Source organism: Calidris pugnax, unplaced genomic scaffold, assembly GCF_001431845.1.
Source record: "Calidris pugnax isolate Ruff unplaced genomic scaffold, ASM143184v1 scaffold42, whole genome shotgun sequence".
In the NCBI taxonomy this organism is placed as follows: Eukaryota; Metazoa; Chordata; class Aves; order Charadriiformes; family Scolopacidae; genus Calidris; species Calidris pugnax.
Window position 1 is genome coordinate 11187990 of NW_015090920.1, and position 69174 is coordinate 11257163.

At 37.2% G+C, this 69174-nt stretch overlaps 3 protein-coding genes across 9 annotated transcripts in view; 1 reads left to right on the forward strand and 2 right to left on the reverse strand.

Annotated features, from left to right (window-relative positions):
• Window positions 1-11116: 11116 nt before the first annotated feature.
• Window positions 11117-20746, reverse strand: LOC106892541 (chromosome unknown open reading frame, human C4orf33). Of its 2 annotated transcripts, none has more exons than XM_014949803.1 (7): window positions 20661-20746; window positions 20145-20179; window positions 17656-17845; window positions 15779-15839; window positions 15538-15589; window positions 15218-15417; window positions 11117-13629 (listed from the first exon to the last, which is right to left on the reverse strand). In XM_014949803.1, the coding sequence occupies exons 3-7, from the start codon at window positions 17834-17836 to the stop codon at window positions 13530-13532; spliced, it is 594 nt and encodes a 197-aa protein (XP_014805289.1). In that variant the 5' UTR covers window positions 17837-17845; window positions 20145-20179; window positions 20661-20746; the 3' UTR covers window positions 11117-13529. The 2 variants fall into 2 exon arrangements, with proteins under 2 accessions (XP_014805289.1, XP_014805290.1); XM_014949804.1 differs by lacking the exon at window positions 20661-20746 and adding an exon at window positions 20315-20423.
• A 78-nt stretch (window positions 20747-20824) lies between these two features.
• SCLT1 (sodium channel and clathrin linker 1) lies at window positions 20825-59827 on the forward strand. Its single transcript, XM_014949954.1, has 21 exons — window positions 20825-20977; window positions 22385-22452; window positions 23121-23170; window positions 24072-24141; window positions 25269-25324; window positions 25704-25836; window positions 26629-26751; window positions 28753-28818; window positions 31377-31447; window positions 33858-33948; window positions 34121-34212; window positions 35857-36034; window positions 39468-39566; window positions 41316-41387; window positions 42333-42407; window positions 42865-43010; window positions 43920-44112; window positions 45515-45711; window positions 56000-56078; window positions 57168-57263; window positions 59533-59827. Exons 1-21 carry the CDS (start codon window positions 20944-20946, stop codon window positions 59593-59595), a joined length of 2052 nt encoding a protein of 683 aa, XP_014805440.1. The 5' UTR covers window positions 20825-20943; the 3' UTR covers window positions 59596-59827.
• Window positions 59828-62905: 3078 nt separating this feature from the next.
• The window catches only part of JADE1 (jade family PHD finger 1), a 56948-nt gene continuing 50679 nt past the window's right edge, over window positions 62906-69174 (reverse strand). For all 6 annotated transcript variants that reach the window (XM_014949948.1, XM_014949949.1, XM_014949947.1 and 3 more), the window contains exons 10-11: window positions 67447-67564; window positions 62906-66536 (exon numbers count right to left, since the gene is read on the reverse strand). In XM_014949948.1, coding sequence (XP_014805434.1) covers window positions 65635-66536; window positions 67447-67564 — 1020 coding nt within the window. In that variant the 3' untranslated portion in view covers window positions 62906-65634. The remainder of the gene's footprint in view (window positions 66537-67446; window positions 67565-69174) is intronic.

Below are 69174 nucleotides of genomic sequence, written 5' to 3' on the forward strand. Positions count from 1 at the left end.
TCATCATAATGTATGTAACTGGTAAAGACCTTATATAGATATATGAGATATAGATATTTTAGATCAAGTGAAGTTTCAGCAATCAACAACCTCAAAATCAGTGCAATGTCTGTTACAAAATCTAAGCTACAACTTTACTTACTCAAAACAGAAGCAAATAATAGTTTATACAAATTCTTAGTGACAAAACTAGTAAAGGCATTTTAACCCTGGATGTTTTGCAATGGCCCTCTCTTTTGGCAGCTATATGAGCTTTTGTCTTGTTTTCCAGAAGTGAAGCTTATTTGGGTATGGTACTTGCATATTTGTCCTGCTCTAATCACTTTTGAATCTATGGAGCGACCTTATATACAAGAGGAGGGAACAATATATCAACAATAAAAAAGCTTTTACAATTTTCGTGGTGAAAAAGGCAGTAGAAGGACATTCAAGTTACTGCCCCTATGAAGTAAACAGGGGTACAAATTTCAATCATTTGCATTTAATTTAATAAGCAGTTGTTAGTCAATCAGCTGATGCATGTAGCCAGCATATCAGGCAGATTACCCATCAGCCCCAATAGCGTGTGCATAGCTCCAGGAATAAACTTTTTACTTTTTACTTAGGACAGGCATCAAAGGACAGAAAGGCACAGGGAGAACAGAAAACAAAACTATGAGAAACCACACCCAAGGAAACTGTTTGGAAGAAATATGTTCTAATTACGTGACAAAGGATTCTTGGTTCATAACAAAGATTGGTGTATATAATTTGCATGTCTGTGGGTTTTTTTTAATGACATGGCTCTCTAACAGTCAAGGGCTTTGATCCTGCCAGAAAGGAAGCATCCACAGTTCCTAGAATACTAGATTTGACATCTTGCTAATGACAAACCTGCAAATGCTGCTCAGCAAATCTCAGAACTAGGCCCAAATTCGATTCAGAAATCCAGCAGAGTTTTCTCGGAACAACAGAGTTGATATAGAAAGCTGGAATGCACATTTGAAATTAAAACCTCATTATCTACCATAGATTCTCCCCTGCGTCCCATGTGAACTTTGGTATGAGTTTTCTGGTTTCAGTTTTCAAATTTACTTGCACTCAAGACTGCTTGATTCCAAACAGGCATTCTGTGCTGTATGGTACTACTCATTGCAACTTACAGCCTGACATATCTAATCATAAATATTTATTCCAGAGTGGGTAACAGGTGGCATCAGTTGATATCTTGACTGTGCAATGTCTCCTAACACCCAGCCTTTCAGACACAGATATTAATTCAGATTGTCACCTTTTAACCATTAGATATAAAAAAAGCCCTCAATACCAGTGCTAATGGATCTTAAACAAACATGAAAAGCTTCAGACTATCTTCTGCTTCAAAAAACATCCTAAGATGTCAAATGCAATGTCACAGACCTTACTGAAAGCTGACAATAAGCATGCAAGCAAAGAAACAGTTAAACTTTTCACAAAAAATATCCCAACATATTCCTGTTGTCTCCATTTGTGAGAAACAGACAACTGATACTCAGCTCAATCAGAGTCTGACAGCAATTACAAGCTCCTTAACTGTCAGTCTTCTAACAAGACCTAAGATTCTTAAGTGATTTCTAATGTAGAGAGAAGGGCTCAGGGAACATGGAACACAAATCCAATGGTAACTAGGCTTCACAGAACAGCTTGTAATTAGTACATTCTAATTAGAAGCTGAAAGACACACAACCAGCCACAATTTATTCTATTCGTGATATTGCTGAGGGAACATTACAATTCAAATAGAAAAGACCACAAGTGCCAAAAAATGTGAAAGCAATGCTAGGTAGCCACCTATCACCACTATGTGGCCTACCGAAAAACAAAAACTCATCTTGTATAATACCTGGAATTTAGTTTAAACCATCCAGTCCTTATGACCATAATTAGTTGCATTACAGCTGCTGAAAAAATCAGACAATTAGTAGTTCTAATAAGCTAGCCATTAACTTTTATCTACCGATGCCTGATTTTAAGAACAGTATGTTTAATAGTTTAAAAGAATCATTACATTTGTCAATTAGCACCATGTTTTTTCAATTAAATTCTCTTTCCATGACTGAAGGAAAGAAAAAACCCAAACAGGAGATGTTTCATGAAGTTTAAACAGAGCAGACAATTCTTCTGACAAAAACCCAATTTTTAAGGGCTGTAATGGCTAAACCAATGTTTTGAGCTGTAAATGCAATACACAAGCTAAAGAGAGAAAGGAGAGAGGTTGCACAATCTTTGGGCAAAGTTCTACTTTAAGGAGGTTATTCGAGTATTGCTAATCAGGAAAACAATGGTTTTCGGCAGAAAAAAAAATAGACATTGTTGAAAACTATAGAGGCTTTCAGAATACATTTAAGAATCAGAGAGGGGGGAGGTGTTAATAAGCAAAGAGGGTACTCAGCATCTCACATTACAGTGAACACAAAATTCAGTTTATTACAGTGAACAAAAAAGTCAATGCTTGTGATGTAATCTGTACGACAGTCCCCATTTTAACAGATAAGTTACCCATCTTATAAGCAACAATATCAGGATTCAGGCATTGTAGGCTCCAGAGGACGAAAATAAAGACTTGGCACTGTGCTACTAACACATGCAGAATGTGATTACTTTTCCCTGTATCATTTACTAAACCCACTAATTAATCTGGAGAGCCTCACCCAAGCACCAAATCCACAGATTAACTGAGATGGAAAGCAGTCAATTTACTTCTCTATTAAAACTAACTAAACAGGTGCAGAAATAAAAAAATAAATTTCCATTTCTCATTAGCTCAGATATTCTTCTTCAATCCTGAATGATAAGTCTCAGTAAGTCTTGACACCACAGAGATGCAACATGTGGAAACAGACTCACGTCTGAAGGAACTTCCAGTATATAATAAGTCCTGTTCCTTCAAATGAACCAAGTGCCTTAAATTTTCCAGTACCTTAAGCTGTACTAGTTATCCCTTTTCCCTGACATGTTGTCAATGTCTATTTTCCCTTTTTTATGTAAATACTCCTGGGTCAGTCTCTTCTCCGAAGTGACAGGACAAGAGGAAATGGCCTCAAGTTGTGCCAAGAGAAGTTTAGATTTGATGTCAGGAACTGAAAAGGTTATCAAGCATTGAACAGGCTGCCCAGAGAGGTATTTGAAAGATGTGTAGATGTAGTTTTGAGGGACATGGTTTAGTGGTAACTGGCCAGTGTTAGGTTAATGGTTGGACTTTATGATCTTAAAGGTCTTTTCCAACCTAAACAATTCTATGATTCTACCTCATAGCTGGAAAAATTGCACTACAAGCACAAAACGGATATCAAGCCAGAGGCACGGGCAAGACAAAGCTGCCCCATTTTAAGCAGCAGCCTGCACTCAACTTTGTAATATATAGACTGGTATCACTTTAGCTATCCTCAAGGCGAAAGAGTCTGTAGAAGTGATTGAAAGGATCCAACATAGAATAATAAAGGAGCATAAAAAGCCATAGTGGCATAAACTACTCAAGAGTTCAGAAGTGACCAAATACTCTGCAGCCTTATATATTTCATATTTAGTTTCTTTTCTACGACTATAGAAAACCACATTGAACTACATATATTGCATGAACTACCACATTTATTCTGTAGTCTCATTTCACATGAGGGACAGCATGCAGGGAAAAAAATCTATTACCAGCAAGATTTCTGCATTTATTGCAGAAGCTGGGAAGAATATCCAGAACAAACAGGAGAAAAAAAATAAACAGAACAAACCAACCACAAAACCCAAACCTAAAGGATGGAATCACAGTTCAGTAACTCCAATGATATCCTGGTAAATGGAATTGTATTTCTTCCTCTGACACACAATTTTATGTGATACTTGCCAACTCATTGAAACCCAACTTTTCAAAACTGACCACTAAACATAATCCCATCCTGCCCCACATTCCACCTCTACAATTTTATTCATCAGGTTAAAAGCTCCAGTCCAGGTTAAAAGCAATAGCAATGAGAGGCTAGTTATGTTCTTCACGGTCTTCATGGTCCACCAGACTACAAAAGACAAATTTAGCACTTGGCTTTCATGGTCATCTGCTAAAAGCAACAGAACGTGAAAGTTCTACAAGGATATTCTTTCTAGGAGAAGTCACTGAACTTTTTCCCATTAATTTTTTTCCTGGCCCTATATCCATTTCCTCTTTTCCCTCAAAGCTCTTTCCCTTGACTCTCCTGGTCCTTTTGCCAGGCCAAGTCTACCATCTCCTACCTTCCCTTAGTTCTTCAATCATGTATCCCCAGCCATCCCCTTTTGTTTTCTTGTCCAGCTACTTTTACAGTTTATATTCTTTTCCCAGAATTAGTCTTCCCTCATAGCTCCACGTTCCACCCTGTGTTTCCCATCCTCTCTTCATTTTATGGTTCACACTCAGCCCACAATAGCTAAGACAAGCTTCCCAGTTTCCTGAATTCCAGCAGCTTTCTTCTTCCACTTCTCAGTACCTTGGTTCAGCATGAGTTTTTGAGAACATCAGCAAGAAGACTTGCTTTGCCCCTCGGTTGTAACACAAAGCTCTAGTGTAACTTACAAGTAATGAAAAAAAAAAAACTGCAGGGAATTACAAAGTAATTTCTTTAGTTGGGTTTCCAGATGTCAGAATAGAAAGTGTTTCGGACCAAGGATCCGTCTAGCACAGTGGCCTTTATCCACAAATTGATGCCTAAGGAAGTGTAAGAACAGGAAGTAAAGAAAACATATGCTTATCTTACTAGACTCCAGATCTCTATTTTCAGCTGAGGAGATTCCTTGAACCTGATTTTATATACTTAAAAACCTCCACTTTATTTTGTGCAAGCACCTTCCCCAGTCTCCCACTGAGCCCACAGAAACTTCTCAAACTCACAGTGGCAAAACAATGTTATTAAAAGTGCCACCTTTCTCTGCTCTAAGCACGGCATTCACTAGCTTCATATGACGGTCCATCCTCCTCATTTTAGAACAAGACAACTCCCACCCAGCTTCTCTTTGCTGTTACATGCATCCAAACTCTATACAGTAATTTGTAGCCCTCTACGACATCCTCAAACTACCTCTTTTCCAGGCTGAAGACAGTCCTAGCCTAACCAGTAGATGCTCTTAAAAAGAGAACATTGCTCATCACATAACGAGTCCCTGGGAGGCAGAAAGACCACTGAACATTGAGTAAGTTAAAGCCTAGCAATTCTACCTGCCAGTGGTGTATTTCCACTCCCTGCAGATTCTTCAGAGAATTCACCTGTCAAGACGCAAAAAGGTCTTTTGAAGACATACAGAATAGTTTCTGAAAAGCTGTTTCACAGAGATTACACAAAAGACTCCCCCTGACAATAATATGGACCTCTCACCAAATCTCAAGGTTTCATTCTAGAAGTCATAATTTAAGGAGAACCTAGATCACATTTTTGTCTTCTGACATAATGAACTACCTTCCTCTGAAACAGCTGTGTTTTGGTGAAATTAAAAAACGTTTGAAGGAAATACCTGGCATAACCGGTTACAGACCTCCCTGTTTACATTTAGTAAAGTAATATGCAACTTTAAAAAAAGAAGCAATTATTTAAAGTGCCAGGCACAATTAAATAAATACCATGTCTTGTATAAGGTATAAAGCATATAAAGCTTATGAAGAAAGAGAAAGTACCAGTTTCCAAAATGTTTAATTTTCTGATGGAAGCAAACTCAGCAATAAGAAAGAAGTGAACCAATTACATTGCCTAGACTTAAAGAGATGAATAATTTTATGACAGCTACTACTGGCACCAAGATATAAACTTCATTGCCTGCAGTGACTGAGTTCAAGAGAGTGAACTCATGAAATGAAAGTCAAGATTAAACTGTCTAAAAATGTGTTCTACAGAGGGAAGTTCTGTATTTTAAAAAGATGACATCTGAAAATTCCTCTTTTTTTTCCCCCCTCAAGAATCTGTTGCATGTTCCAAGAAAACCACTAAACTAGTCTGGATAGGCAGGTTTTAAAACAGCAGTGAAGTCACAGTTATTTACATTTCATTTCAGTGCTATTTTAACACAAATTAGTTCTGGTTTATCATGTGTAAGAATACATTTGTAATTGCAAATAAACTATATAACTGGCAGAGGGGATTTACACACATATAGCATTATTTCTGAAAACCAATCATGAACTTATTTTGGTCTGTTCATAGCTAGTGCAGAGACAAAGAGAGCCTCCTGAACCATCACTTAAAACCCTCCCACAGACCCTGCAGCTAAGGCTTTTGCTTGTTTTAAACCAGAGGAAAGAAAACAAGCAGAGCCAAGCAGTACTCTTGATAGAACTAGCTTCTAGAACTAAATTCTCCAGATAAAACTGATACTAATTTCAACAGATAGACAAGTAGACAGAAGAAAGCCTAATTGCGATACACTTTATGTTAACTGTTGCATTGAGCTCACTGGGACTATTTGTATGAGCATGTGTATAGCTGTTTATACAACCAGTGTAAATAAGGGTTCTTTAATCAGGCTTAAAGCACTTTCCAGTACTTTTGCTGAAGCACTGTTCAGAGACACTGTACTAAACTAAAGCACTCACAAAAGGCAAAAGGAAGGAATCATCAATAGAAACATGCAGGTTAGCTATCAAACTTCAACAGCATTCTTATAAATGCACTATAATTAAATGCAATGTTGTCCACTTTAGAGACAGCTTTGGCAGTGTGAAATAATAGTGTTAAATTTTATTTGCAACAAATTATGCACTGTACCGTTCATATTCTGAAAGCATTTTACATTGCCAGAATTTAAAATACAACAAACGTTCTGTGCTGTGCCCTTCAGAGGAACAAAACACCTCAGTCTGAGAACAAGGAACAGCACCACAGTACTTCACATCACCTTCATCAGTATCGTATCACCACAGTGCTGGGCAGTACAAATATTAACTTATTAGAAATGTGAGTCAGTTAACTAGAACAGATAACACAGTAGCTATAGCAGCCACAGCAAACATATATAATTCAGCATGACGTTCGAATTTACTCGGTCACATGCTCTTGAATATTAGAGAAAATTATTAAAAAGTATACAAAAGCATCAGCAAAATGTTATTCCTGCTCAGAGCTTTTGCATTAAAAAAACCCAACCAACCACATAACAAATTCTACAGTGTCACTACATGTGACATCACCTACGATACCTAACAGCTTAAGTTGCTCCATTTTTGCATTTGAGACACAAATCACTTCTGCTAGTAGAACACGTTACCACTCAAGTTTTCTTTAAAGAAAACTTTCTTTTTACATTTTCTATTGAAGAACGTACCTCATGGGCTACAGCTTTTCACTGTTCCACATTCCTCTCTTCTAGGCTTCACTTAGAGTGTTTGCACCATTCAAGCCTCACCCTTGAAGGGGTGCACCATCTCTTATAAACCAGGCTGCATTTAAAAAACCAAAATATTCCTTCAGGATTAAATATAGCCTTTTTGCAAGAGACTATTCAAGACACTTGTAAAAAAACTCCAAAAGAATATTCAAATAAGTTGTGTATCACAACACTGTCTTTCATATTACAGACTGACACCTCATGGAATTTATTTTCTGTTAACTGTCTCAAAATTATTTATAGAAATACTACTGTAGGAAAAGGAGCATTAGAACTGTAACTAAACTGCATGGCATAGTGTTTCTTTTGATAAAGATGTCTAAAAAAAATCAAAATAAGCCATCATCAGCTTGACTGTAATGTCTTTTTTCTAAAATCACGGATATAGTAAGATAAGGAGTGAATGTGGGTGAGGATAACTAGGCAGGTAGCACCAAGGCATACTTTTGATAACCTTCTTCTTCCACCTAGTGGCAAGAAGCATAAAACACAAGGTCTTTCAGACTGTAGTCATAAGACCTTTTGAAACCAACTCAGTAACGATTCACTGATGTTATAAGGAGGTTCAGAGTAATTTAGAAATCTGGTTTTCACATTTAAGTTCACAAGTAATAAACACACTATCACACGGAGCTTAGAAATACACTTACGAGAGAATTCTTGAAACAAGCCTAAGGTCTTTTTACAGGTATATTTTCCATTCGTCAAGCTCAGTATTTTTGTTTTCCAGGTTATTCAGTCTGATCATCTCCTAAGTAAGAGGTTGCAGCTATCCAAATCTGCATTCTGCCTCAACTGCTCAAGCATTCACTATGAAGATTTGAAAATAAAAAGAAACCCAAACACATTACAGCAAAACTGCTTGGCATTTCATTAAAGTAAAAACACTAAAACAAATACTACAAATAATATAAACTAAAACAGATAATTATATTGTCCTAGAGACCAGGGGTTGGTTGTAGCAGAATGTAAGAACCAATTGAATGTTTCTGTTGAATTCTCTGGTCACGGTAGAAAAAACAAGCCTATTGGTATTGGGCACTAAGTAAGCAAGAGAATATCCACTATCTCACCTGGAACTCTAAGGAAGAGCAATGTTTTCAAGCTCACATTCTGCTTCTCTTTAGGATCAGCACTCCCACAACAGAACGTAGTGAATTAGAACATGGATTAACCATAAGTGTGTTTTCAGAGGCAACAACAAGTTGACACTACGTCCTCATGTTTTCAACTAACCCCGACGTTAAACGTGAGGAAAATCCATCCCTTATGCTTTGTGTTGGATCTTCTCCTGAAAAAGGACAGAAACAGGGGAATTATTTCCCCAAGTTTAAAAAAAAATTAAAAAGATCTAAAAATTACGCCCTTGAAAACATGCTTGGATATTTACTACATCCTGTATCTTTTAACAGCAGGACTAAGAAAATATGACTGCTCATACATTTTTATTTTGCTAGAATCATAGAATGGTTTGGATTGGAAGGGACCTAAAAGATCATCGAGTTCCAGCCCCTCTGCCTTGGGCAGGGATACCTCCCACTAGAGCAGGTTGCTCAAAGCCCCATCCAGCCTGGCCTTGAACACCTCCAGGGATGGGGCATCCACAGCTCCTCTGGGCAACCGGTTCCAGTGTCTCACCATCCTCACAGGAAAGAATTTCTTCCTAATACCTAATCCAAATCTCCCCTTTATCAGTTTAGAACCATTACCCATCATGCTATCTCTACACTCCCCCTTCAGGTACTGGAAGGCCATTATAAGGTCTCTCCAGAGCTTTCTCTTCTCCAGGCTGAATATACATACACTCCAGCTCCTAAGCCTCCTTCCTTAAGATAACACAAGGGCATAGGTCTACGAAATCTAAGCCTACCTCTGTGACAGCATCTCATATCCCTTAAGTTCCACTCATTTCCTAGTTCCCTCATCAAAGTTTAAAAGTAAGAGGCTATAGTCACTACAGCTGCCGTTAAGCATACACCTACTGCTTCCAGTATTGGGCATTTCAGCTACAGGATAAGGGATAAGAGATGAGGTCTCAATTTTGGTGCTATTGGGAGGAACTGCCTCCAGCTGTTCACATCCATACGCTTTGCAAGAATACAGTATCTTTAGAGACTAGCCAACTTCAGCTGAATCAGGAACAGACAATCGATACAAAAATTACTGTGGCAGTGGGGGGAAAAGGTGGTGACAACATTGTCAAAAAGGAAAGACAGTAGCAATAACTCAACAGCCTCATTTCCTTAGGAATTCTCACTAAATATGGTGAAATAATTAAATACTGCCACGACATTAAGATTTTCACATGTGAAAGTGTCACACTGAAAGTTGTCTAAAGCCTTTGCAGAGCTAAAAAAAATAAATCAAAATGAAATACTGTGCAGCACCCAGTGCGTATTCCTCCATTTCCAAAGTAATAAAAATCCTGAATCTTAGACTCAGTATGTCACATGATATAACTGACACAAGGCTACATATTATCCACAGGAAACATTTCTGAGACAGGTTGATTTTTTTTTTATTTTTTTTTTGAGAGCAATGGCTAAGTAGTGCTTACAGGTTTGAAGGGTTTAAAACCACTTAAAAGTGGATAGAGTGCTTGTGTGATCTATGCTTTCTATCATACAGCTCTGCATTTTATCAAATTGATATCCTACATAAAGTATATCCAGTGTGACAATTTAAAGAATTTATCTATGTTATTCACGATACTTTGACATGCAAAACCAGCACAGTGCTGAATGTCTATATATATGTATGCATGTATATACACACATACACTGAGTTAGACTGGATTGAATTACACCCCTAAACCAGGATTAATAATTAATGAACAAGTACTTAAATAGAATTCAAGCAGAACAGAGTTTGTTTTGTCTTTTCCTCATGTTTGCATGACATCAAAAAAGAGAGACAATTCAGGAAAGAGAGGCTACGATGGGATGCCACAGTATTAAAAAAAAAAAAAAAAAAAAATTCCAAAGCAGATCAGAGCAAGAAAGCTCTGGACTGGCTCTTCCTCTCTATAAATCCATCCCTGCAAACTCCTGGGAGCTTTAAGTGATGCTGGCAAGCACTGTATTGTCCATTGATGAGCCATGAATTCACTACTGTGTGCCAAGACACTGTGCCTTCTAGACACTTCATCTAACATATGCACTAAGCTGAGACTCCCTCATACAAGTTTCTACCAGGGGATTAATTCAACTTTAAACCTTTAGAAACAAGTCAGTGCACAGGTTTTAACTCTGCACTCCATGAACCCATATGGAAACTTTCTGATGAAAGCCAGCACTTACAGTTCAAACATTCTCTTAAAGCTTAGGAACATACAAGAGAACTACCCAAGAGCACTGTGGAGTAGGAAGTGCACTGAATAAAGTCTATACGATAATTCCCATTTCCAGAAGCATCAAGCATTACATTTTGTACTGCGCAACAATTGTTTTTCCTTTAAATTATTTAGGGAAAGTAATCTATTTCCCTCAAAACTTTATAATTTGCATGCAAAGTCAAATCTGAAGTAGTCAATTGAAATGGGAATGAAGCCTCTAAATAAATAATTTCGTTTACTGTCTTTTACATACAGAACATCATTCATCACATGAAAAAAAACTTTGTGAGAAAAACAGTAAACTGATTTTGAACCTTTGTATGCATTTTTTTTGTCAAACTTTAAAATAAAGTCTAAAAGTTTAGTGGGTTTTTTTTTTGCTTTTGACTGAAATTTCAAAAGGAGCTTTGAAATGCCAGTATCTAGAGATGTTGTTAAATCAACATTTATTGGATTATTCAATATTTCAGACTCATGTCATTCTTTAGAAAACTGTACATGGATTGAAGATGGAAAAGCCAAACAAATGCACAATACTTCTAATTTTCAACAGATGGCACTTTATAGCAAGGAATCTATAGTGTCTAATTAAAAGAAAGTAAAAACAATTGGATTGCTGAGTGCGCTGACATGCCAAAGTCTACACCTGAAAAAACTTAATATCCTTACATTTGAATGTATAGATCTGTAAAACTTATAGCACAAAGAGGGAGTCTAAAGTCAAACAAGAACTCTGAAGTAATGTAGTATCTCAGATATTAATCACCCTGAGATGGTCTTCACAAGGGTAGAATATTCTTCTTTTCTTCAACAGAATTTACAGATAAAGTTAAAGACAGCAAAGAAAACACGACCATCAGACTATGCTTATTACTGCACACAAGCTCAGAAGACAACAGATAATTCTTTTAGTAATATGATTTAGTGCAGTCCTGTGCAAAACTTTACAGGCATTTTGTTGTCTAAGGCTACACAGAAGAATTTTAGAACCATTTATGAGCTAAATAAACAACAAGCCTGGAAGCATCGCTGCCTCCGAGTTACAACCCAAGTTACACCTTTAAGTTGTCTGCCAGTGTTACCTGAGTGGAAGGTGCTTACCATTGACACGTAAAGAAATCCATGGGAAGCTAACAGTTATTTTCAGTTACCTAATCAGTAGTTGTAGAGAAAGAAAAACCACTCTTCTTGGAGATGCACAGCGAAAGGACAAAAGGCAATGGACATAAGTTGCAGCACGGGAAATGGCAATTAGGTAAGTTTCCATAACCGAACTAGTCATGTCTTGAAACAGGATACCCAGAGCATTTAAAGCTCCATCTTTGGAGTTACTCAAAACTTGACAAGACCCTGAGCAAACCCATCTAGCTTCAACAATAACCCTGCTTTGAGCAGGATGCTAGACTGCAAGAACACCAGTCTCTCCCAGGAACTTGAAAGATTCTAAATCCTTCAGTAGAAGGTACTACACAAAAGGATGAGACCCAACACCACAACCTCGGGGCATAACTTCTGAAACATATTGCCTCAATTAGACTGAGGCACAGTCTCTCACACTCCCAAAACAATCCTTCTCACAAAACTAGAGAATATGATGAGCTTCTACCCTGTGAGGATGAAGAGTATCATCAGGATGCAGAAACAGGATGCAGAAACTCCTCTTTCTAGTAAAGGACTGAGGACCATGTCTGGGTCTGAGTCCTCATTCTAAGCTAAACCAAAGTAGTTTGATTTTTAAGTTACCTAATTTTCAGATATAGGATCTGGTTAGTGGGTAAGCTTCCTATTTTCTAGGTTAATTTATATAGGATCAAGTCAGCAACCACAATCAAGCAGCAGTTACTATGCTATACAACAAAGGCACATCTAATTTGTAAATACTGTGAGAGTTTACAGATTAGAAGTTACCATCCAACAGCACTCCGTACTGTTAAAAATATTCATGCCCATATGTAGAAAATGTAGGCACATACAATTAGAATATTTCCAACATTAGGTGGCACGCAAACAAAATTCTCATATGTCTGAGCTGAATCCTTAAGGTGATATGACAAGGTCTTGGAACAAACAAGCTTTCGTAGGCCCACAATTATATCAAAAGGTTTTACAAAACATTATTTGTCCCAGAAATTTTTCCTGAAATACATAAAACTATGTAAATCTATCCTCTGTACCTAAATATCACTAGAAATTGAAGCACTGAATTTGAAGCACAGAGGTCTGCTAATAAAGTAATACAGATTAAGTTCCCTCTTCAGCACTGTGCAAGGGAAAACTTCATAGGAAAGGGCAGTTATACCTCCACAGCATCTTGCAATGCAAGTACAGGGCCACAAAATGCCATGGCAGCTACATTCTTCTCTGTTCCTGAAGGAGGCATTCTTTCTCCTGATTGCAATCAAAAAATTTAGGCACATACGAATCTCATTCAACAGCCAAGAAACAAACAAGCAGCAATGAAAATACCGCAGAAATGCAGCAACTACAGGGTACTGAAAGATTCCAAGCCAGATACTGGCCATGTCAGTCTTAGAGCTCTCATGAAAACACAGCTGTAATTTTAGCACATTGTCTCCCCTTCATCGATAGGAGCAGATTCATCTCTTGCACAGATGAAAAACTTCATAGCCTGATGAACTGAAACAAATGCTGTTGCAAACGTCACACATTTCGAATCAACCAGCCCAGATGCTCTTCAGCTGATTTTAAGATTAATCAATGATTTTAGTAAGGCTTTCCTTGACAACAATCTTACAGTTACAAACTCTGCTCAGAATGAAGAAGTTGTTTCCATACAGCTTCATCCAACCTTAATGCTATAAAAATTTATGCCTTGATCCCTTTAATTAATAAGAGACTTCCATATATCTGATTCAGGCTGCTTCCAGTCTTCTCCCATTAGTTCCTTCAGGTTCAAATCTTTGAAAAAATCCAGGCGATGGCTGCAAAGAGAGGAGAAATACACAAAAAAGTTCTAAGTCTTGTAATATGTGTCTTAATAAAAGGCAGTATCCTTAATATGTTTAATTAACCTTTATTTTCAGGTTTTCATGGACAAGAATGCAACCAGCATCTCCTTTGCTTGAGTTTATAAATAAAAAACACTACTCTGTTTCTTGTACTGGAAAACACAGGGCAAAATCTGCAGCGATGAACTGGTATCACACAGCATGAAGTGAAGTTAACAAAGCACCCACCTTTTAAACTCCCTCAATTTATGTTGCCCGTGATAGAGTAAAAATTCACAATTCTTGACTAATTGAAAAACTGTATCACAGGAGTGATACAGTACAAAAAAGAGGAAGACTGGATAGGATGATGAAGCTAGTAGGAAGACTTGAAGTCTTGTTTTCTTTAGATTTTATGAATCACTTCTTGCTAAGAATTTCTCCTTTAGGCTACCATGCAGAAGCAATAGAAGAAAGAAACTGAAGCCAATTGCTAATTAATACTTGCACTAAACAACTGCCAAACAGTAGACAGAACATCTGACACTAATCATTTAACAAGATAACTGGAATTCTCTTATTAGGAAGCAATTTGTAAGAGTAAAGACAAACTAAGAGCAATGAAAGTAGCAAGGAGCAGCCTCTTCAAATAATTGCATCTGCTACCAATGTCTAAAGAAGTCAAGGGGTTTTTTTTGGAAGGGACACTATGGAAAGAATAGAAAGAATCCCTTCCTGAAAAATATTATAGGCATTCTCCAGTTTATTACAGAAAAATGAAAGTATCTATTTCTTATGGAACGCTGGTAAAGAGAATGTATTTTTTAAGGATTGTTTAAATTTTTTTAAATAAACTGTGACAGAAGCTAAGTTTTTCTAAAATGAAGGCAAATAAAGGGTAACTTATCTAAAATTTACCTTACCTGGCTGTCATTGTATGTTGAGTAATAAGTTTGCATAAGAATTACAGTGCACCCTGTAGAGCTAGTCCATTTATGCAAAATGTCCCGAAGTAGCAGCTTTTATTAAATCATCTCAGCCTCACAGTCAAAGAAAATAAACAGGTGCAAAGCACAATTTAAAAATCAAGATATTATAGTTTTTCTATTGATACGGGGCATCCTTTTATTATACTTTACAGTTTAGTCTGCCTTTTCAAGTTTTTCTGTAATGTGGAACTATCTGTAGAGGTGAGGTTGTTTAGAACAGTAGGGGAGACACAAAAGAGATTTACCGGAAACTTATCGGGTGAAATTAACACTAAATGGCATTTCAGGAGGTGTTGGAGGCAAGGAAAAAGTAGAACAACCTATCTATGATTTAGCTGAGGAAGGTGATAAAACAGATGCCAGTGGTGTTGAATGCATCGTTTTCTATGCACCTAGGGGATAACACAGAAATCAAGCACTAATTACAGCTATCTAACACAGCGCTTTCTACAAAGTACAGTGCCAACAGATCTGGAGCTAAACAGTATAATTAAAATACTAGTGGCACTCAATCTGAAAACCAGATTAGCTTTTTTTTTAAGTATTCCAATAATAGCACTACTATATTACAAAAGAACTAATTTTATGCTTACAAATCTGGTTTCTGTCCTTCCTGTAGTTCATGTTGAGGCACAGGATAAAGCGCTTCATATTTTCTCTCTTCTCCTGAGCCATGAATTGCAAATGCATTGAACTTGTTCATGGATGGTGGAAAATAATTCCAAGGAAGATGAGCTTTACCCTCCCATTTGGTTTTCATTCTGGTCACCTCAAACTCTAAAGGAAGTTCTTCCTGTTAAAAGGGAAGGAAAAAAAAAGAAATAAAAGAGAGATAATGTCACCTTCCAATCAGGCAACAGTTACCTAAAAACAATTAGTTTTCTGTACGTTATGAATGTACTTGACCACTTACTTTCCATACTCTTCTTTTGCCAGAAAGCAGCAGCAACAAGTGTTGTCCATGGCTGTCAAGAAATCAAAGCGAAATTTTCTTAAAACGATGCCAAGTTATTATTATACTGTTCTGCCACAAAAATGTACATTCCCCATATTGGAAGAATTTCTGTACCGAGTTTTCCTCATACATATAGCTTACAAGCATTAGCACTGGAAATGCAAATTAACACTTGTGACTTTTTTACTGTCGTACTTACGGACAAAGTTCAACTTCTAAATAGTGTTCAGTTCTGTCGTTCAGGAAAAACGCTTCTACAACTTAAAAAAAAAAGGCCATCAGTATTTTATATTAACTATTTTTAATATCCTGAGACCTTCATATCCCACAAAAATATTTACGTTCTCGTGATTTTTGGCTTGTGCCATACCAGAGCTTGACTACCTGTGTGTGTGCTACTAAAAGCTTCCTATTTGAAATGCCGTGTCATAACTATAACTTCAAGAGCTTTCGTTTTCAATGCCTATCATCACAAAGAGCTTTATAAAGCACTCTACTAATTTTATTTACCAATTACAGCTTTGGAAACACTTCTCTTGACGCAGCAGAAAAATACAGCAAGTTTACTACATGTTACGTGTTAGCTGCCCATGGAGTAAGAAAAGCATCAGCAAACAACTATTTCACCTAGTATGCTTGCTGTGAACAAAGCTGACCGAGACAAAGCGACCCTAGTCAATCATACTCACAGCAGGCACTCCAGGTAGAGCACTTAAGTGCAGAAGTTGTATGTTTGCTGGTAGCCTGAGGGTTCAGAGCACCAGAGGAGGAAAAAAAATGAGAAGAGGAACATACACTCACAGCAGAGCACACAGCCCATAACTAAGACTGCTAAATGGCTGAAACAGTAAGAAAGGATTTAGCTCTTAAATGCTTTTTCCCTATAGATGGCTGATGCTTTGGACAGGGGATTTCTGTTCCAGGTGTGCCTGATAACCATGTGTGACTATTGAATCACCCTTCAGGAGCACAAAGTAGAACTATAGTGGTGTTTCTCACAGCAATTATATTATTAGAAAGCTTTACTTAGAAATATGTTTAGATATGATTGATAACTTTCTTTTATTTTTACATAAACCTGTTTAATATAACAATGTCAAAGGAGTGCTAATACTGTTTTAGCGGAGCTTTAATCACAATAGTTCAATAATCAGGAAGTAGAGAACTGCTGGAAACATTAAATTCTTGCATTATTCAAAGCAATAGGTAGAACTGACAGCATTGACAGAAAAGGAGAAAAAACAGCATTCCTATAAGTATATTCCTCATTCCACTTGGGTACAATTTTGAATCATATTTTATGAGCTGCTACTTATTTGTTTCACATCTTCCTATACCTTAAACAGGCCTTGGAAAAGTGATTTAAATAGACATCTATTTTAGCTATTGCTCTCTACTTCTTAAAGCAAAAGCAGAACCCACATCTAGGATTTCACTTCTATTTACCTATTGCAAATGCATTTTTATATATGCCACAAAACTATTTTGATATTCAAATATGTGAAGCCTCTGTTATTCCCAAGTTATATCAGTAATTCGGAAACTAAGTTTGAAATCAATCCAGCTCATTGAATTCCGTTTCTTTGTGGCCACCAAGTGACATAACATATTTGCTTCTTTTCCCAGTCACTTGTATTGTTGCTCTACTACAGAACAACCACTCAGTCAGCAGTGCTAGTGATGAAAATCAATTCACCACCTACAAAAAGAGTATCACTTTCGACATAGTTTGGGGTAGTTTTCAGCTGAATATAGCATGAGGCTTTAAGTTACTTAACAGCTGTTTAAGGGTAAGGCAGTGATTACAACTAAATTCTTTCCCAGCATTCCTTGACAAACTGCTTAGGATACAGCAGAAAGGAAAACTTTCACTTATAGTTTCAGATCTGCCCTTTAAAGGCAGTACTGTGACCAAAGCAACTGAATTGAATTAGATGTCACACACTCACAACTGTTAGCTCAGTTTGAAAAAATAACCATCATAGACTCTTAAATAAAGACCAGACATATTAACTACAGAGGAATATCAGTGACTACACAAATCATATATATTTACTGCACAAAAGTTACACATACCCTCATAGTCCCACAGTCTACTAAAAGGTTTCCCTGGCTCTCCAAGTGGTGCTGGAGGATCATTAAAGAAGGGAGCAGTAACTTCCATTAGCAGTCCTGCATTGTCTGACTTCAGCACAATTGTTACCGGCTCATGGCTCACTGGAAAACCATCCCATGTGTGTTTAATTGTAAATTCCATCTTCCTATACTACATGAACAAGAAAGAAGGGCTGTCAGAGAAGATCCGATTCCATTTCAGCACCAACTGCACTGTTTGCTTGGCCATGAAAAAAAGTACACTGTCAATCATCAAATCACATCTTAACACACCAAAAGAACTGAAATAGTCTAGCTTTATAAAGCAACTAAATAAAGAGTTACATGAATGCTTCTCACAGATTTTTATACCTGCATGGTTACAAATCACTCTGAAGTCTCTACCCACACAGGCATTTTATTGGGGCTCACAGAAAGGTAAGCATAACTAACTGCATGTTGCGGGAATTATCAACAAGTGTAATAAGCGAGACAGAACGTAACCACATGCATCAGGCTTCCCTATATGCCACGGCCTTGCTCTTATGGCTACACGTTAACCGTGTCTGTTACAGTCACACCAGACAGTTTCCTTTCACTGATGTTCATGCTGAAAAGCGAGTTCCTCTCTTGGATTTCAAGTTGTTAAAATAGCAAGAATGAAGTTAGGCAAGTAGATATGTGTACAATCAAGGAGCTGATGATGTGACAAAATAAGTGTGAGAGATTAGAGAAAATCTGAAACAAGAGATTTAGTAATTAGACACCTTAATTTGAGAATTCCAGTAAAAAAGGAAAGTCAAATATTAGACTATCACTTTTCAGCTTATTCAAATATAACTTTGCCAAAACTGATTAAATTCTTACATCAGCATTTTAACTGTGTGATATTCTAGACAAGCACCACATGTGCTTTATGCAAGAGACCTGGGATAGCCCTAGAAACTATGAAAGACTCTGCTGCCATCATTAACATTCACTCCAACTCAAGTGGCAAGATTCCGGAAGCTAGATGACAAGAAGCAAGCAAGTTGAAAGAAAATAGCGTACAAAGCATGGTGAGGGAAGACACCCAACAGTGTCCTAAAAGCATTCTTAAGCCAGCAGAAAATGGTTCATAATCCAGTGTTAGTAGTAACTCAAACAGGCAAAGCTAAATCACCCACAGTTTAAAACAAAAAAAGAGAATTAGTTAGAAAAAGTATTCTAAGCAACAGTGACAACTTTTCTGCAATAATTACAATGTACACTACCAAATAAAAGAGCAATGTTAAATATGAAGTTCCTTTCACAACACAAAGAGCTGCTGAAACACATTCAACAGGCTATTTAGCCTTAAATTGATCTAAAAAAATATTAATCCACAGGAAATGTAAGCAAGTGGTGTGTTTTCAATTTTCTAAGCTGCAAACACTGAGCAGCATGAGCATGAAGTATCCACAGATGGTAAAACCCTTCCTAGAGATTTTTCAGATGAACAGAATTCCTGTAAATGGAGTGCACATGCTTCATGTGCACTTACTGTGAGAAGAAACAAGACAGAATTCCACAAGCAGGATCACTTACTCAAAAGACTAAAGTTTGATTACCTGGGTGCATCCAAGAAAGTTAATAAATGACTATGAACCATTTTATACTACGCTATTAAATTCACATTGTGCACTTAGAAGTCAACATTTCCTTCTATTATTCTATTTCCAGTTTGTTCTAATACATTTAACACTTCACATTTACTAGTCAAGGCAAATATCTGAAACATCTATTTGGAAATATTGCCAGATTTTAACAGTGTTTTAAAATTATATCGCCTTCTAATAGAAATAGCCCAGGGAGATGCTAAAATCCAGGGAAAATTACAATTCCTGACTAAAGTAAACAACGTGAAGTTTCTCCTTGCATACAAGATTTGAAAGCTGCCCTAAGAAGGGCAGTTGCAACATACCAGGCTTTAAAAAAAAAAAAAAAAAGACAGCAAACTCCTTTAACTCTTCTAAACTCCTTTAGACACTACTGAACTGTAGTGTCTAGAATGAAGATGAGACCCAAGGTGCATCACACACTCCTCTTTGTACTTGTATGAGAGGCAGATGACATCATTCATAAAAAACTTAACTCTGGCAGGGCCAGCTTACAGTGTGCTGACTGAAATTAACATACTAAATATTTACCCCATTGTTGTAAACAAGTATTACTCTTGAATAGAAGAACATGCAATTTACAAAGAAATAAAGTAGTAGGGAAAAGTGCAAAACATCCACTAGTATTCATTAGAGGTCTACCTAGTGTTAAGGCTGCTCAATTTAGAGGAGAGCAGATCTAAGATTTTTCAAAATTAATGGTCCTTGTGGCAACTTTTAAGTTTATTACATTGCATAGACTTAGGTAAGCTGGTTACTAGCAAACTTTTCAATTATAATAAAAACAGCAACACATAGCAATAGCGTAAAGAGCAAGAGGAGACCCTTCATTACCTTTTAACACCACACCTCAGCCAGCTGTTAATACGCTGTAAAGAGATGCAAACGTGAAATGAAGTAAGTTTTACAGCAAGTACTTCCTCAGCCATTTCACAGCACTCCGACGGCGTGGCCCCAAGCCCCGCAGACCCCACCAGCCCAGGGAAAGCCCCCTCCCTCATCACCTCACGCCTCTCCCTGCCGAGAGGATCCACCTCTTCCCTCCCAAGCCCCACCGACGCTGGTGGCGGGGCCACAAACGAAGAGGAAGTAATTAGTCTGCTGTTTTTCTTAATTGCTCCAGGAGGACAAGGGAAAAGCCGGGAACCGCGTAGGAGAACAGCAGCTTTTTCTGTAAAAACTTCATTTCAGAGAGGTGGAAATTGCTCCCGGTTGCGGTTACCCCCCAGCTCCTCCAGCCGGCAACAGCGGCGGCGCTTCCTGAAGAGAATTTTAAGGCGTAAAGCCCTTATCGCAGTTAACCCCTAAGTCCTCCCTCCTCCCCGAGAAGTTTAACGTGGCATTCCTTACATCTCCACCGCCTCTCCGAGAGGAAACTCGGCACCCCAACCGGACCCGCAGCCTCCACCTCCCGCTCCCTCCCGGCCGCCTCACACCGCCCCGCCGCGCATGCGCACGCGGCCGCTCGCGCCCCTCCTCCCCGCCGCTCCGCTGGCGCGTGACCCAGGCGCCGCTGGGCCGCGCGCCGGGCGCTGAGGGAAGGGAAGGCGGCGGGCGGCGGGAGTAAAGGGCTGCTTGCCGGCTTTCCTGAGGTGGCACTCTCGGCGGGGTGCTGAAGCTTTCCGCTGGAAACATGGCCACTGAGCTCGGCAGTGGGGGACAGCCAGGTGAGGTCTCCGCGAGCGAGGGGTGTGGGCTGCCCGCCGGCTGGCCGCGCACAGCGGGATGGCCCGAGTGCTGCCCCGGGGCTGCGTGAGGGAGGGGGTGGAAGGGCCGATGCCTGGATGCCGTCCCCTGGGAGCTGGGGTCAGCTGCCACAGGGAGGGTAGAAGCCCGTTTGCCTGTGGTTGTAGCCATGAAGATTTGTGTTCTGTAGCTCTTCTGGTGTTTGCTGCGGTGAGTAACAGCATCAAAACTATTTTTCGGTTACCTGGAGACTAATAATTAAAAGCTGTTAGTGAGATTAATAGCCAGAAACACATGCATTTCTATCATAATGTCTCTTCAGTTAAGAAACAGCTGCATTTCCTATGCGTGGCTTACACCTGAAAGGCAAAAAAGATGTCTTTCTTTGCTTTCTTTGAATTTGCTTTGCAGGCTATTATCAGTGTTTTTAATTAAGTGTTCTGTGTTACAATTCTGATAATTTCATTGTAAGCTTAATATGACTGAATCAGAATACACTTAAATTACTTACCAGCTGGCAAAAATTGCTTCTAAAGAGTTTATATCCCTATAAATAGGGAATGGGTTGATGAGTTGTCCCGAGAAAGTTACTGTCCCTGTCACTAATCAGAGTTGTGGGAAAACTTGATAGCATAGCGGGAAGTAGGTCAAGATCAGAGTGCATGACGTGATATGGCTGTGCTTCTCTCAAAAATCAGATTTTCAGTTGATACTAAACTTTGTATGACAGCTTTAGGTGGCCAGAGGTGAAAGACTAGCTCTTGATTCCGAGGACTTTAGTCGCAGAAAAGCTCTGTCTGAGCCAACAGAATCATCCTGGCTCAAAAGCCCGTATCTATATCGAGCTTTGCATGAGCATTTATTACACTGTGATGTGAACAAATCATGCATTTTCAAATATTGATGTTTTATTTTTTTCATATGTATTTAATTTGTTTGGGTAGCTTCTCATTTTATAAATCTTTAGGCTCTAAATAGAGCCCAGACTACATTCACTGTGAAGTGGTAAGAGTTGGCTTTTCTATCAAGGAGTTTAATTATCTCTTAAAAAAAAAAATCATACGTTTTGAAAGGTGCCAAATTACAAGTTTGAAGTTGGCTTGCACGCCAACTTAGACATAAGTTATTTGAGGCCTGTTTTAAGTCTGAGATATGGATTGGTGTTTCTCTTGTTTCATGAATGTGAAATCAAAGTTCTAAAATGCTGAATGTGTGTAACACACATAAAAAGACATTCTCTAATAATTATGCTAAATAGAATAATTTGATGATGTACATTGTGTACCTTCAAAGCACTATGCTGTTAAACATATTTCTGACTGCCAGTTACATTTATGTAAATAACAGCCCATGCTGTAGCTATGATTCTCAAACTTTGTATTTTTCAGATCAGAGGCAGAATATGGCACTTGGTCAGTATGAAACAGATGAGATTTTGAGAGCTACTGATGAGCAGGTATGTAAACTCAGGGATGGAAGGTTGTGATGAGTTTTTGTGACAAACATCTTTGCATACATAGAACACGGCCCGCCTTGCTTTGGGGCCATCACACAGCTCTAGAGTTACTTGTTGTTTTTCCAAGCAGCAACAGCAGAATAAAACTCATAACCATGAATTCTGGTGCATTTTCAAAAATTTGTCACATGCAGAACATATTCCTGAAAGAATACTTGAATTCTACTTTAGTAGACTTTTTCACTTTTATAGACTTTTCTAGGAGATTGGTCTCGTTCTGAGATAGTACCCAGCACAAAAAGCTATGAGCCTGTCTGAAAGTGTGCAGAAGCTAGGGCATGAGCACTTCCCTGAGGCTGAGATGTGTGGAAATTAACTTAGCACTTACAGAAACTTACGATTGTTTTTTTAAGAGCCAGATGATTCCCCCTCAGATGCAATTATGCTTTATATCAGAGCATCTCCAGAAAAAGAAAAAGAAAAAAGATATTTTTTTTTTAAATTGGGCCAGCACTCAAGGATTTTTGAACATAAACCTGAAAGTGATCGTGTGGTATATTGCGTATGATTACAATATAGGCAAAACAACAGCTTTGGGTTTCTTATAAAAAAATTTAAACTGCATGCAGTCATGTGCAAGTACTAATATATAAAGTATACCATTACAGAAAAATGCCCCCATTGATGGCGTATCAGGACCCAGGATGCCGGAACAAAGGTAAGTGATTCCAAGTGATAAGTGGGAATACTGCAAAGTAGTCAAATGAAATTGTCATGTCCTTGTAAAAGTGTAAATATCCAGCTGGACCTGGTCTTAGGTACATGTGTTCAGAGCTCTGAGAACTTGTGAACAGGGTCTCTGTAGCTGTTTTTTTTAGATATTATTCTATTTATTCAGTAAATTAAATATATGACTTTTCTTCCACAATCTGTAAAATAAGGGATGAGAGACGAATAAAGGAATTCTCCAGTCTAAATTTTAAGATAATAAACAAAAGTGCAGGTAAGCTTATACTGATCTCGGTATCACAGGTAACTGCTGTTGGTTGAGGTCAGGTGGATGTTTTTTAAAAAGCTTGTTTGACAATCTTCATCTAAGGGTTGTCTACTAGTAAATTGTTTATAAACATTGTCATTTCCTGTTTATAAAAATAACATATCACTTCTTGTTAGTTTTTAAGGCTGTAGACTAATATAGAATTTTCAGAGAATTGTTATCAATTACAAAAATATTCAGTAGGAAAAAGTCTGTAAGTAGAACTACATTATTTTAAATTGTATTATAGGCCACTTTACTGTTGTATGTGCGAGCAGTAAAAAAGCCTAGTCTCTAATCATTTGGGATGCTATGTATGCAATATTAACCTTGTATTAATGCTCATTTATAACGTCCCATGTTCTAGTTCTGTTTTACAGGAAAAATGCTGTTAATGGTCATACTTTGAAAGTAGTAATTAATTTGTTCATTTATTCTGGTGAATGTTGAGCTTGGAAATAAAGAAAGAGTGACTATTTTGTTCTGTTCTCTAGATCAAGAATTATTTAAAACTAGTTAATTATCAGAACAATGTTTTGGCATTTACAAAATTTATTTGAAGCATGGTTTTCAATTTTTTTAGCTTGTCAGCTCTAATCACGCAGTATGATAAACACTTGGAAGAAATGAAAGAACAGCAGCAGCTTTATCAGGTATGGATGTTCCTTACATTTCAGAAAATATTCTTAGTATTTTATAGCGTTAGTATCTAGGTCATTAGTTTTTATCAATAAAGGAAATTATGCCAGCTCTATGCTTCACAAACTTGCTGGACTGCAGTTGCCTCAAATAGAGGAACAGAGAGCTTTCTATGAAAAGGTTGGGAGATTGTCTGAATTGCACAGATTGCTGTGTGTTTGGAGAAGTAATGTTGTGAAGTGAAAAGTGCATGTTTTTTTCTCTAGATGTTCTGATATGGTTGCAGGTATTCTCCTCACTGACCTTCAGATGAGGCAGCCGTTTCCCTTTTTCCCCTCACAGTCTGATCTTGGCCATGCAGTCCAGCTCAGTCCTGCAAGTGTAGATACACCCAGCATTGTTCTTTCTTAATAATTCTTTAGATTCAAATCATTCTTTCAATGTTTATTATCATGGAGGCTGAGGTTGAGGGGGACTGTCCTCCTTTTAACCACAGAAAAATAAAACTTTTTAAAGCTTCCTATGATCACCAAAAAGCAAGATGATATGTTTAATAATTAAAGCCTGTTGCATACAGAAAGCAATTTTTACTTGTGATCTACATGCAGAAGTTATACCCTGGTTTTGGTTTAATGCCCTTAATTTGTTTAATCTGTTTGTCATAAAGATTCTGCAAATGCAGTCTTTAAGCTTGACCAATTTCAGAAGACAATATTGGTTTCTTGCGCTATTTAGTTAATAAAACAGTTACATTTGATTCATGTAACTCAGGTTTCTTCTCAGTTAATTGCTAAACTCTTTTCTCAAATGCTTACTGAATAAATGATGAGAGTTATCCACTGTATTCCTGAAAGAACTTGAGATAATTAACAATTAATCTGTAAGAGCTATAAGAATTCCAAAATTAAGTTTAATGCTCATAATAACTTCTGAATGCTTAGGTATAACAGGACTTGGCAGCTGTTAAATTTAAGTGGCATCCGATGACCTTCCGTAAAAAAAGAAATTGACTTTCACTTACTGTATTATGCTGAACTAAATTGTCCATCTTCTACGTTATCACTCTGAATTAAAAGCTGAAAGAATTACCAAAGTTTGTGTTACTTAAATGAATGCTTACTCTTGCATGTTTTTGTGATAGGCACAAATGAGCAAGATGAGAAAAAAATTTGAAGAAGTCACCAAGGAAAATGAGAGGTAAATAATTGCACTGTTCTGTTACTGCAGCTTTTTTCCTTGATTTCTAAACCTTAAACAGTTTGTTGTGGTTTTTTTTCTAAGACCTTGAAATCTCTTGAATCTACTTAATAGTTGAAGATTTCATACTCACAAGCTTAGAGTCTTTAAGCGTTTAATGTAGATTACAGCACCTGCTTTAGAAGACTTAACTGTTTCTTTAAAAGAACTAGATATTAAACTACTTCAAACTGTCTAATATGTCTATAGAAAATAACTTAATAGATTTAAATATGACTTAGAAGTAAATAGTATGTGCAGATTGAAGGTACAGTATACTTCAGTTGTTAAAAACCATCTCTATTAAATACTCTGCTGAACTTAGTTCTTTGAATTTCAGGCTGCATGCAGAGTTGAAAGAGGCTCTTGAGAAACAACTGGAGGCTCTTCCTTTCATGCCTCTGGGAACTGATATTCCTGCAGATGAAGACATAGTGAGAAATCTGCAAGAACAACTACAACTGACAAATCAAGTGTGTGAGATGAAACATTTGTGCTCTTATATTTCTGTTGTTGTGCCTTGACAGACTAGGAGAAGCTGTTTTATTTCTTGGTTCAGAATTCATTTGTTCAGAGTTCCTTTACCCTATTCTGAGGCCCTCTTGACTTTCTGTAGCTAAAGAAACAAGTACTCAGACTTTCAACTTAAAGACCTGAAGTTACTTCTTTCCTAGATTCATATAAGAAGTTTTTAATACTAATTTGTGGCTGTAATTTTACCTAGTTGACTTGATCTTTGTATTGAGTTTGTGACCAGGAAATTACTTAATTACTTTGATCAATTCAAGTTTTTGTAGTAGCTTGTTTTAATCAAAAACACTGTAACGTGATATGAGAAGGCAACTATATGTGGGATATAGAAAATAATATTTAAATCTGAAAAGAGAACCAAATTTTGTTGAGCTTATTAAAACGATGTGTCAATCCTGATGTGTATGATTAAGTTGAATTTAAATTGACAGCTGAATTTTGGTATTTGAATATTATAAATACTGTAAGCCTACAGTAAACACTTGTAAAAGTTTGAGCTGTAAAAAAAAATTCTGGAAAACTTGCAGTTTGCCTTTAGGTGGAATTTGAACTTGTAAGTGTCTGGTTTTCTGCATCTGAATTTGGTATTTAGCGTCTCTAGTTGTAATTTGTGCAGACAAAAGTACAGAAAATGGCATTTCTTCGAAATAGAAGACCTCTCTTTTTACTAAATGATGGATGAATATAAGTAGAATATAATAGAATATTTTATACAAACCATTGTTTTGTAACAGGAAAAAGAACAAGCAATAGAACTCTGGCAGACCGTGTTACAGGAACATGATCGACTCCAGCAGCAATACCAGGAACGCATGACTGAAACACAGATTCATGTGGCTGAAAGGCAAAAGCAGAAAGTAATTTTCATTTATATTTTTGTTAATTTTGGAATGTTTTTCTATACTGTAGGAATTCTGTGTCTGTAACCGAATTGAAGTGGGGGTGTTTCTACAAGTACTGTTAATTATTTTCCATTATAGTCATCTAAAGTTGAGTGGTCAGATGTGATCACTGATTCATGAGCTAAATACATCGTTATGATTGGAAAAGTTCTTATTTCAAATATATGGGCAGGAACTTGGGGAATTTACTGAGTTTGAGTCTTAGTTCATATAGATTTATATGTGCATAAGATGTGTATGTGCATATAAATAATCGTGTTTGAATTGCATGGTTGGAAATCTTCAGTAGAGTTCAACAACTGAAAAAGCTACCAAAGATTTCTGAATTCAAAGGTTGAAGTCTTTCCTGTTTTCTCCTATGTTTGAATCCTGAATTTGTAAGATCACAGTGGGATAGTGGGAAAAGTAGTCTTCATTTCCTGTTTTCATTCAGTAAAGAAACAGGCGTAAACAGATGAAAAATCAAATTGACCAGTACGCTTCTAATGCTAGCTTGTGTTTAGCAGCTTCTTTCTCTTCTGCTATTCCTGGGGAAGGCCTTTCAGGAAACCTTGGCTGAGAAAAACTGTTCTGCTCTGATAAGCTACATAAAGGTGCTCAGTGTGTGAAGAACTAATAGAAATTTAATGCTTGTATATACCTTGCTATAGAAATTTGTAGGTCTGTAAAGGGGTGCTACACAGTTTTTGACATTTCCTTTCCATTTTCAAGCACACTAGACTTGTGTGCATAGTTACAGCTCACCTCTATAACAAAAAAACTTTTTACTGATTTTTCTTCTTTTGAGATAGTGAGTCTTGCTCAGCAATATGCTGTTTTCCGAGAAGCAGGAATAATATCTGTACAGCTCTTGTGTTCTGTCAAGTTTCATAATTATTTCAAGTAATAGTTATGAGGACTCTCTTATCTAGGTGTAGTTCCAACTTTTTGGTCCTGTTCCTTCTATTAGATTATTTCTTGTGTTGAATTGTCAGTTACTTGTTAACATCCATGTTGTAGAGCATATGGAGTCATTGGTAGCCATTGGAGGGTTTAGAACTGTCAGATTCCACTTTTGGTAACTAAATTCTTTGTGGATTTTAATACTATTGTAACAAGAACAAAACTGCCTTTTATTCCTAAATGCTACTGGTCTCGCACAGAAAATGGCTTTTTGTTTAAATGAGTTTTGGTATTTTAAGTTTTGTTTTTAATGGAGGAGCAGAAAATAGCTATCGGAGGTAAACAGAAATAGGTAAGACAAATTAGAATAATTGACAAAAAGTTAAGATGAGAGAGGATATTGTTGTAAGGGTTGGACGTAGTAAATAAGGGAGTTGTTGGAATAGGTTTCTGGCGTATGCTTGACCTTGAGACTGTTGAATAAACAGCACAATTAGTAGATATTCCAGCTCAGGGACTTCATTCCTCTTTATTCTCCAAAGACACTTGGCATGCTGCAGATGATTTTTCTGTGTTATGCTAGTTTTCCTAGGACAATAAATTTCATGTTGAGAGACTAGAGTTTAACTGAATGATTATTTTTTTTTGTACGGACATAAGACATCCTATATGGCAGAGCAAATTGAATGTGTCCATCCAGGCATTTTTTAATTAAGGGCTACATGTCTGCAACTGTGCTTAGCAAAAATGCTTATAGTAGCATCATAGTCTGTGTGGCTCCTTAAAGGCACTACTCATGTACATTTTCATATTTTGGTAGAAACTGTTGTATATGAGTTTTAGAAGGAGGCGATTTGTAACTCAGTGAAATTTAGATGCATTTTTCAGTAGTAAATCTAATTTTCCAGGTTCCTGGGTCAACGGCTAAAAGTAGTCTTAATTAAAATCTACAGTGGTATGTTGAATTTCCTGCAGTATAAGTTTTTTTAAATTTTTTTTCAGTTGACTGTGAAACTCTCTAATGACATCTTTATGATGATAACTGTCCTAAGAAGTTCTGAATTCTCTTTTTAGGATCAACTGACTGGCTTTCAACACTTGACTCGGCAACTGCACATAGCCAATGAGAAAATAGAGTTGGTAAGTAGAACCTTCTGAACAGTGACCTGTGTTGGTTTTTTCCTACTAGATTCTCAAAGTATAAAAGAAAAGCAAAGAGTCCTTCATACATACCTGGTTGACAGAGAAATTGTATCACTTAGATTTGCAGACTTCTCTAGGAACCAGTCAAAAATCAATTAGTAATGGCTTTTGTCCTGCACTCCAAACACCAGGTCAGGGTGGCCGAGAGGTTAGCTCTTAATATTATGTGAGCTCTTTCTTCAAGGAGTCGGTGGTAAGCTTACACTCAGAAGTTTAGTATGTGAGTTTACTTCAGTCACGCGTTCAAAACCATCTTCACAAAAGAAAAAATTATTTAAATGATCTCTTATACAGTCTAGCTCTGCCACATGTTTATGGATTCCTAGTTTGACTCTTTTGGCTTCAGTGTCTGTCGTTGACCTTCTCGAGGATTTTTCTGAGCTCTAATCATTTTCTAGTGCTTCATCCATATCTTTAGATACACTTTAGCCTAGGACTTCCAGGACTGACAAACAATTTTAATATCATAGAAAAATCTAGGTGAAAGACTTGGTGAACTGTCTGGCTGAGCAGCAGCTTCTCTGAAAGATATGATTCCTGTGTGGTTTTTGATTAATGTTTTGTCTTGGATACTGGCAGCGCAAAAAAGACTCCTAACCCACTCTAGGCAGTCTATTCTCTTCTGTCTTTATCACTTTATCACACCTTTTCTCCTCACATCTGACCTCTTGTTAAAATACAAGCCTGTTTCTTTGCTGTGAATTATTGCAGGTGTGAAGGAAAGATTACTACATTCTTTGTCATAGCGCTTCTGTTATTGAAAACTTGTATATTACCTATATTGCCATGCTTTCCCTTCCCCCATTTTTTTCTAATCTGTTGAAGCAATTCAAGTCTTTAAGTGTTCTTTGATAATGTTTTTGAGATGTCTAATCATTCTTTTTACTCACTTTAAAATCTTTCCAGTTGTGTCATCATTCTTGAACTGTGGTGCTGGAAACAGTGCAATACTCCAAACACTCTTATCAGTGTTGAGTATTATATTGCAGATTACTACAGAACTGTATCTTGCAAGCAGTTGTCCTGTTTACAAGTTATTTCATTAGTATTAATAAAAGCAAAACAATGCACTCAGAGTGTTTTGCTTTATGTAGTCAATGATGCTTTCAAAATTATTCTTTAGGTACTTTAGAGTCACTGGGTGGTTGCTGTCTGAAAACGAGTACAGTGATGAGCTTTTAAAGCAGTTTGGCTGAGGATTTGGAAGTTACAGACTGATTTGTTGTTACAAGCAAATCGGTAGTAGGTAGTGCAAAAAAACCAGAGTCACTGAATGCTTAAAATCATAAAATTGGAAAGAGATGATGTGGAGAGGAGACAGTGAAATATGTGAGCTCTTTGAAAGACATGAAACTGACAACATTGAGATAAAGGTAATCTATTTGTTTGTGTTAGCCAAAAAACATTTGGCAAAGTCTGTTACCAAAGGTATAAACATGTCATGGGATAAAGAAGTGTGCCCTTTCTTGAACTAATGAGCTGAAAAATAGGAAGTGAAGAGACAGAGTAATTAGTCAGGTTTTTTTATTGCAGTAAACCAGCTGTGTTTTCTAGATGTGCTCAGTTAGAGTTGTTCAGTATATTCATAAATATTCTGGAAATTAGATTCAGTATTGAGGCAGCAGTATTCACTAGTGATGTTACACTATTTAGGGTAGTGAAAACTGAAGTAAACTGCAGAAATAGGCAGAAACGTCTTACGATGTTGAGTATCTGAATTTTATCTGACATTTCATTGGTATTAATAAAAGCAAAATAATGCATGTGGGCAAGAGGCAGCTTTCTCTTCGGGTACTCTGTGATGGTCTTGAAATTAACTGTTACCACTCAGAACAGGTGTTTTAGAAGTAGGAAGTGTCTGAAAACAATTCATAGAAACAGTCAAAAAACCCAAGAAGACTGTTAGCAACTGGGGACTGTGGGGGGAATATATTGTGCTTAAGTCCATAGTGCAGTAGCATCTTAAATGCTGCCTGCAGTTGTGGTCATCTCTAATATTTTAATGTAAGGTATATGTCAGATCTAGAAAAGGCTAGATGGGTAACAAAATAATGAAATTTTTCTCAAATGAGAAGACAAGTAAAGACAAATGACACCTCCAGCACTATAGCTGACATAGAAAAAAATTAAAGAGGAGCAATTGATCATTGTTTCTTGTCTCTAAAGCAAAGGAAGTCTTTCCAGCAATATGTGGTCTACTGTGGTACTCATTGTCACAAGGTGTTCTAGAACACCGTCTGTATGCCTGAGCTATTGCAATTCTAATCTCAGGAACTACCAAAATATGGGGAAAGAAGGGGAGGATTAGGTAACATCATCCTGCATTTGCCTTTCTAAAACAGTCTACCTAAATCTTGGCACTTAGACACCAGCCCCAGTGTTAAGTAGACCTTATTGGCTATTTTTATGGTACTATATTCTGTAGAAATGCCCTGTAACAATTCTGAATTTTAATACAAAAAGTAACATGTTACAAATATCTCCTTATTTTGCAGAGCAATCAGCAGTTTCTGAAAACTGTAACAGAACAGAATGTGGAACTAGAGCAGCTACGAAAACAACTGAGGTATAAACCAGGCAATTAAAAAATTATTAAATATCTTTTCTATAGCTTTTTCGAACTTGCTGCTGTATCATGGGTCTTGTTTTTACTGCAAACTGACTTGATAGTGATAGTTATAATGGTTTCAGTTAGTGCCTCTTAAGTTTGTTCGAAATGTGTGCATCATTACTGTTAGGGGAGCATATTTCCAGTTAGTGTTGTTTGGCTCAGCTGTTCCCTGAAACAGTCAATGTTTGACTTGTGATTGAAAACACAACAAAGTGTCAATATCGCAACAAAATTGAAGATGGGTTTTCATTAGAATGCAATTTGGTCAAAATCCAGTTACATAGTGAAACTGTGAGTGAATTTAGACCTCCAGCCCTGTGGATACTTAGATGGAATAGTCATCTCACTTCAGACGCTAAATTTCTGATTTAGGTTGGTATTACATGATTGAATGTAATTTTGGAGCTTTTGATACTGCTAAGCTTATAAAAGTATGTTGATTAATTTTAGATATTTTAATATATAGCCAATTATACAACCTGACGCATGTGGCCATGAAACACTTTAAACATACTCCTGGCATATTGTCATCCTATATCTCTAGTATGTATCCCTAAAGGAAGACAGGAACATTAATTTTTTAGCAAGTAATCTGGAAAAAAGACAAAATTGAGAGTTCTGCTGGAATTTACTTTCAGGATTATATTAGCTTTTATTCTTTAGATTAGAAGCTGACCTTACTCAAAATAAAAAATTGAAATTTGAGCAAAAACTACCCCAAGAAGTGTTTGAGAACCGAGTCATTGCTTTTCATCAGTGTTAACAGAAACTCAATATAAAATGCACAGTTACGCTGTACTATTAGCATATTATTTATGTACTATTACACTAGATATTAAAGGGTCATACCTGCCATGCATAGAGGCAGTGTAATATTTTATGTATTTCTATAGAGAATTGAGGTTTGAACAGATTTCACTTATCCACTAGAATTTTTATTAGAACATTTATTACTGCTTTAGTGTTTCAAAGCCCTGTTGGCATTGCTAGGATGGAAAATTGGGATTGCTAGGGCAGGTATCTGCATCTCAGAATTTTCACGCTTTTAAACAGAGATAACTTGCCAAGACTATGTTAAAGATAGAATCAATCTGTTGCCTGTTAAACAGATACCTCTGAATTTGATCTGAATATGAATTTGATCATTAAAATGCGTTTTTAATGCCTAAACTGTTCTGAGTTTTATGAGCTCTTTATATTTTTCTTATTTTCCCCTCTTATGCTGGGTTTTGAGGTTTTGTTTTGTTTTACAGCACATTTTAAATCTTTTGGGGGAAGCAACTTAATGTCCTCATAAACTTAACAGTTCTTTTTGTAGGAGAAGGGTGCATGATTCAAATGGAGTAAGATCAAAGTTTTGGACCTGCAATGAGAACCGTGTGTCTGGGAATAATGTTTTTATCTTTGCTTTTTAAAGATATTATAACCAAATTAGATTTTCTGATTCATTAAGCTGAAATTACGTATTTGGTATAGAATTTCTGGGATCATTTATATTTTGCTTAAAATTTTCATATCGTATGTTCTTGTCTTTTATGCCATCAAATCAAAATTATTATTTCTATAAGGAATTTTTGCTCGAAGCTGATTCTTAACAGTATTAAATATTTTCTAGCTTCTTTCATGGCTGTTAGTGCTCCAGTTTGCATTAGCTTATCTAATAAGTTTGCTCTTTTTTAACTTTATCATACATTCAATCATTGGTCTTTAAATTTAGCCTAATACACAGCCTGAAAAATTAGGTTACACCCCAAGTGAAGGACTCTCTTTGTCTTCCTGCTCCCAAGTCAGAGGAGTAGGAGGGTTGCTTGTCTCAGTAAGCTTTTCTACTGAGGAGGAACTCCAGTTCATTAACTAGCCCTTTTTTTATTTTTTCCCCTCTTCTGTTTCAGCTTGTCAAACCTCTTCAGATTACAAAGCACATGAGTGAAATTCTTCAGAAGTGGTTAATGATAGTTTTGTTTTTTTTTTAATTCCTAAACAAATTGCTTTAAAAAGTGAAATCTAATTCTGAAAAAGATTTCTCTACTAAGTATCTGCAGCCAACTATAATTAAGTTACTGAATCACATAAAGTTTTTGATTGCTTAGTCTTCCCAAATATTTAATCAACACATACACCATCTTGTTAAGCTAGCCATAAGAAGTAATTTCCAGAGGACAACTGTTTCATGAATTTGGTATTCCTCTCTCACTGTGCCACTTAGTAAGATGGAGAAGAAGGGGGAAAGCTTTTCCGCCCTGTAGTAAAACAATACCATGAAATCTGACTGCCCTTCACAGCTATTTCAACAAAATTGTAATGGAGTTGGGTTTTTCCCCTATAATAAATGAAATGTAATTCAGAGACTGTTTTCTTTGTACAGGCAAGCCAAAATAGATGGGCGGACAGCAAATGCTAAGGTTGATGAAATGACCAGATTGACAGAGAAGCTTCAAAGCCAATTGGAGAGAAAGGTATTTTACAGAAAGGAATAATTCTCTGTTGCAACTGAGTGACTAGTTAGTTATCTGAATGCTGACATTAAATTAGTAGGAACTTGTTCTCTAATGTGTTTTATGTTAGTATATCTTTATTTTGTTCAGGGCAGCTCAGATGATGTCTGGATAATATGTATATTCTTTCTAGGAAGAAGATGTGGTATCTGCCCAGCAAAGAGAAACGGCATCTGACAAACGCTTGCAGCAAATGCAGTCTAGTATAAAACAATTAGAAACAAGGTAAATATAGCTCATTGGATGTTAATACCAGGATACATGCAAATGAGGTAAAATACTATGTTTTTTTCAGGCTCTTGGCTTTGTGTTTCTGAGCAGTTCTGTTTTCTCAAAATACAGGTACCTTATGCTTGGCTGCTTTCTGTCTTATTTGTTCTATTCTGCAACCTTTCAGAACAGCTTCTGATTTCAATGTATTTGAAATGATAAAACAGACCACCTGATTTTATTGACTGTAATGGAGAAAAAATGAAGCACGTTTTTTTCATTCTAGTGCATAAATTCTAGTTAATCAATTCTCATTAGCTTTAGGTGGAGTTCTAAAGAAAAACATTCACACTGGAATTTGAAAATGTTTATGTAAACTAGCTGATTTTGAGATGAATACAGATGTGTCTTTCTATGTTAAATAAGATTTGGTTTCACGTCTTGGTTCAGCTATCTTTATACTACAAAGATTATGTAATGAAACTGTGAAAGCACACTTCCTAGCAATAAATGCTAGTTACAAAAGTAGTTTGAATACCTGCTAAGGAGTAGAACTTTAATTCCAGCTCTATCTACTGGAAGATCTAAGACTTGATCAGGTTCCCCCTTCCCTTTCCAAGGATATCACACTTAGCTGAGCACAGTGATTTTGATTCAAGTGTCACGAACAGTTGTTGAATTATTAACAATAGTCAAATGACCTGATAGCTAAGAAGAATTTGTAAATTGCTTATTGACATAGCTGTGTGACTGTTCATCTTCCCTTCTTGATCACAGCCTTGTGAGCATGATTAGCAGACTCTTCAATAGCTCTAGAAACCAAATAACCAACCTTGTGACTGTGTCATCAAGTACTACTTTGAGGAGTTGGCCAGGCTTGTGCAGCTACCTCTACTTGATGAGTTTCACTGGTCTAAGCATTGTGGAGTTTATTTTAGAAATTCTTAAGGAATTAGCTAGTTTTATTGTTATGTATACATTTTTGGTTCTACAAAAATTGTGCTTTGGTTCTACAAAAATAGAATAGTTGTCTTTCTATGCTTTATTACAAACGTGTTAGAAAGCAAAAAGGCATGGCTGCTTGAAAAGGCAGCACAAGTGTTGCCAAAGTGCTCACTATGGATATTTAGAACCGTGCACTTTATTGAAGCAGCAGCACTTGTGGAACTTTCTGAGATGTTTTTGAAGATAGCTCTGAGACTCTCTTGCCCTTTCTCGTGCTTGCCAATACTGACAATCATAATTAAACAATAAGAATTTCTGAGCTGTTGTAAAATTATCAGTGGTTTTCTTGTTCTAATGGTATAGCTGCAACTTCATTGCCCACATCCTATTATTCCATTTCCTCCACAGAGGAAAACTTTATTCCTTCTGGGGCTGTTCTATTCTTTTTTAATATAGAACGTTTTCAGTGATGTATCCCTGGATAGCAACATTCTTTTACGGATCTTCTGAGATCAGATATCTGAATTAACTCCTTTAATTCTCTTTCTTTCTAGGACTCGATGAATATTAAACCCAAAGACTCTGTCCAAAAACAAGCAGAAAATCACAAATGCAGTTTTGGCAACTTATGAATAAATACTTCCTATTTCAAATAATTAGTGTCCTAATTAAGCATCTTATTGTCAAATGAGTAAAATTATTACTGTTTTGTAGATTACGTGTTACTGTCCAAGACACTGAGCAGCTGAGAACAGAAAAAACAGCCCTGGAGAAACAAATAGGAGAGCTTCAGACAAAGTGTGCTAATCTAGAAAGGGAGAAGTATGATGCTGTTGCAAAAGTCCAAGATTGCATACAGCTCTTAGAAGAAGCTAATCTACAAAAAAGTCAGGTAAGGTAATGGATGAAGATGTTTCTTAGAATACCTTCATCACTTACAGTTGTGAAATGCCTGCTTATGTATTCTTACAGGCGTACATGCATACACAAACAAGCTCCTTCTGTGTTTGTTGTACTAAAATTAGTACTGTCTAAGACAGCAAACTGTGATATGACTATACATTACTTTGACTTGTTCTTTGAAATGCATACTGTGTGACATGTTGAGTGCCTGGATAAAGGTGATCTAAGTGATAATACTGTACCTGAAACTGAATTTCTGACAGGTTTTCTTATTGAATACTTATAAACAAATTGAGTTGTCAGAAAAAAAAAGGAAGGTCCTGTTATGAATTTATAACTTATTAATGGTTAGAAAAGAAGAGGTGAGATTAAAGGGACTATTTTGTTGTATGGCCACCAAGAGAGTGAGTTCTGCGTTCAGATCTTAATTATTCAGAAGAAATCTGGAAAAGGGACTGAGTAATGAGTGGGTGAAGCCTGCAGTCAGGAAAAAAAAATGCAAAGGTGTTTATTAGTGTACTATGAAATGGAAGAAGAAACTTAGATGTGCTATACTGGGTGCTGAATTTAGTCTTACCAGTCAAAAAAGCAGTTTGGGAGATGGTGTGGATGTCTCTTAAGAATATATTCACGCAATCCTCAGTTGTATTCGATACAACAGATAGAATGTTCAGAATGAGAGTTGAAAGTAAAGATGCCTTTAAACATAGTGTGCCTTCCTGTGCAGTTTTGATCAGCCCATTTCAGGCAAGACGTAGGAGAATTAGGAAAGTGCAGAGTCGTCAATGGAGAAAACTGGACATGTGGAGAGACCTTAAAGCAATTTTTTATGTACAGTATGTGATTCAACTGTCATAGGATGATGCATGTGCCAAAAGTATAGATGTGAAAACAGTCAAATTCATGACAGGACAATCTCCCAAAACTTCCTAAAGAACAGAGCCTAATTCAGCAATTCTTGATGTGTCTGTTGAGCCAAAAAAATAGTCACCCTGTTTTCCCAGTTTTTAGCTTTCCTGAAGTATCTGCTGTTTGCCCCTTTAGGAGATGGCATACAGAACTTGGTAAATTTTTGTCTAATGGGGGTTCTCTGTCTTTTAATGCTAAGCTGCAGTTTTGAGTCAGACTTTGGAAATCTAATGAATTGTGTTTGCTGGCAAGACAGAGCTTTAATGCACATCTGAAAACTGTAGCCATCAGTAACTGAAACACAGTTTACTTGATGTCTGTGGGAATCAATGGAGAATCTTAGAACAGGTTCTATTTGGGCTGACATGTTGAACTGTTCTGCGGGTTAGGAGATAAATTCTCCCTTTTAGTCTCAAGTTGCTTTTCAACTTGAGGAACCTTCTGAGTATCTAAACTAACTTTTTCCTTTTTGGAATATTAAAGTTAGTGTTGCTTTTGCTGATGTCAGTTCTGGGACAAAGGAGGCAGACTGGCCTTGTTTTTTCTGACAGAAAAGGGGACTAATTTCTTTAAACAGATCCTGCTACTTTCTGGCCTGCTTCCAGAAGAGATTAAAATATTGACAAAGCTTAGGATTCTGGTCATTACTGCAAGTAAACTTCTGTGGCTCTTCTTGCTACACAGAAGAGGGTTATTATCTTGTTACAGTCTTCCCATATATTTCGAGGCATTTAGGAAACCCTTTGGTGGCATCTTTTCATAATTTCCTCATAACTTTCTGCATCTCGTTTGCTTTATGAACTGATCTTTTACAACTCACTTTACCTGTTAGGCTCTGGTTCAGAAAGGAGCAAAAAATGAAGTTTTACATCCTCCAACTCTTGATGGCCACCTTTAGACTTGTCAGTTCCTTTCTTTTCTTAGGAAAATATTTTGATCCTTAACAGCATTTTCCTACAGCCCAGTAGTGGGAAGAATATGAAGAATGCAAGGTAAAAATAGAGTCATTTTTTTCAGAGTTGAAAAACCAGAAAGCACTCTTTCATTTGAAAATTACTAGTAAGGAGTATAAATCATGTTTCCAGTCTGCTAAGTGTTAGTACATCAGAGCAGTGTTAGAACACTTTTCATCCAAAAGTAGTTCAGGGCATCATTTGATGCCACTTGTTATGCACTCTTATGAAGTTCAGAGAAAGAAGTGGCCCAGTAAAAATTACTGTGATGTAAATTGCATCTCTGAGATTGTTACTGAACAGTTACAGATAAATAAGTGGCTTGTTATAAGTAACAGTTTAGATTAATGCTGTAGTAAGAATAAACTGGAATTTGCAGACACTTGTTAATTTCCTGGTCTGGCTATAACATCCTGAATTTTTTAAACTGGAAAGCTTATTAATGAACACAATAAAATGCATTATAATATACATATCAGTTAATTCTTTGTATCTTAACCTGTCTTCACACAGGTTTCTCTCTGCTCTGTAATAGACTGAGGGCTGGGAGTAACAGGCTGTCATCATAATGCAGCTTCTGTTATGTTAACACTATAAAGCACACAAAGCTAAACTTACAAAAAAGACATCAGAAGAATTTTAAAAGAGTAGATTGAGAAATAAAATACAAAATTGAATTGAATGGGAGCAGTAAAAGAGTATGACTGATGAAGTGGCGTGTTACTGCCTGAAGTAACCAGCCTTCTATAGGATGAATTTATATCCTCCAATAGGATGATTTTATGTTTTTCTCCCTTTATGCATCTACATATTCTCTACATGCCACCTAGGATTTTTCATCTCACCCATCAGGAACTCTATATTGTGTAACCTTTTCAGACCAGTATCTCCTATTATACTTTAACATCAGTAGCTTTCTTGCATCTTCCAAAGGGTTCCACACTACACCTTTTTCTGTAAGTCTCACTATTATTTTATGCTGAAGAGCTTTTCGTTCATTGTTATCTACCATGAAAAGGACTGCATACACATTCCTTAGCTGCTTATACATTTTTATTCCTTTACTTTTTGTTTTCTGGGACATGAGGAATTTAGTATACCAACCATAAAAAATGCTCAGCTATATGTAGTACATGTGCCTGTGTTTCCATGTGTGTATGTTTCCTAACAGAGAACTTTTATGCATTGGCATTTTTTTATTACAGATCCTGGCCCTAGATGAGAGCATTGGAGAGTAGCTTTGCCTTTTGGTCTGAGTTCCTGTGCTTTCATCTGTATAATTTCATGCCCAGCCCAAATCTAAAAGTCCCAATAATAGGTCCCAATAGAAGAAGGCATCTACTGACATTTACTTTTTGTGTGGTTCTGATTTACAAGAATGTGCATTTAGTGCAAAATGTTCTCACTTTTCTTGTTGTGTCTCAGCATCAGCTACTCCAAAGTAAGAAGGGAAAAGGCTCTTTTGAACAGTGACTGTCTCTGGTTTCTTCTCTCAGTGCTAGATACCATGTGGCCACTGAAATATTATCAATAGTATTTCAAGTTGTTATTTTTTTCTAGGCACTCTTTGGGGAGAAACAAAAGGAAGAGGAAATCAACAAAATGAAAGATGAAATGTCTCAACTTGCAGAAGATACTGCTGCAAGAATTAGAAAAGCAGTAAGTTATGATTTTTAGAAAGAATGGGAAGATCTTTTGGTTTTCCTCAGCATGAAAAGCTATTGCTGGTGTATGGTCATCATGAGCAGTTTTCTTACAAGTGTTTTGATAATATAGGTAGCAAGAGAGCATGCTGACAGTACTGTACTCATTAACTTTGTTATCTAGACATATATTTTTCCAAACTAAATGGCATTTTTAAATCTCTCAAGAACCAAAAGTGTAGATGTCTGTGCAGACACTGATGTAGAGAAGGCTGCACTGTGCAAATGTAAAGAATGGCCTTTAGGTTTCAAAGATTCTGTTCAGTAGCACATCACTGAGTGTTGTATTGGTATCAAGGTATTTAATTTATGGTACATGGCCTCATCTTAGAAGTTGCTGATGGCAGCTTATCATGTATGTTCAGATGATAGGACCTGTTGAAAGTTATACTACTGATTTCTTGGTGTCTCAGTGCTGAAAAATATTCTCCCATTTAGTCAACTAAGACTGTTCTGCCAGGTACAGCTGACAATCAAAAGGCTTGATACAACAGCACACTTGGAAATCAGAATTTAGTAGAGAAAGTACCAAAAAATAGTTGTATTCTTTTTATGATTTTTGTTATTGTTGTTACGAGCAGCTGAAAACATGAAGCTTTTCTGATAAAAGACTAGTCACAAAGTTAATTTACTCTATATTGTGTCCCATCTGCAGCTAAAATGCAGACTAATATACCTGGAGGTTCTAGGTGATTAGCTGCATGTCAAAGAAACTTGCTTTATTTAAGGACTCCAAAGGAAATAAAGACTTGTTACAGGGATGTCTTGGCAGTGTATTTTGTTGCAAATGGACAAGAGTAAAGCAATTACCTTGTTTGTATGTTTCCAGTGTTGTAATTGATTTTGCCTCCTTTCACTTTCTTCACTGTGACACAATGTGCATAGTTACTGTGTAGGGATGAAAGAGTTCTTTTTCTTTCCAATCCTTCATTTCAAGAGGTTTCAGGAATATGTTGTCGAAATTTTCAGAGCCTTTAAAATGAGGATAAAGGTGGTTTGTCCCTTCTGTTTGGTGGTTGACTGAAAGAATCACAAAAATTGTGTGAATTACTTAAAACTGCAATATTTAATGTCATAAATTATTTGAAAAAGGTGCAAAAGGTAAAGAGCAACTAGGATAAGCAGTCTAGTTGTGACAATGATTTACTAATCAGAATTTAGAAATTTACAAATTTCTTATTTTGAAATTCTCAGTAAAAGTGAATCTATCAAAAGCATAAAGTAACATTTTAAACTGTGAGTTGCCAAGTTTCTCTAGGTATTTAAAAAAATACTACTTGCGTTATGTCATCTAAAAATATCTGTTATACAAATGGCAAATGACTTGCACCTAATGGACAGCAGCTTTCCTGATAGTCTTATTGTTCTTTTTGTGAGGCCTTATGATGTCTTCCTGCTTTTTTTTCAAAACACCCTCAGTTAAAGTAGTATGGATTGCTAATGAACATTCTTCTAACGTTTATGTAGTAAGATTTGTCAGGTATTGCAGTCCCAGATATTTTCTCATTTATATACATGCACCACATACAGACCTTAGATATTTTTATAGAGATCTTCATGAAAAAAAAAAAAAAAAAAAAACCACATACAAACCCTAAATATTTTTATAAAAAATTTTAAAAAAAAAAAAAAAAAAAAAAAAAAACAGGATGGAAAAATAATTAATGGGATTAATTTTGTAGTTTTACTTTGGTTTTGATCACAGGTAGACTCGGCAAAGAAGCAATATAATGTGCAGATTTCTCGACTAACAGAAGAACTCTCAGCTCTTCAGATGGTATGGTGTTGAGTGATGAAAGTATTTTTGATAGCAAAACATTTGAGACTTCTAGTTTTTGTTGATAAATGAAATACTAAATTCAGGTAAAAGTAAGTCAAGTTAAATGTGATTAATTGTCTAGGACTACGCTTTATTAATGCATAGCACTGTACATCCTGCATGTCGCCAGACATTAATGCAACATGCAGTGTCTTTCGTGTTAGTTGACAGAAGTGACTGTGTGCAGTGTCTTAGCATCAGTGCAGAGATTGATATTTAGGTATAAAGGATATTTGCTTTGAAAATTAATTTTTAATGTACAGATTTGCCTTATGTATATACAATCCTATCTTACGTCTACTGAGAATTTGCCTGACTCTGCATGAAATAATGCAGTTCTGCAAATCTACCCATTTCTTTGTGTAAGTTTATTCTTTGAATTATGCATATTCTTACCATAGTTCACAAGCATCTTGACAGGGAGTTTCTGTGCTCTAGAAAATACTTCCCATGTGATGGCATTTCTTAAGTATCCCAGTCTCTTTCAGGGATAAATAAAAGATGGAAAGCTGAGTATTGCATATCTATAGTTGGGTATATAGAAATGAAGTATATGAAACTTAGTAAAATATGCTGTCCATATTTTACCTGTCTGTGCATCACAATCATCATATTCTTGAATGAACCAGGAATTTGTAAAAAAAATTATGTGAACGAGCAGAAGAAGTTGGTGTATTTATGGATTAAATTTATTTTAAAAAGGTTTCATTTTACGTGTCTTAGTCTGTATAGTGAGTGAGACCAATCCTATAGAGAAAATAATGAACAGGTAAATATAATCAAATGTATACATACCAGCAGCAATAATTACATTTACAATTGCTGGGCTTTGGCTTTGGCATGGCTTGAATTTTTGAGTAAGTTTTTTTTTTGGATTTATTTAAAAAGTACTTCTTACAATAGGAATGTGGAGAAAAACAGGGTCAAATTGAACGAGCCATTAGAGAAAAGAGAGCAGTGGAAGAAGAACTTGAGAAGGTAAGGCAATTGTATGCATTTTTACATCACATTTAAGATCTCTTTTCAGAAGGAAAAGATATATTGATTTGTCCCATTTCTTATGGTTTCTTGTTCCCTTAATTTTCTTTTCATAATTTTACATTTTCATGTAATAATTTCAGTGTGGTTTTTTTTTAAATCCAGAAAGTATTTGAAAGCTTTAATACTAAAATGTGAAAGAGGACTCTTTGAAAAGCATAGAAAGTAAAAGGCAAGATGTTTGACATAATCCGAAAGAGTGTTGGTACAGATTCTGGTTACACTTAATATCAATAGACAGATCTTTGAAAACTTTTTTTCCAAGTAGCAGCAACAATGATAGAAATTTGGTTTTGTTTTAAATCACTGGAAAATAGGAGACAATGAGGAGTAGCCTCTTTGTCAGTACTACAGTGCCAATCGCCAGTGCAAAGTAAAGATGATCGTTGTTCTTCAGATTTACAGGGAAGACAGAGGACATGAATCTGACAATAGAAAACTAGAGCAACTGCATCAGAAATATTTACTTGCAGAAACTACAAAAGGTGACCTTCAGCTAAGTCTACAGACAACACAAAATAAACTGAAACAACTGGAAATGAAGTAAGTCATTGTTGCAGAAATTGGAATGGAAAACAGTGCAAATTATTTCTAACTAATTAAATTGTTGCTTATGTGTTAGGTTTGTGTCACCTCTTTTTAACCAGTAGCAATAGTAGCATTAAAATACTATCATTCTGAAGCAAGAGCGATTATGAATCACTACAAAAGAATTAAAAGGGATAACGTGCTATAGAATGAAAGATTCTCTTTACAAGTTGAGAACTGCAAGCATTATTTGACAAAAAAATGAAAGTAGTATATTATTTGGAATCTTACTGCATTTTTAAATACTGTTTGTAGGGAAAGTTACTCTGTGAAGTATTCAGGCAGAATTTGTTACTTTTTAAATCAATCTACAGTGTTCTGCATCCTAGTACATGCAGAACATTGTTAACGAGGCATACTGAATTTCATGCCTGTGTTCAGAGCTAACAAACTTTATTGCAGTTCAAATAATGCAATGGCAAAAAAGTACAATCTGGTACACATTTTTACACCAGGTCGTTATTTTCAACACAAAAAGTGTAGGATTCTCTAGAAGCTTCAGTCATTTCTGTACTCTGATCATCATAAATCCTGTCACTTTGCCAGAGCAATCCTCAGAGGGTAATCTGGAAAATGTTATGAAAGTGAAAATCTTGTGTTTCACATTGTCATTTTCCTGAGATTGCTACATTATTAGATTGGTTTTATGAATTCTGTCATCTTGATAAAATTTTATGCTGACTTGTGCGTGGTTCTGGCTGTCAAGCCTGTTAAACATGCTGAGCTGATACAAACTTTCAGGGACAAACAGGGGAACATCTGTACTGGGTCACACCAAAGATCTGTCCCAATATATATATTATTTTTTACAGTACAGTAGTTGTTTAACTCTTGAGTTCCAACAAGACTTTTCTCCTCTTTCAGCTCGGAGGAAGAGAAATCTCGTTGCCAGGAAGCTATCTCTAAATTGCAAAGCATTCTGGATTCAGAAAGAGAAAAGAGTGCCTTTGTCAGTGAACAAAGGCTGAAACTTCAGCAAGAAAATGAACAATTGCAAAAAGAAGTGGAGAGCTTGAGAAAACTGGCCATAGAAGCTCAACAAAAAGCTAAAATAAAGGTATGGTTTATATGTTATTTTTGTTTTAACATAAGACTGATATTTGCTTAATAAGGTGTAGTTCTAAGAGAAAATCATTGAAAGTTTAAATTAAGGATGAAAGTTTTAATGATGCTTCCTGGTTTCTACGTAAAAATATTATTTTGTAGCATTGTGTGTTCTCAGAATCTATTGGGTAACACAGTATCTGCTAATAAAGTTTTATTTTAATAGGTATTAAATACTGCTTGATAAGAAGATCCCAAATATTCTTTGCTTTTTATAAGAAAATAGATTAAATGATAACAAATTTTCTTTCAAGTATTTCACTTATTCCCTTCCCAGATCTTCATTTATCTACTGACTGTAATGTGTTTGGAATCTCTGTATGACTTTCAGTCCAGAGTGTTCCTCTACTTATATGCCCAATATGTTGTCAGAGCAGTGTGTAACTAAAAAATAATTTGATACTGTGGTTCTCAAACCTTGGTTCTGTATTTTCTGGACAAAGATCATTATTTTTTTTATATATATAAATAGTTGCAAACAAGATAAGCTGAAAGGTGGATGTTCTTTTTTTAATATGTACCATTAAATGCAGGTGATCAGACTGCAGGTGGGATAATGAATTTACAGTAATCTCAGCAGAGTTACGGTGTCTTTGCCTCCTGGAGGGAGTAACAGCTTTGATCCTTGATGTGCTTTGTAAACACGTAGACATGTAAAGCGGTAATTTTCTATCTGCTCTCAACTCCAGGAGTGTAAAGATATTGAAAAGTGATCTAAGAATCTGCAGCATTGAAGAAGACTTTAGTAGGTAGTTTTATAAGTTAGGAATGGGGATCACCTGAAATCACATTTCCACTTTGCATCACAAGATAAAGGAAGAAGTCAAATTAAACCCAAAGTCCTGTTCCAGCTCCAGAACCCTTTGGTCAAATGTAGTTTAAAAACAAAGGATCAGAGTCCTGTAACACATGGGTAGCGGTTATAAAGCATATCCCAGATCTTTGTCTGTCTCATTTTTAATCAGACAGGCTTCCATTATAGTCACAGATAAGATTTATTGCTTGCTTTCACTTTCCTCTGATGTACAAAGGATTTTAAATGCAGTTAAGAAACTCCAAAGACATTTTAGCTAGATGAAAAAGAACAAACGTGTTTCTGTGGAGAAAACACAAGGGAGAAGAATACAGATTATTTACAAAAATAAGCATACACAGCTCATTATCCTTTATTGTCAGTTGTACTATTTGCTTAAATTGGCTTTGGGAACATGTATCTATTTGAGCACATAATTACAAGTGTAATTATTGCATGTTACATGCTTTCAACAAATGTTTATAAATTCAACTCAAGTGTTATTAAAAAAAAAAGTAAAAAACTGAGAGAGTTGATTGTACCCGATTTTTATTTTTTCTAGATAAGCACAATGGAGCACGAGCATGCTGTGAAAGAGCACGGGTATGAAGCTCGGCTTAAGGAAATGGAAGACACCAGCCAAAAGTCTACGGCCGAGCTTAGACGCCTGTTAGTAGCTCAGCAAAAAGCAACAAATCGGTGGAAAGAAGAAACAAAAAATCTCACTGAAACTACAGAAGCCAGGATCAGTAAGCTAAAGTAAGTGCCATTTTGTTCCTGTTATAGTTTTAGTTACTGTTTGGTGTGTGGCACTAGGCCTGTGGTTAAACCATGAAAAGCACCATCCAGATTCGATGGTGTGCTTCCAGCAAAACAAAGAAGAATGCTATACAGAGAACTTATAATACTTTTTATGAAGTTAGCAGCTAAGCACTGAAGTAAAAATTTCGTATTGTTGATGCGTGTGAATTTCATAATGACAAAAAGTAAATGGAATATATTATTTTTAATTTTCTCTTTCAAGATATAGCACACTGAATTTGGAGAATTTTAGCTTTGGATTATGAAAATCTGTGTATTTATAGCTATTGAGAACAGTAGCCATAAAATTAGTTGTGGAATGTGTCTCCAGACTTGTAAAATAAGCTGGAAAAAACCTATTGGGATGCACATCTAATGTTCTCTTCTGAGCAGTTGCTGTCATAAAAGAGGATACAAATGAGTTTTGTGATTACCCTAGGTAAAAATAAGACAGAAACTTTACTTTTCTCGTAATTCATGCAGGTTGCCAGGTAACTAGCTGATACTTGTGTTCCCAGCACAGAGTATAAGAGTATTTTCAGTTTTGAAAGGGCATCACATGCAACAGACACAGATAGAGAGTACATATTATTCCTAGATGGTGGGGAGTACAAGGACCTCTGGTGCCTGTGAGCCTGTATACACAGACGTCAGCTGGTTTGGAGAACACAGTGGTGTTACTGGAAATGAATGAGTAGCGAAGGAAGCGTCCCAATGAGAAGTTAGCCATTTGCAAGTTATGTCTGAGATCAATTCTACAAATTTACCTTTGTTCTAAATGCATACTGCAATACATAGTGTTTGCTGCTACTTGGATGTTAATATCCATTAAAAAATATTAAGAATCCACACTGATCAGTTTGTGAAAGAAGCAGATCTGGCATCTACGATCATCTTGGTTTTCCTTTTCAGTGTGTGGAATGAATTGATCACAGTGCATTTGTAGTGCCTTTCCTTTTCTGGTATTGCAGCCTTCCACCTCAGCTCCCTCCATGCCCTGTGTTTAGCTGGCAAGTAACAATCAGACTGTGGCTAGTTGCAAGCTGACACACGCTCGCTCAGTCACTCACTCTTTGTCAGCCAGTTAACTGGTGCTCGGAGGCCGAGTTTTAAATGGGCTTTCTCTCAACAGAGGCAAAGACATAAGTTTATCTCATGCTTTATTTGATTTCTAAGCTCAGGAAACCTCTGTCAGATCAAATAGACTATGAATTAGAGATTAAGTTAACCTGATATTTTTATAGAACTTTTTAGAAGTTTATGCCCCAAAGATCTCTTTGTCTGCAATAGTGGTTGAAAATTTCAGGAGATTGACAGACTGGTACACAATAACTTCTAGACTAGGAAGCCTAATTTCATAAGTCTCATTTCTTTAAAATTAAAATGGTTAGAAAAGAATATAACTTTGCATATATCATTATCTTTTAGGAAGTTCATGCAGTGGTTTTTAGAAGAAAAACTCAAGATATGCAGCTCTGTTAATTTGAGACATTTGAATTGACCCTTTAATTTTAGTCACAGGATGCACTACTAATTAAGAAGTTGCTTACTATCATGTTAACAAGGGTTTTGCCCTATTACAATTGGAAACCTGTGAATTCTTTGGGGTAATCTTCAGATTTTTCATGAGTTATTATTATAATGGCTTTACATATTCTCAGCTTGAACCATAATGTTTCCAGTATCCTGTGCAATTTTTGGAGTCACAGTTTTTTAAGCATAGCTTGACAGCTTAGTTGTCAGCATGCCAGTGGTGTGAGTGGAATTAGATCCCAAGTTTCTAAACGCAAGCAAGGAAAATAAGTTCCTAAAAATGTTGCCTGCAGCAAATCTATCCTGCCACTACTCTAACTTGGTTGTCCATCTTTTTTAGAGAAGTACGTGAATTTGCCCTCCACTGAACTTTGCATATAGCAGTCTCCTATGTCATAGTGCTTCCCTTTGAAACTAGTTTCACTCCTCTTTAAAATGACACAGTAGCTATCATGACTAGTGATACCTATTGTCTGCCCAAAGAGAGGAATGCTAGGAGTTCCATCCTACTTGAAATACAAGAATGATTGATAAAACATTTATTGATGACCTTTCTATTTTACTAGCAGCTTTACTGATCTGCTTTTCAGTTTTCAAAGTGCTCCCTTTTTGAGTGTTCAGAACATGTCATAGTCATAGTGGATTGTTTTCTATAACTAGTTCAGTTTAAATTTTTTGGATAGTTCAAGATTATACTAAATTCAATAGGAGATAATGTTTTTGCCCATTTTTTTTTTTGTTTTGTTTTGTTTTTAGAAAAACAAATCCTACGTAATCACTCTGGGCAGTTTTATTTCTCCTAAGTAAACTATTTTGGATTTTTACCTTATCTGTCCAGATATAGGCTGGCTTTATTTTGCCTTAAAATATAGTGTGTTTGCAAAGATTACTAAGCAGTTTGCCTTTAAAAAAGCAAAAAGTCTGTTTCAGAAGTCATCACAGTGTTGAGCACATATGAGAGACTCTGGGAGCTGTGCTTATTCACTGACAGTTTTAGTGATATAGCTTCACTGTAGGTAATTAGCTGGGTCTTACTAATGCTTTTTTGACACCTTTTGTAAATGCAGTAACTAGAGAAAAATATTTTGTAGTGTTTCATTCTAAGGTGAATTTTAAGCTGTTATGCTTGTAGTTTATTTGCTGTAAACGGAACTATAAAATCTGTCACAGTTGAGCATCTACATTCATAACTAGATCCTGAATGTACATCAGCAACTTCCGATTAAAAGGGAGAAATTGCAGACTTCCAAAATTTTTAAAGTTGTCATTGAAACATCTGCTTTCCTTCTTAAAGCTTTAATGTTAAGTATTAAAATGTTGTTATAGTGGACCCAAAAGCTTTAGACCTTATTTATCTGCAGCAAAATGCTGACATAGAAAATATAACAGACATGAGAGGAAGTCTGCTTTGTGAATCTGCATGAAAAATAGGTAGTAAATTTTGAAAATGTCCCAATTTATGTGAGAGACTGCCTATGTGGCATCATCTGGAAAACTCCTGCAATAATTTAACATCCTGTATCAGAGAATAAAAATAGAGGAGAACAGAAAAAAAACCCCTTCATCTCATGAAAAATTCTAAGTCTACACTAAGTCCACATGATTTTCTGGAACTTCAACAGATATTTTGGTGCAAGTCTAAAAGCAAAGTCAGTTACTTTTTAAAATTATTTCATAGGTGATGCTTTTACATCCTGTATAAGCTGGAAGCAGAAGTTTTTATCAGACACTTGCTCTACCTGACAAGGAAACTGGCAATAGAAACAAGCTTCTCCTCTGCTAGAAAGTTGTAATTTAAACTCATGTGAGGAATTTCATAATTATATCTGTACAGGATACTCTGATATATGGTGACGAATGGCTATAAGAAAATCTATAAATATTATATAGAAAATTGAAAGCAAGCTTATTTTTCACGTTATATGCATTACCAGATACCTAGCTATATAGTGCAGAAAGCAGTTGGTGTGAAAATTAGCTGCACAGCTATACAGTAGTAGTTAATTCAATGCAAAGTTCTTGCTTATATTATAAATGAGTAATTATCGTATTTATGTTAGTCTTTTCACAATAACGTTTTGAGTACAAGTACAGGGGAGGTTTAGATTAGATATTAGGAAGAATTACTGTACTGAGAGGGTGGTCAGGCACTGGAACAGCCTGCCCAGGGAGGTGGTGGAGTCACCATCCCTGGAGGTATTTAAGAAATGTGTAGATGTGATTCTTCAGGACATTCTCTAGTGCCTGAGATTATTAGGTGATGGGGTGTTGGTTTTTTTGTTTTGGTGTTATGTGTTTTTTTGTGTTGGTTTTTTTTTTGGTTGGACTCAATGATCTCAAAGGTCCCTTCCAACCATGAAGATTCTGTGATTTAGTGTATTTTGAGGACAGTCTGAGACATTTCTTGGCATTTCATGAAGTTACTGTTTGATGTATTGGATTCATGCAAATATGTGAGCAAATATAGGGATTGTGTTGGTGACATGTAGCAGAATTTCAGTTTTTAATAAAAATTACTACTCTTACAGTATAGTAATGTGCTTTATGAGTGACTGTTTTTCAGGAAATTATAAACTTCCTAACACAGTCATATCCATGTATACTGGGGAGATATTTTACATAAAAGCATTTTATATTGCATTTCACCAGAAGTTTGCTGTTGGTGCAGCTCTCATAAGCGTTGAGTCAGTGTCCCTTTTGTTAGTGTAGGTGTTTCCCATTCCTTTGCCTTAAATTCATGATCTGTTGCTGGTTTTCAGTTCCCTCCTCATTACTTTCATTTTCCATGTGAAAGTGTCTGAAACATTTTGGCTTTTTTACTAACTTCCCAGCAGCAGCTGCTAAATTTTCCATATTCTGTGCTGCTTATTTGTCATCTTTTAAGCCTGCAGTGTTTTGTTTGTGAGGTGTAATACATAGGCATAAACGAAGCATTAAATAAATACTTCTAAGAAATGAAGCAACATCAGCAAACCTTGGGTGATTTTTAATTTAAAAAAGTAAGAAGGAAAAGTACGTTTTTGCAACCTGTAAGATTAGAGCAGAGTGATTTATTTTTTTAAAAAATAAGAATCTAGTAGATCAGGTAAGAATGTTGATAAATTTATACTTTCAGGCTCCACTGAAAATCATTATTAAGTCATTGAATTTAAACATGTAATCGTTGCCTATAAAACTGAACTCGGAATTAAAAAGCAGTGCTGAAAAAGTGCAACGCATTGAATACTTGTAGACTAAATTCCACCATTTTCTTAATAAAAATACATTAGAGTCTTCATTTAAGAGAAGAGTTTTCTTCCCTTTAAGCATCTTAAGATGGTGTGTACTTTTAGAAGGATTTACCGGTAAGAGACCTCACCTTCACCTTTCAAGAGGGCAAGGAACCAGTTTTGCTTCAGTACATTTGTGCCAAAAGTCAGTCTGGAAGGTAACTAAGAAGGTCAGTGCTTCTTGCAGCATAGGTCATGGTTCCAAATAAAACCATTGCTCTTGGCAGCATGACTAACAGCTCATGACTGGTGTTTATTCTCTTTATTCCTGCAAAACGGCTGGTCTGGCAGCCTATGAAACGAAGCTGTTCTGACTTTTGATTGCATCCATTTTAGATGTACTCTGAGTTCTAATGACATTTACTGAAGTGAACTTAGACAGCAAATATTTACAATTATAAAATAGCTATGCAAACGAATGATTACTGTTAAAGGTGGTAAAAAGGTGGCACAGCACTCACATTTATTTAAGTATGAGTTGTCCTGAGGCTTTTCTATTGGATGTAGATTGTTTCATTATTTAAGAATGTGTATTTAGGTAAAAAATGAAATTAATCTATATATTTGTTTAGAAACGCATACAAAAACTATCACCCTCAGATTAAGTTTGGGGGAATTTTATATTTTAAGTTAAGGTTTAGTGCTTCTTAAAGACCTGCACTGGCCTTGGCTGGGATGGAATTAATTTTCTTTATAGCAGCCTGTATGGTGCTGTGGGTTTGATTTATGATCCAAATAGCGTTGATAACATAGCAGTGTTTTAGCTGGTGCTGAACAGCACTAATACAGTCAAGGCTTTTCTGTTTCTCCCTCTGCTGCCCCAGCCAGCAGCCTGGTGGTGGGCAACAACTTGGGAGGGGACACAGTCAGGACAGCAGACCCCAGCCGACTGAAGGCATCTCCCATACCATTTAATGGCATGGTCACCAATAAAACTGGGTGGAAGTTCTTCCAAAGTAGCTGTTGTTTGGATACGGGATGGGCATTGATCTGGTGATGAGTGATTGCTTTTCCATCTTTCTTTTTTTTTTCCTTCAGTCATTTAAATGCCCTTTTCTTGGCCCAGGAGGTTTTTTTTTCCACCCCTGTACCCTTCCAGTTCTTTCTCCCTTTCGTCTGGGGGGGAGTGAGTGAGCAACTGGGTGGGAGCTTACCTGCCAGCGGGGTCGATCCACCTCAAGACCAAAGGACAGACGTGGCTCTTGAGATAGAAACGCGTATTAACACTTCATTTTAGTTGACTTGGTTTGGTTACTTGTTGTACAAGCCTGTCTTTCAACAGGCTTGCATTTTGGCAGCTGGGTCTCTGCTGGGGTCTGCGTTGAACCACCAATTCAGTTCTGATCTGCAATAATCAGTAGAATGAAGTGAACTTCTGAGAGGCAAGAAGTCATCTTGCATATTCTTTATAGGGGTTTAAGTGGAAAATAGTAAGGAGAGAAGTATAGAAATTCTATGAAACTTGCAAACTTATTTCTAAAGGTAATTTTTTTCATAACACAAAAGGAGCTTTTAAGTTTTGCTGTGGCCATATTTTGGATGAAGAGGCTGGCTAGAACTGTTCTTATTTCCTTACAGCATTGTAGCTGTTCAGACTTAAGCTGAGAAGAATAAATGAGAGCAGAGAAAGAAAGTGAAATCAGCAACACCAAAGAACACATGTCAGTAACAACAGAATACAGCATAGATTAAGAAGGGGTGAGAGAGAAAGTACTGACAACAGAATTTAAGCAAACCCAGGTTAATCAGATTTAAGCATTTATTAAAAGGAAATAAAGTGAAAGACTGTATGCAAGTTTAAAAAATAATGGCAGATTATTCATTCATTCTGAAAAGTCCACCTTGACTGGTCTGTACTTACGTTAACGGAGTTAAACAAATAAATACAAAAAAGGTCATAATAGAAGTAGTAATAGATGGTTAATCCCTTCTAATTGGCATATCAGTATTTGTCATAGAATTTTATGTTCTAATCCTGAGAATGAGGAACAGAATTGGGGTAGATTGAGACCGAATCTGGCAGATAACCAGTGATTATGCGTAAACCCTCACCAGCCTCCACACCAGTGGCCAAGAGCAAGAGCACGTTTTTGTTGAACATCATTCTGTTTGGATCAGAACAAGAGTCACGCTGGTAAGTGACATGTCATATTCAGTCAAATGACTGAATTACCCACAGAATGCCCTTCAGTGCCGGAGATGTTGAGAACTGCAGACTGGAGAAAGGTAGATCTTATAACTTGAAAACTTTACAGGAAAGTGACAGTTTTCTCAACTTTGCTATGAATATTACTTTGACCTGTTAGACGTAGGGGTGATTGCTCCATTCAGGTCAGTACGGTAGGGGAAGTGATAGGTATGCACAAGCCTATTTTCTTTTTAGAAACAGAAACTGACTCTACAAAACAAACAGTACATGAGACAATTTATAACCATTAGCTTAAATGATAAAGAGGGGAAGTACTTTAGAAGATATTTCCATGTAACAGTGCATTTGAGGTACTTTAAAGATCTTAACTCTTTAACTAATTAAAAAAATTAATAAAATGTAGTACTAATACATAGTATAAATAAATTGGTAAATTAATAAACTTAACCATCTGCTACTATTCGTTAGTAGTGAGATATAACTTCTAGAGGGGAAAAAATCAGAAATATTTGTTGTAACATAAACCCATTTTATTTGAACAGCTATATTGAATGGCTTAATTTTTTTAATAGTCACTTGAATTATAATTGCCAGTACATACGAAAAGGGAATTCTTGCCATATTGTTTTTAAATTTAACTACTTTGCTTAGCTTAAGTCAACTGATTGCAGCTATTTTGGATGTCTTTGTTCCAATTTCTGCTTCTGAAACATTTCTGTGTCATAGTTAAGAGTCCCTGACTCATCAGGAGCCATGTGTGGGTTTTGGAATTCTCAGTTTTGTCCTTTCTATAATTGAAAAGAATCTGCCTCTGAAGAATGACCTTTTTAGGTCCCTGTGTATGAAGTGCTGGCCAGGGCTTGTCTCCTTCTCCCTACATCCTGTATAGTACATTGAGTCAATTGCACAGCATCTTGAGATGAAGAAGTTTCCTCCATTCCTAAAACATTATTCTTGGCTGCACTTCTGTAATGTTTGGCAGCCATAGCTGCTTATTTTAAGATGTTCATTAAAGAAAAAAATTAACAGGATGAGAGACAGCTGCAGGTACTGGCAGTATACAAAATTCATAATTACTAAGAGTAACTGAAGCATATTATAGTATAATTCAACTGAAAAAACAGCTGGCACATGCTATATTTGTCATAGGAGAGCTTTGCAGAACGTACTTGCTACAGCTGGCGGATTTATCACCCGTCTGCCAAAATGCTAAAAGCTCACCTTTTGTTTCCTACTCGCTTAACAAAGACAATATGGAGTAGGGTCTGATTTGATTATTCAGCAGTAGGGGTTACTGCTCAATTTTAATATTAAAATCTCATAATGTGTGTTTGGGGAAGGGTTAACAATCAGAATGAAGCAACTGTCTAGCTCAATAGCCATCACGTTTCCTTATGCTTACAAGGTTAAACTGTTCTTAAATACATGTTCAGTGTGATCCAATTATAAAAATAATTTCTTGATAAACAGCTGTATATGAGCATTTAAACTCTTTGTGGCCTATGCTGCTAAGAATGATAATTCCACACCTCAGTACAAGTACAGAAAACAGATTGTTTTCAGTAACTAAGAATTTTTAATTTATAAAATGAATCATTTGGCTAGTCTTCTGAGATGATGTAACAATAAAGATGGCTTGTCAGAGTTTAAGAATTTCCTTATTTTCCGTAGTTAATCTTAACATAAGCAGTCTACGCATTGTAAGGAGTAGTGTTTGAATGGTTGTCTAGGGAGTTCATTTTGAAAAGGTATGTATGAAAAGATACGACAGGAATTGTGTAAAATTTCTGTTTTGCTAATAAAGCAGTTTATAAAAACTGAGCTTTCAAAAAACAGCTGTTCATTAGGGCTCCTATATTGAAAATGCTTCATCTTGATGCTTGATGTTTTTTACAGAGGACAAATTGCAGTAACTGTGTTAATTATTAACATACTGTCTTGATCCTGCGGATTTAATCCATCTTTAATTCTTTTTTGATATAAAATTGTTCACACAAGGTAACAAAGGTATAATCTATATATAATTTTTACTGTTTAAGGTTGTTTAAATATCTGCCTATGTACTCTCATTTTTATAGCAGCTAGTGAAAAGATGAACTGTTTTTATGAGGTCTACCTGGGACTGGTTAAAGGGGTTGGTTGAGAACAAGGGAGTGGAAACTACCAGCCTTATGTTAACAGATTTAGTGCTATTTTGTATTTAAAGTGCCACATAGCAGTTTTCAGTAAAACTTTATGAAATGCTAAGCTTAAAAGTTTTTAAGAGTAAATTTTTGTTGAGAAGTAAATGCCATCATTAAAATAGCAGAGGCTTTTTAAGGTGAAGATCTGAGGTTAAGGCATCTCCTGCCTTACCTCCGTGGCCCCCTGAAGGAATAAAGGCTTTAGCTTCCATTACAGTGCAGGTCATTTCAGTAATAGGCAGAGCACCTAAAGGTTAAGTATCAGATTTCTACGCCTTGTCAGTGTGCTACATATTCATGAAGGTGATTGCATTTCAGAATATTTTCAACCTGAGAAAGGGAGGTAAAGTGAGAATAGATTTGAAAATTCTTCTTCACAAATAGTGTTTGAATCTCAATGTAGAAGGTGAAACTTGTGGTTAGAATCTTGATCACACCATTTTTGCCATGGCTATTGCCAGTGGAGTAGAGACTGGTCAAAGGTTAGAGCAGGCAGTTCAGTGCTGCACCTTCCTCTGGCTAAAATTACCAAAGTTCAAAGATTTTTACATCTTTGGTCATCCCTCTTGAGTGGCTTGTGATGACAGAAGGTAAGAACTGTTTCCTTTGAGCACAAACTCAGTGATGTCTTCAGTCCTATACAAATTCAGGGTCACTAAAACTCATTCAGTATAAAAGTAAAAATACAACTTTGAAGAAGGTGGCATTTTCCTTTTCCTCCTGAGGTGTTAACATTGTTGTCTGTCTCAAAAGTATGGAATGATTTGGTTTTCAAAGTACCTTCAAAAATGTCCACATTGCAGTCTGCTTATGGGACACTAATTAGAATATTAATCTAAAAATGGAATGCACTGTGCAAATGCTGCTTATATTTGTAGCCTGTTTGATAAAAACCCTGTAAAATGTATAATGCTCTTGACAAAATCCTGTTGTTTTGAGCAAATACATCTCATTCATCTACCATTATAGTTTTTAATATGCATTCGGAAGAAGTGCTAGCTGTGTAATGCTTTTGAAATCAATGTTTTAAGAGCAACACTGTAATTGAAAATACCCTATAAGCACTGATGCACTGCTGAGTGTTAATCAACATCTTTTCTTCCAATTAATAGAAGTGACCTGACTCAACAAAAACTTCGTAGCCAGGAGCTCATTTCTCAGCTGGAAATGGCAAATGAAAAGGTAACTGAGGTAAGATAATGACCGATACAACAACTACTTTCAGTTATAACCTGATGTGCACACACACACGAGATCTTAACCGAAACCTACTGAGATGAGTTAATGTTGCTGGTTTAGAAAAAAAACCAGCTTTTTGTTAGGCGTAGTCATAACTGGAAAATCCCGCTCTTTATGCTGACTGACATGTTCAAATGGCAGGAAGATAAATTAATTATACTCTCAAATTACAGAAAAAGCTAAAGGAGAGATCATGTTCCAAGGTTACTAATCTAGCAATTTTAGACAACTCCACAAGTGTTTCTGAAGTCACTTATGCCTGTGCATGCCTGCATGCTCAAAAATGAGTAGGCATTGTGTTATCAATAATGTAGCATATGCAGGAATATCAAATTCTAAGCATCCTATGTGTATAGTAGAATTTACACTGTATGTGCATATATGTATATAGATAAAAGCATTATTCATTAAAGATTAAGGACCAGGTTGTTTAGGAATGTACATTGTTCAATAATTAATGGCCACTTTAGAAAACAGCTATCCTGTCAGCCTCATAAATCTGGGATAATGCCCAATTCTGTCTAGGTAAGTCCTTCTGTGTTGTATTTTGTAGTGCTGTATTATTTAGAGGAGAAGAATGGGGCTGATGAGAGAATAGATTTCTGTAAGTAAAAGATGGTTAAGAAAGACTTTATACATACCCTTTGATGAAGGAAACAGAAGAGATCTGTAGCAAGATTATCATCTCATTTGTATTAGCTGGTGTATTCTTCTTCCCTTTGAGTATAGCTGAAACACTTATATTGTAAGATTTGTAAATTAAGTTACCTGGATTAAAATGTCAGCTTTTATGCATCTTAATTGAAGATAGTGAAATGAAAAAAACTTCCTCTACACATTACTCTGACTAGAAAAGTCATATGATGTCATATTGGAGCTGGAAATTCTGTATAATGTGTCAGCAGTATGTCTGCAGTCTTACTGCAAGCGGTAAACAGTTGCGCTTCTTCAGTTCCTTGTGTTTTAAGCTTTTTCACAACAATATGTATGGACCCAGTAAAAAGAACTTTGCGTTTGTAATGAGGTATTTCGTTTACACAGGATGAAAAATTAATGATGGAATATCGAGAGTACATCAATAGGCTCCAAAGGCGACTGAGCCAGGCAGAACAGAGGGCAGCTACAGCATCTCAAAAGGTATGAACGTAACAAAACCCATGTTATCTAAGTGCATTAAAAAATCCCATTTCACTTTGTATCATTCTAGAGGCAGAGGTGATCCTAATATCTTATCTAAATCTCCCCTCTTTCAGTTTAAAACCGTTCCCCCTCGTCCTATCACTAAGTTCTCTGACAAGAGTCCCTCCCTATCTCTCCTGTAGGCCCCCTGTATGTACTGGAAGGGGCTATAAGGTCTCCCTGGAGCCTTCTCCTCCAGGCTGAACAACTCTGATCATCTTTCTGGCCTCCTCTGGACTTGCTCCAACAGGTCCACATCCTTCTTATGTTGGGGGCTCCAGAGCTGGACACAGTACTCCAGGTGGAGTCTCACAGAAGCAGAGCAGGGGGGCAAGAATCACCTCCCTCAACCTGCTGTGTGAAAAATACTGGAAATTGTGCAGACAGAGTAAGAAATACTTGGTTTTTTCCAGGCCATGGGAAGAGGGGAAGGTAGGGATGGTGTACGTATCTCACTACCATAGTGAACATGCCTAGAGTTTTGGTGACTCTGAAAACTCCAGACAAGGTGTGTCTGTTAGAGCCATTTCTATGGCTAAGACCTCCTTGTGCACCACTGTGCTCAGTGAGCTGGATTGTTACTGCCTTCTTTTTCCAATTCTCTTACAACTCGGTTCCAACTTTGAGTAGTAGTACTCAATGTTTCTAGATATTAGGGATAGTGGAAGGAAAGGTTTTCTTCTCTGCAGAGAGAGAAACTTCGGACTTCAGTTGTCTAAGCCCCATGCTACCTATTTTTCTCTATTTTCTCTGCTGGACAGTAGATGGTTTTTTTTCCATCCAGCATTCTTTTTTACATACTATTCAAGCTATACATCATGGAGCAAATCCCATGACACTGGGTTCACTTATTTGCCAAGCAAATTTGTTACTCAAGTTGGTCTCCTATTAAGTAAAGGTGGTCTTTCTGCCTCCTAATTTTTTACGGTGATTTAGGAAACCCATTTGCAAATTACAGCTTTTTAGTGTGGGTGAGCCCATGTGAGTTGCAGAGAGGAAATGTTTTGTTGATCTAAATTGTCCAATTAGGACAAAGGGCATTATTTTTCCCCCAACAGCAGTGAATAAACGGGTGTAGTTGCCAAGCTATTATAACATAAGCTGTGTTTCCTGGCTGTAAATGCTCTCTGTCATGACAAGGCCTGCCCAGCTGGTGAAGATTTGCTCTGAAAGAATGATATATTTATTTTTTTTACCTCCTGTTTGTTATATGGATCTGTTCAGCTTTAATATTTATGAGGTGCCATCTTACCTTAAAAAACATGGTCACATCACCTTTCAAAGGAGTAAATTCCTGGCCTCAATGCCCATATGAGAAAACTTGCTGTTCCTGAAAACATTGATAATTAACTCTTCCTCATCAATCTCCCTCTGAAACATAAAAGAGATTTGATAAGATGTTTAGCTGCTAAATTGTTCTCCAGATCTTACTGCCAGCCTTCAGAACTGCCTTGCCCTCTTCAGGCTTGGCAGAGGTTAGTGCTGCCAGCTGTCAGGCATGGCTTCTTGTAGTGACTTAACAACTTCTGTGCCAAGGCTCTTTCTCTCCACCCCTCCCAAAAAGACATACTAGTGCTGTTCCTGCTAAAGCCTGGAACAAAGCCAGCTCCAGGAGTACTGCTACAAGAATGTCCACTCTTCTGAATCTGAAGAAACAAAGTGTTTATTCTCTTCTAGCTCTCTCAGGACTGAATGTTCAGGTGTGGACTTCCTCTGATTCAGACTGGTAACTCCGCATCTGTAGGTTAAGGGCTACGTTCTGACTTGACTTAATTGTGTATTCTCATTACATTATCTAGCTTATTTGTGAAATTAAATCCAGTACAGGCTAGTGCTAGACTATTAGGGAGTCTAGAAATTGCAATTTTATTACGGTTAGTTCAGTGTCTGTCTATCTTAGCTTATTATTAAAGAATAGTAATTCAGTAAGAAACATAAAAAATACAGGATAATGTTTGCACCGGTTTAAAATGTGTGTGTTCTTTGTAGGTATCTTTAAAGCGTAATAGTGCTACCTAATCTTTCATCAGCTTGAATTCTTTGTGATCTGAGGAAAGACAAAAGCAATAGTCATCTGTAGAGTAATTCTGTAGATTGTTTACCCCAAATTCCCACTTACCTATGCTTAGTCCCTGTCCTTCATGACACCTTTCATACTGAAGTTCTGCCAATACTTCAATCTTATGAAAAATTATTTAAGGCACTATCTCTTTGTTTTTAATGACAGCTCAGCCTGATAACAACACAGAAGAAAAAAGCTGCTTCCCTGAAGGATCTGGAAAATATTTAAACACATATATTGTTCATTCACACCACGTTGGAGTTAAGATTCCTGGAGAAACTTCATATTGGAGCATTAAAGTCAAATGCACAGCAAGGCTTGTAAAACTTAGATAAATATTTTCTGTTGTATTCAGGTAAGAAAAGGGGGTGGATGAAGATACTGTATCTGTGTGCATAGTAAAGATCGGAGGAAGACTGCAAAATGTTGTAATTAAAGTCTTTTAATATAGCAGATGAAACAATCTGATACAGTGCTGTATTGGTCTTTTTTGGTCTAGAAAACACCAGCTCCAACTCTGACATGACTGTGTACAGGGACTAGATAACATTATACTGGAATTCATGAACAGCTTTGCTCACAAACGGTCCATACCTTTACTTTTTCCTTGTAATGCAGTAACTTGGGAACAGTTTGAAGATCTTTTATGGATTGTATTAAGACACTAATTACATCATGAGTGTCAAATGGTTTTATGGCAGGCGTTACAGCTGCCAAATGCCCTCATTGCCTTCCAGTTTTAAATATTCAATTCAGTTTTTTCTGAAGCCTCTGGGAAACAGATAATAAAATGCTGCTATGGCTATTCATACACCTCGGTTCTAAGGACCATAATCTTTTCTTCAGTTGTGCTTTTCCTTTCTAATTACTATTTTACAGTTGTTCCTTGTTTTTCTGGTGATCTGCTCTCTTGGTTTGTTATGTGTCTGGGTGCTTCAGTTCTCCATTACTTCAACTTGCACAAAGCTGGTGGCCAAGTCATCCAGTTTTTATGTGTTTTGAAATAGTGTGTTCGAATTCTTCAGCTGCCAGTATGTGGGAATTCTCTTGCAGACACGATTTGCTTTGATAGTTGAGAAACTTCACATATTATCATTCTAAAATTAGAGCTCATTAGAGCTCTTGTTTTCTGTTTCAGCATGTATTGCAAACGTGTGATAGGTGTTAACTGATTTTGAAGTGCTCCTATCTTGGACTTAAGTGACGTAATTTCTTGTCCTTCCTCTTCAATGTGAAGAGTATAATTCTGGATTGTAACTTCTAATTCAGTTGATGGACAATGCTTACTTACCTAGTGCTCAATGAAAGCTGTTGGTTTGGACTAGCAAATCCATACATCTGTCACAGCAGATGACCACCATATTTGCATTTTAGAGGACAGACCTGGTTGATCACCACATGGAAGGGAGTTTGTGCCATCTCTTGAAAACCTGGTTGTTCAAGTAGAGCCTGCAAGGTCGATGAAACCTCAAGAACAGTTTCTACTTACCCTTTCCTACAGTTGTACAGGCTTCTTTCCTAGTGCTTTCTCAGTTTGTTACCTGCCTGTATCCATTGCAATCTCTAATTCTGCTAAAAGACTTCAAGGATTTTTTCAAAGTAACGTGGCTGCATTGTCCAGAAGCTCCAAACGTCTGTTGTGGTGAGATTTTCATCAATCAACCACGTATGTGATACAGAGGGAGGTAAGTACCAGGCACCTTATTTTCATTTGCATAATGCACATCTGAGATGGTGAGAGACCACCTGGAAGATTTTGTGTGAGCTATTAATCCCATTCACTCCTTAAAGAGAGGCTCTAGCTGTGAAGTGAAACCTGGCTGAAAACGGCAAGTAATTGTAAGTTTCTTGAGCAACAGTATTTGTGCATTTGTTCCTCCAGGCACAGGAGGGCATCTGCTTGATTGTCTTTCCATTATGGATAGATTCATTTCAACTTGTGATGTAGCTCTTGTGTAATGGTTATTTGCCAGAACGTAAATTGCAATGATGACACAAGCACCTCATAGTAAAGTTAAATGGCAGCAGAGAAATTATGGCAAATGACATAGAAAGAAAAAGATTTGCTTTCATCTGTTTGCCCGATCCTCTGAGCCACTATGAACTGGGCAAATCCATCTCTCTGAAGGACAAAAGGAACGTGGTCAAGTTAAGCCAATCATCCTACCGCCTCCTTTCATTTCTGTTTGGCTTCCAGAGGAGGCTGCTGGCTTGTTGCTCACAAACTGGACTTTCAGAGGAAAGGCACTTGCTGAGGCAATTAAAACTGAGGCTTGCTGGTTAGATAAGTACGTTTTGCGCTTTCCCCCATGATACTGGATTGTTCCCTGGAATTAAGCAGGCGGCTTTTCATCTATCTTTGTCATTTTACATTTGTTTCTATTTGTGTATTTCTTGTCACTCTTCCATTGAGAAGTTTTTGTTTCCCTTACCTTCTGTTCCCACCCCAACCCCAGTTTTTGAGTGTTTTATAAGATCTAGTGCAATATTAATGCTTCCCATTGAGTAAAACTTTGTTCTTGACTACGTTTATTTAGGAAAAGTTTCTAGGTGATAGTTTGTCTCGCCCATTACATGAAAGTAACTTAATATGAAGGTAGCATGCATTTCATTTTGGGTCTTCCCAAGAGCTCTGTACCTTCTGGCAAAGTCCAGATCTTGAAAGCTCTATCACTGCTAACTGCCCTCAGCTCTGACCCAGTCTTACTTGGGTACCCCCAGCAGTGCGGTGCCTTTCAGAAAGGCTGCTGCCAGCAAGAGCTATAAAGCACCTGCAAGAACCTCTTCCAGGCTTTTATTCAAGCCTTGAAGAGCCTGTACCAGTAGCTCTTCTAAGGGCCAGCCTTTAATCTTCAGTCTTTGAAATAGTTTTTTAAGGGGTGCCACTCACAGTTGCCCACAATATAAATGCATGTGATACAAGTAAAATTACTTACTGGTTTCCAAGACTTGTTGCTAGATGTATGCCTTCACAACCTTCTCCTTTTCCTGCTCTGCCCCAAGTCCATTCCATGTTTCCACATCTGGAGTTTAGAGGAAGCGAGAAGAAAGGAGCTACTGTGCCCTTCAGGCCTCCTCCCCTACGGCAGCGCATGTTGTGTGTCAGCATTGCTTCCTAGCAGTTCATAGTGTGCGGGTACATCCAGTGCACTTATCTTGAAGATCTACAGGTAAGAAGCCTCATGGTGCTCCTCCAGTGGAACATGCGTAAAGATTATGGACTTTGGAAGAGCATCTCATATCAACAAATGTAACCTACGTGAGGTAAGCAACAACCTTTTGAGGATCTAGTGGGAAAAAGCACACACTTTTCCGTTGCTGGGATCGGCAGAGCTGTCAGTAACAAGATCCTACACTAGTCCTCAAAAATAAACTTACCTTTCTCTTGCAATTGCAGTGCACGTTTTGATACCTGTAATAATCCAAATTACATGCTTCTTTTAACCATGGAAGCTGCTCAGATCATTGCAGTGAAGTGTTTATGTAAAAACCCAAAACAAAATAACTGCTGCAAATTCTAAAACGCTACTGGCAAAGATACTGCAAAAATGTACAGCATTTATTCACATACAGACAAAAAGGCACAATTCTACTGAATATTTTAACAAAAAATACAGCTGTCTTCAACTAGGTCTTTATAAATACTTCAAAAAAGGGAGAAAATAAATACAGGATTGGGCCATGTAATATAAAATAGTCATCTCTACATATACTTTTTATTTCTATCTGTTTCTCTTCATGCACCTTTTTTTTTTAATTAATTTCAGCTGAATGGACACCAAAGCTAGGCACATAGTGAAAAATCTTCTGTACAAGGTTTTACAAATGTAATGACAATTTTCTCAAATTTCTGAAATTAAGATTTATACACAACACGTATAACCCTTCATTTAGATTCGTGTGAGTTCATAACCTAACAAACGGCATTCCAGGCAACTCTACAGAAGTTCAACTAGCCTACAGCTTGACAGAATACACCAATCGTAGTCAAAGATCTCTTGGTCAGTCTGCACAAGGAAAGGTAATGCTTAAAAACAGAAATTCAGCAAATGGGTCTATCCCAATAGAAGAGAGGGGTGGGTTTGTATTGTCACTGCTGGACTTAGGACACCTCTTCTGCTGAGGGTTAAGCGTGGGAGACAAAACTAACCTACAGAGCTGCTCCTACTGCACTCCTCTGACAGCTTTTTTGGTTTTGGTTCAGCTTAACTTGAAACATTAGAAAGCTTATTAACCTAAACTTCGGGGAGCAAAACAGATAAGGCATTAATTCTGCACAACATTAGCATTCATAATAGTGCAAATTAACAAGGTACCTCTTCCAAACTGGTGTGAGGTTAAATGTTTACTTAGAATCAAAATTTAGATTATTCCTTCTATGGCTTGACAAACAATTCCCTATATGGTCACGAGCTTCCTTCTTAGAGAAAACAGCAGTGCCCGTCTGGAAAACATTGCTGTGTGTCCAGTGGAACTTACCTGCATTTACATTTTGTCTGTCTGGTGGTGGTTGATCAAATAAGTACTTCTCTTTTAACACATCCCAAGAGTATCCCCAGAGTGACTATATAATTTCACATTCACCAGTGCCCTGTTTGACTTTCATATCTGTAAGACAGGAAGTTAATCTAACTTCTTGGGACCAGCAGTGGTATTTTAAAAGTACACTATCTTTCGTAAAATTCCCCTTCCTCAACATCATCCCAAAAGGTATCAAAAGGTTAAGACTTTTGAGTTTTAAAACAAAGGATAGGGATGCATTTTGTTGAAATATTTAATTCAGTGCTAACTTGCATAGCAAGATAGGGTGTTATAAGCCTCTTTTTTTTTTTTGCCTTTTTTTTTTATTTTTTTTTTTATGGAATCCTCTGGAAGACTCAGTTATGGCAGAGTTCTGTGTTTTGAATGCCTCGAGAGGCAAGGGGAGTGGATGTGGTAAGGGCAGGCTGGGGAGCGGGGGCGGAAGGGGGTTCTTATGCCTGTCTTTCTGGAACACGTCGCTGCTGAAACTTACTCCCCAGTACAGACCTGACTTACATCCAGGCAGAGTTCCAAAACGTACAGGCTCCTAACACTCCACTCTTACATGTGCCCTCTACTTGGTACAAAACAGTATCCTAATGATCTGTTCATATTATTATTGCTCATAGCTTACTAGTTATTGCCATTTGCAATTATTAAAAAAAGTACACAATCAGAATATGAGTTCCCTCTTCCATCAAATCTAGTCCAGGATAGAATGAAATACTTTTTTTTCTTCATTTGACTGTAAAGAGCTAATCGCAATTTATTGCCTTTCCATTTTAATCTATTTAAAAATATATATTCATGTCCATTTTAAAGCAACCCTTTAGTGTCATAAGCCTGGCTTTCCCAATACATACCATTAGTGCATATCCGGTGGGCTTTGGGAAATCCTACTGACTAGTGCCTTAGAACATTTTTCCATGAATTGTCATCGTACTCCCGGAGGCAGGTGACTGACTAAAGGGGTTATTCCGTGCGGTGCCTCTGCCCCTGCCCTTTGAGTGTGTCCCCTGGGCTCAGCCGGAGGCTTTTCGAGCTGTTGCACTGTCAGGCAGCTGCAGCCCTGACCTTCCCTTCCTCCTCCAGTGTGACGTCCTGGTTAGATCTGGTCACCTGGCAGGTGTATTTACATGTAAACTCTGGAGCTCGTGGAGGGTTCTGCGCTGCCGTCTGCGCTTAAGCTGAATGCAACAGAAAACCTTCTGCAGAGAAAGCCCTACCCTCATCCAAGGGAAGTGACCATTCGTACTGGGGTTTAGCAGTGCAGTATGGTTAAACCACCATCGTCAGTCCAGTACGTGCTAGTTAAATTAAGAGCTTGTGCTTTTCCAGAAGGCAGGGGAAGGGAGTAAAATTTTATCAGTGCTTTTTAGCTAAAAGGGGTGAATGCAGCCTACTTCCCCCTACCCACCCTAGCCCCTTCCAAAAGGTTTTTGTGAGTTACTTTAGTGTTCATCACAAATCCGGGTTTAATAGTGATGGCATTTCTCTGCTTACTCGGGGAAGTTGCAAATAAAGGAGATTTAAACTTCTCACAGAACTGGGGGGAGGGGCAAAAAAACCCCAGCTTTTAAGTGCATGTAAACATGTTTACACAGCTCAGGAATAAAGGGTTATCAATTTGTCAGTCTGTAGCCATGTCCAAGAACTCTCCTCTCTCACACCAATAAATAATGTGGAGTTGGCTGGTAGGCAGTGACTCTACCGACCGCGCTGCTGACGCCGCGTCCCTGCCTTCAGTCAGGATGCCAGGATGCTTCTCCTAATAATGTCCGTCCTTCTGCTGATGCCGCTGTTTGGACTGAGCCTCTGCTGCCTGCACTTTTTTTCAGCCACTTCGGTCTCCGAGTCGCTCATTTCGGCGTCGGGGACGTACCCATCATTCTCGCTGTCGGGCTTTAGCTTGCTTTTTGCCCTGTCCTTGGGTGAAACTCTGCCCACGCCCAGGTAGGGGTAGCTGGAGTTCTGGCGGCAGGTCTCCTCCGGGCTCTCGCCCTGCTGTTGTCTCTCCCCCTTCTTTGGAATTCGGAATCCGCCCCAGTTTTTCACCGGGCTGGTGGGTGTCGTAGGCACTTTAACTACTGTCTGGTTAGAGTTTACTTTCACGAGGCCCCCGTTGCATTTAGGCACTATATCCCTCCGCGTGCCAGGCGCTGACCTACCGCTGGAGTGGTTCGTAGCCCTTTTGTTTTCCGATTGCCTCTGAGAGAGTTCCGTGGGTCTCAGCGGTTTGTGGTTGTGTTTAGAAGTCTTTTCCTTTAGTTCTGCCTTGATCACCTCACACTGTGGACGATTGTCTCTTCTTTTTCTGTGGTCTGGTATAACTACGCCGTTCTTCTGCTGTGCTGATACAATCCGCGTCTCTGCAAAGGTCTTGTCAAAGTTTAAGAAGCTGGCGGGAGCTGCACTGCCCTCCCTTTGGCCGGGCTGCCTCAGCGTGGACTTCCCGTCACTCCCAGAGCTGTTTCTTATTCTGTCTCTCTTGTGTGGCTTTTTCAAGGCGTGGGTTAGAGATGTGCCCATCTGTTTCCTGAAGAAGGCAGAATGCCATTTCAAATCCTCGATCTTGGGGGCGTTGGGGCCCAAAGATGGACTGTTGAACAACACCGTGGTTTCCATTGAGGGGAATGAGGAAGGCACACCTAAACGTAAACAAATTAAGCAGAAGTCAAAGCAATTCCATGTCTGGGTAAATACCATTTTTTGAATGTACCTATTTTAACTCTCCTCATGCCTGATGTTATTCAGCATAAATGGGTATTTGGTTTCCTATCCCGCACCTTGACGTCACGATTAGGTGGCCACGTCTTGGTTTCACAACATCCTGCTGGTAGCTTACTGTTCCTGTAGCCAGGCTGCACCTCGTTACGCTTGTAGCTAATATAAATCATAGCACTGCTGTGTTCATTATGCCAGAGACACTCCTCAGAGAGGGGGGGAAAAGCAACCAGCAAGTGGATCTGATTGATTCCATCTAAAATACGGTTTGTTACTGAATACTTCAAGAACAACCTCATTAATGCACTAACTTTGAAGTTATTCATCCTTCTGAGAAAAGGCAACTGTCAATGAGATTAGGCAGGAAAACCCCATGCTTTAAAACCAGAGTGCTACCTTTTCAAAATTTGTTTCTTGAAACTGCCATCTATGATGCAAAGAAGCAGATATTATACACTAATGCAGTGGCACTAATAAACCACAGCCTTCCTGGGTACCATATGGCATCTGAATGTAAGTCATGGTCTCCCTGTCACCAGGAGTCATTAAAGAATCACACCCGAAAGGCTCTGAAGCAGCAAGTTCCTCAGTGCCCCATGGAGGAGAACACAGACGTACCAGTTTCTGTAGCAATGTGCCCACCGTTAGAGCTACACAGAGTCTTATATTTTCTTCCAGTCTGCTGATGCATGGTGGACTACACAAGATCTTAATGAGAACAAATGAGATTCTCAAAATCCTGTTTGTCCTTCAGAATTAGTCATTAGCCTGTAACCAAACCTGTCGATGCTTCTGCCTGTGGTCTTATGTGAAAAAGGTAACACTGAGACATACCTGAAACTCTTTCTTGTTCCAACTGCTTTGCGTAGATATTAAATATCTGTTCTTGAACTTTGCAAACAGATCTCTTGATTTTTTCCCTTCGGGTCACCATGTAAGTGAGATTACGCACCTAGAAGACATCAAGTTGATGAGTTTTACAGGAATTGTGTTTCTGTAATGTTGTCAAGCTGTGCTTTGCATTAATCCAGTTAAAGTACTATACACCATTTAAAGTTAGTAATGTATTTAAGTTTAACCTTCTTCAAGACACTTCTTTGAAAAGAGTCTTAAATACCATTTAATTGACAGATTGGTCCATCAGATTTGGGAGGGCCACAACACAGAAGTGACTTGTATCAACACCTAACACATACGTACACAGGAAATATACAGAAATGCTGGAAATGCTTAAATATACTCAGTATTAAATAGCCTCACACCATTTGCTTCTTATTATTTGAGACACAACAGAAAATTACAGTTCATGAATAGGATGAAAATGTGGAGCACAGTTACCAGTCTTTCTAACCACCCTGCCACTGCAGTGGGACTGAGCAAAATGAAGGCCACTCCATCCATGCCACAGCACATGGAGGTACCAGGGACTGGAAACAGTAACAAAATGATTCATTATTTTTACTGTCTCTGGGGTTTTAATAAGAAAATTACATTTCTGCCCTGAAAATGCGACCGTCTAATCTAGACAGCTACGTAAATTCCACAGCCACTGCTCTGCTAGAGCTCTGGAGTCACTGCTTTCCCAGAGGAGGGAATCGCCATTTCCAAATCTGTTTCTAGATGGATGGCACTGTCACTCATGTCATTCATAACCAAGTCTACATGATTTTATCTTGAACAGGAGAAAAAACTAAGGGCTCTTTTTTTTTTTTTTTTTTTTTTTTATCCAAGGTAATTTGGATGTACAATCAGTGGGAACAGCGGGGTAGTAAAATATTGAAAATACTGCAAAAATGATGGCGTTTTTTTTTTTTTTTTTTTTATCCAAGGTAATTTGGATGTACAATCAGTGGGAACAGCGGGGTAGTAAAATATTGAAAATACTGCAAGACTGATGTATCCTGTTTTGACATCACACAAAAACGGAAAGGATACATACGGAATAATTTAAGATCCAGAGAACACAGTGACAAACTCAACTTATTTAACTGATCAAAGAGAAGATTAAAAGAAATCTTGAGCACACTGAGCAGAAACAAAAGATCCCAGGTAACAGCTATCTCACCCAGCTAGAAACAGGTCATGGGGCTGGAAGCTGAAACTAAAAAAAACCACTTCAATAGAAAACCTGCAATGGTTCATTAAAAGAGTAATTAGCCATCAGCATCCTTTACAAAGGATGCAGTAGATGCATCAGCACCTGCTGTCCTGCTGTAGAGACTAGATGGTGTTCTGGAAGAAAGGCTCTAGTTCATCTACAGGTTACTGAGGCCAAGGTAGGACCTCTTGAGCTGGGTTCTGTCCATGGCCTACACAACCCATGTGCTGCATGGACATGAAAAACTAAAAAAATTTCATTGCTCTAACATATCTTGAACTCTACTAGTTAACCCCCCCCCCCCCAAAAAAAAAAACCAACACACTAACACATAACACCAAATAAAAAAACCTGCACCCCATCACCACAAAAAATCACCACACCCAACAATCTCAGGCACTAGAGCATGCCCTGAAGTGCCACATCTACACGTTTCTTAAATACCTCCAGGGATGGTGACTCCA

What these genes read in the sequence shown, in the direction of transcription:
- SCLT1 (XM_014949954.1), top strand. Translation starts at nt 20,944, where the DNA reads ATGGCCACTGAGCTCGGCAGTGGGGGACAGCCAG. An exon ending in CAAATGAAAAGGTAACTGAG is followed by an intron (nt 56,079 to 57,167) that starts GTAAGATAATGA and finishes TCGTTTACACAG; the next exon opens with GATGAAAAATTAATGATGGA. An exon ending in CAGCTACAGCATCTCAAAAG is followed by an intron (nt 57,264 to 59,532) that starts GTATGAACGTAA and finishes TTTTAATGACAG; the next exon opens with CTCAGCCTGATAACAACACA.
- LOC106892541 (XM_014949803.1), bottom strand. Translation starts at nt 17,836, where the DNA reads ATGGAATTTACAATTAAACACACATGGGATGGTTTTCCAGTGAGCCAT. An exon ending in GCAAAAGAAGAGTATGGAAA is followed by an intron (nt 15,418 to 15,537) that starts GTAAGTGGTCAA and finishes CCCTTTTAACAG; the next exon opens with GAAGAACTTCCTTTAGAGTT. An exon ending in GAAGGACAGAAACCAGATTT is followed by an intron (nt 13,630 to 15,217) that starts GTAAGCATAAAA and finishes CTCTCTTTGCAG; the next exon opens with CCATCGCCTGGATTTTTTCA.